The sequence below is a fragment of the Hyalella azteca genome, unplaced genomic scaffold, assembly GCF_000764305.2.
Source record: "Hyalella azteca isolate HAZT.00-mixed unplaced genomic scaffold, Hazt_2.0.2 contig17841, whole genome shotgun sequence".
In the NCBI taxonomy this organism is placed as follows: Eukaryota; Metazoa; Arthropoda; class Malacostraca; order Amphipoda; family Hyalellidae; genus Hyalella; species Hyalella azteca.
Window position 1 is genome coordinate 357828 of NW_025947610.1, and position 72089 is coordinate 429916.

Consider the following 72089-nt stretch of genomic DNA (forward strand, 5'->3'; position numbering starts at 1 on the left):
AGAGCCATGACTTCATAAGCTGTTGTCGATTAGATAGTTTATTCTCATGGCAGAGCCAATGGGCATCGCTTAGAGCTGAGGTCGACTTGCTTCAGAGGCCAGTGACAGAGGCTGAGTGTACAGGCGAGACGATGGCTCCGTCTGGTGGCTTATCTGAGGGTAGGTCTCTTATTGCTCCACTGTACTTGTTGGTCCTCTTATTGGTTGGCGACAGGGTGGCGCCTTGTCCTCTAATTGGTTCTCCTTTGCCAATAAAATTCGATTGGAAGCTAATTGCTTTCAATTAGGATGATAGATCACTCATATGAAGCGTTTCTGCGTCAGGCGGCTTAAATCATGGGAACTAGACAACGATAGTATGCAAGACAGAAGTCTTTTGAATGAAGTGCTGGCACCGTCCTTGCGTCGCAGCAATATTCGGTGCGCAACTTCGAGTGCACAAGGGCTCAAAGTATCCCGAGGTCCGTCATGTTGAGAACGTGGTAGCTCTGTTGGCCAGGAGGGTGGCAACATACTAGTGCGCCGCCAATGAAGTCCTTTCTTCATGATTTCAGCTCATTCGCTTTAATTAGGGCCTTTACAAACGACCATGTTTTCTTTGTGAAATATGTTGTAGTATAAACAACACTGAATACAGACAGAATTTAGCTTTACTACCTTTCACATGCGGAGGTGCCTGAACGCCGCGCTAACCGGACCAGCTGACACCTGCAACTTGTTGCTTCGTCCTTAGTCGCGAGAACCCAAGATGTCTTGACAACGGAAACTTATGAAATTTAAAGTTGAAGTTACTGAGTATTGATGATATTTGGAGAAATAATTTACTTTATTACGTTTTCATGATTGAAACATGCAAAAAAAAGTTTGTTGTTACATCTGCTTGGAATCTTGCGTCACGTTCTAGGGTCAACCTGAACGAGCATAAATGACACTCGGCGGATATCTGTTACCTACCACGTGTTGGAGTGCTAGTAAAGCTCATGTATTTATATTTAACTACCCATTCGAAAGTGAAATATTTATATTTAACTACACATTCGAAAGTGAAATGTGCTAAACCATATATTAAGGATGAAAAGGTGTAAGTTGATTTTTTAAAATAATTTGTGGAGTGTTTTTAATCAGATGTTAGGAAATGTTTATTTTGAATGCTAGGCAGTAGGTGGAAGCATAAAATATGCGGGTTGTGGTGGCAGTTGTGGTGAGTGTTTTAGCTGCAGCAACTGTGGCACAAGCACAACCGGAGGCGGCCGGCAACTCTGGTCACAGTTCGAATCAACTTCAAGCTCCCCCGGGCGGGTGAGTAGTCGAAATACAGATAACTTTGAACTGTTTCCAGGAACACAAATTATGATGCTTACTTGTATCGTCGAGATGAGTGTTGGACATGATAGGAATATAGACTGTTCCGATAATGTGTTCTGACATATACATATTTTATGTAGGCAATGAAGTTCAAACGCAATTATTTGTAGATCGTAGCAGCAGAATCATTTAATCTCAATATTTATTTGAGAAAAATATTAATACAGAGCAAATGCAAATTTGAAAACGAAGGGCGGAAAGTACGACAGTACAAGAGTATCTAGTTAGATAAAATCATTCCATGATATTGTACTGACAATTAAAACTGTAGCAGCTCAAACATGAATGACAATCATGAGTGGTACCAGGGCAACTATGACTGGAACTATCGCAAAATATCGATTGAACTCCTTGAGTTTTCGCACAGCAGAAATTTGACTAGAGTATCATAGATATTTTTAACATAATATGACAAAAAAACATCAGTGCCAGCTGAAGAAAGATTTGCAAATTTTTGCTACGATTTTTGCTACGATTTTTGCTACGATTGAGAGTTATAATCAGTTTGCAACTCTCATATGTTACGAGTACCTCAGGCTCAAAGTTTCATTTCTTGCTCGACTGAGTCGTCGACTGTTGTATAAATATGGCAGCTTACATTGAGTAGATAACAGAGGATCGTGTTTACCAAACTTAGTATATCGTGAATATAATCGTTTATATGGTAATACATGCACGAATACTTGTTTAGTTGGTATATCGTGTGTATGTTACATCTCGCATATCAGATGATAGACTCCGCATGCCACAGACCAATGTCGTATATATCGCATTTAAATGAATGAATTCCAACATAAGCATTGCAACACAGCATGCATGTTGATGAAAATATATGATGATATGGAGAGTATTTATATGGTGTACTCGTTAAAATATACGTCCTGTAAAGGCTTTTATGTGTATTGTGAAAATTAGTAGAATGCTTCCGACATCTGTCTCGCGTTCATTAAATTCAAGTGTAAAGCAATTTCATATGTTACCCTTTCTAGCGAATTGACAAATAGTAAATTCAGTATGAAAATATATATAAGGCCACTGCATTCCGTCGATGACTACAGAAAAATCACAATTGCATAGAAAATACTCGTATTAATGACAGTATAAGCTAACTAAACGTTTCGCTTGACGTTTACAGATGAGCAGGTTGGTCTCTTTGTCACCTCTTATATGCTATATAATTAAGAGGTGTCGCGGACATGTTGATGCAGAGTACTAACAAATGACAGAAGACATGGGTCCATTGAAGCGTAGTTTGTCTTGCGTTTGAGAATTTTTACTTCATTTTTTTTAAAGTTTATTTCAAATATTACCCCGCCGAAAAAATATTCCCTAATTTCTTTATGAACAGAAGTCATACCAGATAGCATGACTTTTATCAACATCCGAGTCTATGCACGGTTTAGCAAATGAGGTAACAATAAAGTCGCAAGCAGCATTCGCTCACAATCAGGGTTGATTTCTAAAAGAAATATAATTGAAACGAATGACTAGAAGTTTTCTTCGATTTGGGCTGGAAAACTTGACCGAAATGAGCAATTAAGGATAGAGAACTTTCAAGGATAGGAAGTCCATTCATTTATTAAAAATCATTTTATTTAAACTAGCAAACTTAATATGTTATTAAACCATATAATCGATGGAAAAAAGTTTTTAACTAAGTATTTTAGTGATCTTGCGTATCCGAGCCGAGTACTATCTGATTTACCAATCGGCCAAACTCGGCTCAGACGGCACGGTCTGAGCCGAGTTATAAATAACGAATGATGTGCACTTAATTACTGATTAAAATTCTCATATTAAATTGATGAAAAAATTTCCCTCACTTATTTTTTTTCTAATTCCAAATTTTTTCACAATATAAAAGCGACGATTTATTCGCGATTTCTTAAAAAATTTCCACCTGTGTCTGATTCACTGGGTGAATAAACCGTCAGGATGCTCTTTACTTTCATATAAATTCTAGGTAAACTAGTACGCAGAGGTGGGCAGTAGCGCGCTACATGTAGCGGCAGCTACTAGCGGCCGCTATATTTTCAGTAGCGGTAGCGGCGCTACATTTAAGCAATTGTAGCGGTAGCGGTAGCGCCCGCTACATTTAGAGCATGTAGCGGTAGCGGTAGCGGCCGCTACATTTCAAAGTAGCGCTGCCCAGCTCTGCTAGTACACCACTGTCGCTATTTCTAAACCAGCGACATACTTCATTCTTTGTAAAGTCGTTTGTCTCTTATCCTTATTTCTGAACCCGTGATATACTTTAAGATAGATTCTACGTTAACTCGTGCTTCGAATGAACGATCAGTTGTTCCTAACGTCAGATCCCATTAAATCAACGAGAGTTCCGCAGCACTGACGGCTTCTGCAAGTCTCATCAGAGTTCTCTTGCACCCACTCAAACTGGTAGGACCAGCCGGTCGAAGCTTTCTGTTGTACATGCTTCTTTCGCGCCATATTACTTCATGTAGCAATGTTGCATTCAACCATTCCTTGAAAGGTGGCGCTTTTAGAAATAGAAGTTATGTAAAGTATTAATAAATTAAATCAAATGATATATAGTCGAATTAATTCATGTGTCGCTCTATTAACAAAGTCAGGCGATGAAAAGGCCCTATTATTAACTTAATTTAAAATCCCGAATTATTTTTTGTACACGAAGTGAAATACCGTAACATGTTTGATCGTGAGTAACCCTATGAGCATCTCAAATAATAGCAAATTAAAATGCAATAAACACAGCGAAGTAAAAAAATTCGTGGTCAGCAACATGAGCAAGATTACACACAGTTATAATTGCACTCGAATTGGTGGACCTTAAAAAAGAATTGGCACAACATTTGAGTTATCTCAAGTTGAACCTGAAGCATACGAGAATTTTGACGGTTCTGACGTTGAGAGTATTTTGATGTATTTTATTTTTATGTTTTTGTCCTTACAAATTTCTACATGCAAGGAGATTTTCCTTAACGATTGGCAGACAGTTCGATGACACCTTATATTTTGCTGATGCAAAATGGCAAGCCTTGTATGGATTACAATTGCACGGCAAAGCATTGTATTTATTTACCCACACTCGAATGCGATTTTGGAGGCCTACGTGAAGCAAAATCAGAGATGAAAAAAATAACCGAGAGTTGATAGCTTGGACTTCAAGAATAATTCATAGAATAGTTCCTCTGTGTATTGATAGAACCTTTAAATGGCTGTAATGCACATCCTTCGGTAGCTGTGAATTATCTTCTCCATCATATTCGAACAGATTTCATTGTCATTAGACATTAGTGTTCTGCTTGAACTACTAGTCTTTAATCTTATTAGGTATCTCGACCTGACTAAGATACCATCAACCCCCACATGGCACATTATGGCTTGATAAATTTTTTACATAAGCCATCAAATAGTCAAATAATATAATGTATGTTGATCAATTATCATATTGACGCTATGCTTAATTAATATAATCCATAAATACGGCTGGTGAAAAGCAAATATGACTTAAAGTATTGCACATAATCTTGAGCCAAAATTCGCCCCTTCAAGACGACTTCAAGACGTCTTCATTAGTCAACCTGTCAGCATGTGTCGACTGTGCTCCTTGAGAAATTAATGGAATTACAGTGTCTGCTTCGAAAATAACCCGAATTTAATAAAGTGTTACAGTTCAATCAATTCATTTGCTCGGCAAAATAGTTGAACACAATGGTGTGATACCTCAATTCTATAAGTTTTGCTTCCGTTTTGATTCGTCAGCTTACATCAAGTTACATGGGATAACCTGAGTGTGAGTGGCCTAGTCCACTTCATACTTTTCTTACAGTAATCAAAAGTGAATTAATCATTTTGATTTAACTGATAAATATCGAGGAGATTACGAATATAGTTTTGATCATGTGTATTGTAATTTTAAAATGTACTGTATAAGTATAACTTCTGTTGGTTGGGGAAAGTCATGTAATGTGAAAGAATTGCGTTGAACGGAGTAGGGAGATAGTTAGTCTAACTAGTTAGGAACGAGATGGGCATCGCATGTTTACCACCTATCCTCCATCTTCAGACTCAAAGCTTGATCACGTAGTATTAGCTCGTCATAAACAACTTTGCTTCAGTGGGTTTTATTCTATTGGTTTTGATGGTGTGTTATGACTTTCATCATTTTCGAAAGAAATTATTGTACCTACAGATCTTTGAGCTGTCTCACGTGTTTTTGTTTTCAGGCCCAACATCTGTGGGTCTCGGTCCCGCAGTTTCTGCTGCCCAGGCTGGTCGCAGAAACACGACAATAGACTTTGTATTATCCGTGAGTCCCGATCTCATAACAATATTTCATGTTATTATTATTATTCCACTCTCATTGAAGAATTTGGTTCTGTGTTGACACATCAGTATTGTTCCTTTTTGTTAAACTGACCAAAACTTCTTTGGAAGATTATGAATAAATTTCAAATACCTTCTTAATAAATAATTGTTACTTTTAAACGTTGTCAAAAGTCTTTACTGATCAACAAATTTATTAAGAACTGATGAAATATTTGAAATACTTGATACGTGTAGTACTAATTTGTGCTTTTAGAAAAAATTTATGAATTCACCGACGAATTTGTCCTCCTTTTCGTTGTTCATCTTCATCTTGATGATATAGAAGTAGATTCAAATTCAACATGCACATGTAGAACACACATGTTTAATTTCTATCTTAACAAATATAATGCTTGGTTTGAGCAGCTGTGTGTTTGCGGGATTGCGGGCTGGCGGGCCGTTGCGTGAGGCCAAACTTGTGCATCTGTCAGGGCGGGTTCATCGCGCCCACATGTGTGGGCAGCGGAGGACGCGGCCCGAGCAACTTTAATGGAGGCTCTTTTGGGGGAGGCATTGGTGGTAACGGAGCGGGTGGTGGCGGGACAACGGGTTCTGTTGGTGGTGGGGGATTAGGATTTAACGGAGGTGGTGTCGGAGGTGGCGGGATTGGTGGTGGTATAGGTGGCGGGATTGGAGGTGGGGGCGCCGGGATTGGAGGTGGTGGTAGCGGGATTGGAGGAGGTGGTGGAGGCAGTTTTGGCGGTGGAGGAAGTTTTGGTGGCGGCGGGGGAAGTTTTGGTGGCGGAGGAGACCTGAACGGGGGTGGAGGAGGATCAGGTCTAGGCCCTAATTTAGAAAATGGTTTTGGAGGCGGTGGCGGTGGTAGTTTTGGAGGCGGTGGTGGTTTTGGGGGTGGTGGTGGAACCACCAATGGCGGATCATCAGGTGGCTTCGTTGGCGGTGGCAACGGAAACATCGGCGGCGGATCGTCGGGAAGCTTCACTGGTGGCCCCGATGTACCATGTAAGTCCTACTGTTCATGGTGCTTCTGAATTGTCTTACACAAATGTACGCAGTTATCATCATCTTAATGCCTTTTTAAATATTCAACTCACTCACATAGAATGAAATTTTCCCTTAAATCGTCTTTACTAGTCTCTCACCTTGTTTTTAATCCAACACGATACAGTTGCAGTGAATAAACAAACTCGAACATGAGGTATTTCTGTCCAGTGTGCAGGGAACCTTGTCTCAACGGCGGCCGGTGCGTGGGACGTGACCGCTGCACTTGCGTCTACGGCTTCACCGGCCGTCGCTGCGAGGCGGGTAAGATACACCTGCACATTTTGTCTGTCTCCGTATGTCTTACGCTCGTGGTAGTCTCAGGCAACGCTACAACAGCAGGTTGTGTGTATCTGCAATATCCTTAGTATGTGTTTCTGACGTAGCAGTTCCAGGCTACGCTGGCACGCCACCTATGATAACAGTGTCATCTATTTTTATTAGGCCGTGTTGGCGTGTAGTCGATTCTCAACCACCGACCACCTTCCCGATTTCCACCACAATTTTCTTAACAATTTGCCGGTTTCGAATCCCCAATACCAGGTTCCGATCTTGGCGATCTTAACCACTGGATTGCATTGGGATTTTTCTACTGCTACTGGTGCTGAAACTGATAACAGATAAATAGTGTCCCTACACATGCATTTGACGTGTTAGATGTGTAGTAATATCATAATGTTTCGCGTCTCGAATTTCGGTTATCTAATGTGCCGAAAAAATGTGTAGATGAACCCAATTATTTCCGTTTTGACCTTATGATCCTAGGGGAACCTATGGGAAATTATCCTAGGGGAACCATAATTCAATCGAAATTGTTAATATACAAAAATGATGCTATCGAACTTGCTAACGTCCAAAAATCAGTTTATCTCAATTTTTAACGTACGCAAATAATGCTTACGTACGAAAATGATGGCAACGTACGGAAGTAATGGCAAGGTACTAAAACGATGGCAACGTACAAAAGTGATGGCAATGTACGAAAATGATGCCTAGCGATCTTGCTGACGTACGAAATTTATTCATTCATGAAGTTTCATGATACCAAAGAAATCGCTAACGTACTTAAACCATTGCAGACTACAGGACCGGCCCTTGCTTCACTAAGGTGACGCACGGCATGTGTCAGGGAGAGCTGCAGGGTGTTGCGTGCACGCGCCAGCTCTGCTGTGCAACTATAGGCAAGGCATGGGGACATCCTTGTGAACACTGCCCTGAGAGACTCAACTGCCAGCCTGGATACCTTAAAAATATCCACAGCCAACAATGTGTCGGTGAGTCCATTTGTTCTCGAGTTAGTCGTTTACCAGTAGTATTGAGATGATGTTTTTCCTGTGCTTATTTTTATAATAATAATAGCGGTTTCAGCTTTTAGTAGGCCGTAGGCCTGTCACCGATTCTTAGCATCGCAGAACATTCTCAGCTTGATGTGGTCTCGAACACGCAACTCACTGCTTCAATTTTGTTTTGCTTAACCGCCCGGCCTCCTCGCCGATTCTGACCAGGGGCCATACTTTCAAAACTGGCTAAGTGAACGTAAGTATTTACGCTCTATTTTTTTAACTATGATTGGTGGATTTTGCTTGAAAGGCCGTCAACGAATGGCTGATGAACTTACGATCTCTTAACTTTTTTGAAAGTATAGGCCCAGAAACTGGCGTACAGAGCTGGGATCAAACCCGCGCCTCTCGGCGCCAATCTTGGTACTCTGAACTTTAACCACTGGACCACCCTGCCCTTAACTACTGGGCCACCCTGCCCAGTTTTTTTGGTTACATTTCTTTACAGATTTAAATTTCTTGTTCTGTAATGGAATTATTCTTGATGTTAATCGAGACGTGGCGTATTTAGGTAGAGTTTTACACGTCTCGTTTCCTCAAATACTAAGAACTCAATAAGCTTTGGTTTTCAGATATTGACGAATGCGAGGCAATACCTGGTCTGTGCGAGGGAGGCTCGTGCTCTAACACTGAGGGCTCGTTCACTTGCATCTGTCCTGAGGGACAAGCAAGGAACCCTGAAACTAACGCGTGTGAAGATCGTGACGAATGTCTCGATGAGAACGTCTGCGAGAACGGACGATGTGTGAACACGAATGGAGGCTTCTACTGCAGCTGCAGCAGAGGATTTATCCCTAGTCCCGACCGCAAGAGGTGCATTGGTGAGTTTCATCTAAGGAAAATACTTTAAGATGGCTGCAAGCATCCAAGTTTCTTAAGGAATTTAAAAGCAAAGGAAACGCCAAGAAAATTCATCATATCGATATTGAATATGATCTATATTTTCAATATCGATGTGGTGAATTTTCTTGGCGTTTTCTTTGCTTTTAAATTCTTTGTGAACTTACGATATAAGCAGACTGAAAATATAAGTTCAAGTTTCTTGATATATAAATGGACCATATTTTATTTCACTTTAGTGGCTAACTGTTTTTTTATGTTAAGGCTTCTGAGTAATTCCGGTTATTTGAGTGAAAAAGTTATCACATTCAAATTTAATTAAAATCTTTGAAACAGATTTAGTTCAAATCATATGAACTCCCTAATCGATGGTTGACTTTGGAAAGCTAAGACTTTAAGGAACGGCCACGAACTTCTAATGTTTGCATTACTGTACGACAATTTCAACTGATGAGACGCTCGAAATGGTAAGCGTCACAACCTTTTAACTCGACTTTGAAGTGGTAGTTTATTTAAATATAACCATCTTTAAATGATTTCTCAGAGGTTTTCTGAGGGGAACAACAATAATCTTTGTGTTTGCACTGATGAGACGCTCGAAATGGTAAGCGTCAAACTACCTTTTAATTCGACTTTGAAGTAGTTTATTTAAATATAACCATCTTTAAATGATTTCTCATAGGTTTTCTGAGGGGAACAACAATAATCTTTGTGTTTGTACTGATGAGACGCTCGAAATGGCAACTACCTCCATACTCGACTTTGAAGTTGTTTATTTAATTATATTACCATCTTTAAATGATTTCTCAGAGGTTTTTCTGAGGGGAACAGCAATAAACTTTGATGTTATTCGGTTGATAGACGCGCGGCAGGGCAATTGCTACACTGAGATCAGGACGGGTGGACGCTGCCAGCGACCGCTGCCCGTCACGCTCACGAAGCAGGCATGCTGCTGCGGCAAGAACATGGGCAAGGCCTGGGGCACCAGGGCTTCTGATTGCTCCCCCTGCCCGATGATTGGCGAGGGTAAGGCACCTTATTTTTAAATACAACTCTTGATCGAAAGGATTTTTAGATACAACTCTTGAGTATCGTATTATGATCGAAAGGATTTTTAAATAGAATTTTTATTTATCGTATGTTTGTGGGAAGATTTTTTCATAGGGAACTTTTGTGGAACACAAGTTGCCTGTATATGCGTTTTTGAATCCAAATTTCAAGTATCATGCATTGACTGGTAGTATTTATTAATTAAAATTTTTTGTATCTTTTGTTGGCGGTGAAGATTTTCAAATCCAGCTTTTGAGGATCGTGTATAATCCAGCTTTTGAGGATCGTGTATTAACAGGCCAGCCAGAAACATCCTTGACAAATTATTCATTTTCGATGGTTCTTCCTTATTAAGATGACGGCAATTTTGTTAAGTGGGGTGGTTAAGGTGAATATAAGTCTAGTAGCTATTTCAAACCAACGTCCCAGTTTTAAAAATATCCAGTCAAAGGACCTGTTCTTAGTTCTCCTGTGAACATGTCGCGAAAAGGACAAGAATCAGCGACAGGCCACATCAGACCTATTCCTCAGCGCCATCATTATGATATGATATGATAATATTATTCAATTAGATTGCTTAAATTTCTGCTTACGTTATTTCTATCATTGAAAGGAATTACTGAATTATTTTTGATCCAGAACAAATATTTCGAAAGGGCTCGTTTCGGTCCCTCTTGATGCAGCAAAAGACCGCGTCTGTTTCAGAGGAGCACCAGCGGCTGTGTCTGATAGGGGGTGTCAGCATGCCTCCTGTGGACGAGTGCACCCTGAAGCCTGACTTGTGTGGGGACGGCGTCTGTAGGGACACCGACGACGGCTACTACTGCGAGTGCTTTACAGGCTTCACTAATAACGGCGGCACCGATAAATGTTACGGTGAGTACCGCGAGAAGTTTACAGGCTTCACTAATAACGGCGGCACCGACAAATGTTACGGTGTGTACTGCGAGAAGTTTACAGGCCGTAAAAATAACAATAACGGCGCCACCGACAAATGTTACGGTGTGTACCGCTAGAAGTTTGCAGGCTTCACCAATAAAGGCGGCACCGACAAATGTTACGGTGTGTACCGCGAGATGTTGCGCGGCATGAGATGGAAGCAATCAGTCGAAGAAATAAATGAGACTTGTCCTAATAGCGATGCAATTGTTGCTCTTTTGTGGAGAAGCTGTTATATTTTTGCTCGGAAAAAGAGCATTTCTGTGCTACGTACATAAAGCGTGTCGCTATTTGCACGATATGACCCATTCCTTTTCTGTGAGGTTGTTCTCGTTAATCGGGTCTTTGATTTGGGGTCTGTGCCATTCGCATTCATGCGTTTTATGCTCAATTATTAGAGAAAAATGATAGATGATAATAATTATAATAATAATTGCTATCAAGGCGAGATTATTTTCTGTCCATCTTATGTATAATTGTTCACTCAGACGTGAACGAGTGTCTTCAAGGCAAGTGCGCTGGCGGCCGCTGCATCAACACGCGTGGAAGTTTCACGTGCGTCTGTCCCACTGGTTTCGATATCTCCTCCGACGGACAGAGCTGCATCGGTAAGTCAACCTCGAACTCACTTCACAAGCATTCATACTTGCTTGATCCACTGCGCTTCTCTACACTTCCATACTTGAAAATTTGCTTCGTCACTGCCTGACTCACGAAGTTTCATAAATGAAGTAAAGAAGTAAATTGTGCATGGAGATTAGAATGAGATTATCGTATATATTCACAATTGAATTATTATGTTCTCTTGAATTTATCCAATGAAGTCACATATTCCTAATATTCACACGACATAAATGACACTTCTCAGTATCAGTTGCAGCCAGTCATAAATTATCATAATTGTTGTTGACAGATCACGACGAGTGCTCTGAGACCGGCATGTGCAACAACGGCGTGTGCACCAACATGGACGGTTCCTTCAAGTGTGTGTGCAGCCCAGGATACGTCCTGTCATCATCGGGTTTTGCCTGCATAGGTTGGTTATCCTAAGACTTAAAATCAGCAGTAACTATATTCAGTATTGCCCCGTCTTATACGATGTATTTTTTGTGCTTTCAAGTTATATTTATTTTATATTAGTATACATATATTCAATTGCTAAACACACCCCACTAGGCATATGACATTGAAATAAAGTTAAATAATCGTTTCAACTTAATCAACTTTAAATCAACATCGTTTCAACGCCAGTTGCCTTGACAGATATATCTTCTACCTACGTCGATCTTCTACTGTCGATTTTCTACTTAGAAAAGTAGTTCCAAAAAGCCAAAATAAATGCTGGTGTTCTAAGGATATTCGATTCAAACCATCGAAATTAATTCGATTATGAAGACTTTAGTTGCTCCTCCTATAAAATTTAGTTGGTATTTTGCTACAAAGCTTCGTAATTGAATTGGAACTTGAAATAATAATTTGTTGCGCTGATGTTATTCTAGACGCTTACTTCAATCGGCTATTACAGCCAACTCCTTCAAAATCACTATCGTTATTTCTTTATATTATTATTCACCATCACGAGTGTCAGCATGTTTTTGAATGCTACAAATTCATGTCATTAAGATTTACAGACAATGAGTTCAATCAAAAACACCGTTCGATTAAGAAAAATGTTAATAAAAATTAAGTTATATTGATTCAGTTGTCTATAACGTTCTTCAGATCATTAAGATTCAGAGACAATGAGTTCAATCAAAAACACCGTTTGATTTTTTATAAATATACATCAATGAAAATTCAGTTATATTGATCGAATTTTTCATAACATTGTTCAGACATCAACGAGTGCGCCGATAACCCTCGCATTTGTCTGGCGGGCTACTGCGAGAACTTGGACGGGAGCTACCGCTGCCTCTGCGACAACGGCTACACGCATGCTACCGACGGCTCCTTCTGCACAGACACGGACGAGTGTGCAGAGACCGGCATGTGCGAACACGGTCAATGTGTCAACATGGACGGATCATTTAAATGTGTATGTCAACCCGGCTACGAGCTGGCACCCAGCGGCAAGACTTGTATTGGTGAGCCCCATTACAAATAATGAGAGTTACCCTAGAGTTATCCCTGGTAAGGGTAATATAAGTTTCCAAGCCGTTAGACACGAATAAAACCGACGATGGTTAATGTATCATTAGAAAAAGTGTTTGGATAACGAACGTGGATTTTGAATTCGTACGAACAGCAAGTTGCGATGGTAGAAACTTCCATTATGTCTATTGCACTAGGTTTCTTATAGTAAGTTTAGCGTCAACCTATTCACCCACAATTAAACATGTAAGAAACATATTTGTATCCATCACGTTGAATGTAGTTTATTCTTCATATGTTGATCGCCTGATCAACATATGAAGGCTCTCCAAGTTAAGCGTTAACCTATTCACCTACAATTAAACATGTAAGAAACATTTTTGTATCCATCACGTTGAATGTAGTTTATTCTTCATATGTTGATTGCCGAACCGATGTTTACGGCAGACCGGGACGAGTGTCAGACGCAGCCGTGCCGCAACGGACGCTGCACCAACACACCCGGCAGCTTCCGCTGCGACTGCCCTCCGGGCTTCAGTCTCGGCGCTGACGGTTCCTCATGTCTTGGTAAGTAAATTAATAAATATATCTGATAAAGTATTTATAAATAAAAACTCTACAAAAAACATGATATTGATATTAACGGTTCCTCTTGTCTTGGTGAGTAAACTAATAAATATATTTGATAAAGTATTTATAAATAAAAACTCTACAAAAAAATATGATATAGATATTTAAAATTAACCATTATAAAATATTTGTTCCGGTGCATCATCCGTGTTTCTAAATGGAATTTAATTCGTGTGATTAAATTCATCACCCAGGTTATAACAGCATTAGAATGGATGATACAAAATTTTTTTAGAGAGTTGCAAAACGATCTCCAGCAATTGTTTTTCTTAAAAAACAGGGTCCGAAAAAATTGAGCTAAAGCTAAATTAAATTGAGCTAAATTTGAAAATTTAGCTCAAAGTTACCACCGCCATTGAATTATGGTAAACTTATTTAGGGCAGAAACTAAGTTGTATCTCAAACTTTGCCTGAAAATTACCGCCACTTTTGAATTGTGGTACACGTCTTTGTACAGATACAAAGTTGTATCTCAAGCTTTGCCAGAAAATTACCGCCACTTTTGAATTATGGTAAATTTTTTTGTACAGATACCAAGTTGGATTACTGCTACGCTGTGTTCCGTGACGGCCAGTGTTCGAACCCCTCTACGACGCCCACGACAAAAAGCGCGTGCTGCTGCTGCTCGGTGATCGTGGGGCAGCCCATGGGCTGGGGCACACCGTGCCAGGCGTGCCCTCAGTCTGGCAGCACAGAGTTTGCCAACCTCTGCCCGCACGGACCTGGCATAACCCACGAAGGCGATGGTGTGGCATACAGCTAACTTTAAGTACTAGAATTATCCTTTTAAGGTATTTTTTAGTAAATTTTTTTGCATTACCACATATATAAATTTATTTCGGTTTACTTAATTATATTTAACTATATTTATTTATCTGGAAAAACGTTTACTATGTCATCAGGGGATCTTGTTTGTTCGATTGCAGCTCGTTTGTTGTCGGCAATTAATAATTAAATTAAATGGCGCATGAAGCATAGGCAATATTAGAATAATTATGCGAATAAGTCGGTACCTTGCATCAACATTTTAATTGAGAGTGAATGCTTTCAGATCTTGTACAGCATCGCTATACAAAGTTGATACAGAACACTCAAATCTTATTTTTACATAATCTCATTATTTTTCGAGCATATTTCGTTATTTTAACATTAATGCAAAGTCAATATACACAATACAAGACATTTCCTGTGCAGACATCAACGAGTGCGCCCAGAACCCTGCCATCTGCCACAACGGCGCGTGCGAGAACCTGAAGGGCGGCTACCGCTGCATCTGCAACCCCGGCTACATCGTGGACAGCACCGGCCGCCTCTGCCAGGACATCAACGAGTGTGCCATCAACAACCTGCTCTGTGATGGTGGACAGGTTAGGCCTTTGTGATGGTGGACAGGTTAGACCTTTGTGATGGTGGACAGGTTAGGCCTTTGTGATGGTGGACAGGTTAGACCTTTGTGATGGTGGACAGGTTAGGCCCTGTCTCTTATACACATCTAGATGTGTATAAGAGACAGGTGTGATGTGTTTGTTTGATGGAGGGCTACAACAGCAGTCAATGTGATGTGTTTGTTTGATGGAGGGCAACAACAGCAGTCAATGTGATGTGTTTGTTTGATGGAGGGCTACAACAGCAGTCAATGTGATGTGTTTGTTTGATGGAGGGCAACAACAGCAGTCAATGTGATGTGTTTGTTCGATGGAGGGCAACAACAGCAGTCAATGTGATATGTTTGTTTGATGGAGGGCAGTGTCGCAACACGCCCGGCAGCTTCCAGTGCATCTGTCCGTCCGGGACGCAGCTAAACCAAGGCTCGCACATCTGCGAGGATGTGGACGAGTGTGTCGAGCTGGGGCCCGACGTGTGCGTGGGCGGCACTTGTGTTAACGTCATCGGCTCGTATCGCTGCGAGTGCGACGAGGGCACGATACTCGACTCGACTGGCAGATTCTGCATTGGCAAGTCGATATTTTTAGCATTGATTTGAGTTTAGCGTTGGTTTCCGCGATTTTTAGTTGATTTCAGTTGGTTCAGTTAGTACAATTTTCAGTTAGGATCGCTGTCCGCGATCCTAACATAATCAATCTTAAACATAGTTATAATATGGCAACGCAAATGCTTGATATTTTCTAGAGAAAAATATATAGTTCTAAAGCAAGTCGAAAAATGTTGATGTGTCTGATTTTGCTAACTAATACTTATTGCATTTCGTTTCAAGTGCCGTTAATTTTTTTTACCATTAATTTGCTGCATTTGACTATTGAACGTACCAGACAATCGCCGAGGCTCTTGCTGGTCTAAAGTCGTCAACGGTCGCTGCGAGAACAACATCCCCAGACTGACCCTCAAGTCGGAGTGCTGCTGCACCATCGGCAAGGCCTGGGGCTCCCCCTGCGAGATCTGCAACCCTGGCGACTGTCCCTGTCCTATTGGCTACGCAAAGGTGTGTGGTGCTTCGAGATATTCACTTTAAAAAACAAATTATCCATCTATATTCTTCATATAATAATCAGAATAGCAAGCTTCATAATAAGATTTTGTTATGTGGTTTTCACTGTTCATAGATAGACGGTAAAACTTGTCTGGATGTGGACGAGTGCGTGCTCAACCCCAGCATATGCAAGGGAGGCGGACAGTGCGTTAACACAGACGGTTCCTTCACATGCTCGTGTCCTCCCGGTCTCACTATCGACGACACCAAAACTAAATGTTTGGATGTCCGCGAAGAGACTTGTTACCTCACCTACAAGACGGGCATCTGTTCCAAGCCTCTTGAGGTCTGTGTCTTGCAAGACAGGGCTATTGTTGGCTTAAGAAGTTTTTTTCTTAAAAGTTATTGTTGTTATTCTTGGCACACAAGTCATTTTGGAAATAAAATCGCTTAAACTTTAGTTAATTGTTAATTTTAGTAGACAGTTTTTAATTGTTAATTGTAGTAGACAGCAAATAACGAAGAATTATTTCTTGTTGCCTCCTAAAAGACGAACAAATAAGGTTGTGAAATACATTGTAAAGTGCAAATATCTCAGTAAAGTTCGTAAAGTTCACTCACCGAACTGCAGGGTAAGTATCACAAGTCAACTTGCTGCTGCACAATCGGCCGTGCCTGGGGCGCCGATTGTGATGCCTGTCCTCGGCCTGGCAGTGAGGCGTTCGAAGATTTGTGTCCTAAGAGTTACGGTTACGACGGCCGTAAAGACATCAACGAGTGCACGACCGTACCTGACTTGTGCAACAACGGCCGGTGCAGGAACTCTGTTGGATCGTACTCATGTCGCTGCAATCAGGGCTACGCACTTGATGAGGATGGCGTCCAATGTCTCGGTAATTATTTTATGAAATCATTATTTTTTGGAGAATGAAATTATTGCAAGGAATCTATTATTCCAATTTCTTGGTTAATATTTTATGGAATGTACTTTTTTAATGTCTTGGTAAATATTGTATGGAATCTAATATTTCTGTTAGAATTGCTCATACGAGGCTTGCACTACCATCAACCCCATTTGTGTTAGAGGTTTCTTGTCATTTTTGTAACAAATTAACCGACACAACACCGGAAATTACGACGTTCATGTTCAGCTGCATTGTGACACTAGCAGTTCAAAATGCTGTAGGTTGACTGTTTGACCGGTTAAAAAAAATACATCGAACCTACGGTCTGCTATGATTTATATGTTAATGATAACTTTTCGGCTTTTGAGTTTCCTACGCAATAAACTCTTGCAACAAATGCCGGAAAGATAGGAAGTACCACTATGAAAATAACTTTTGCAACAGATGCTAGTAGGATAGTACTACTTGCCACAATGAAAATCGCGCTTTGAAGTTATTGCAGAGCATTGAAGTTAACTTCTTCAAGATTTCGCAGTGCATTTTATCCAATTCTTTCGGGAAGCGCAACTTGGTACAGACAATTAATGTTTCAGACATCGACGAATGCAGCATCATGCACGGCGTGTGCGGCAACGGCACCTGCCAGAACGTCGCAGGCTCGTTTGGCTGTGACTGCAACGTAGGATTCGAGTCCACAATGATGATGCAAGTATGCATGGGTGAGTATGATGTCATCATCGTCTTAAGGCTGGCAGGATGTCCAGAAATTGTGGCTACAAGTTATACCGGCGTTGTAAAAAGTTGTCCTCTCTCCTTACAATTGTCCGTGTGACTACAGCAATGTCTCGTGGTCTGGTTAGTGTAGGTAAAGTATGTCTCTTTTTTCCAACTTTGATGCTGAAGACTTTCATGAACTAAAATTTTCAAGGAAGTAAATACTGAGAGTGTACTAGAAATGTTTATTTTGAACACATTTTCATAACAAAAGTTGACTGTATGAATTAGTACCTTCTAGCAAACTTCTGTCAGAACTACGTGAAGCAGTGATTACATGTCTATTTGCAAGCAACAATGCTCCCAGAATAACACTTGTATTCGTGTGAGCAGATATCGATGAATGCGAGAGAATCCCCGGGCTGTGCAGAGGCGGTCGCTGCATCAATACGCCTGGCAGTTTCAGGTAATTCAAAGCTCGCCACATTCTTCACTCAAGGAAAACAATTGCTAGCCTAAGTGATTTAATTAACTGGGTCCAGAGCTTGTCGGATAGATAATTAAAGCACGTTGGTGAGTCAGTATGGGTTACTCATGTTACAATTTTAATCACCCGAGGTTTCTCCCTTCCTGGAGAAATAATTACATTGCTGATGTGAGTAATGCAACTGAAGGGAGTTAGAGACATGGCTGGCTCATTCGTGGAAATCTTTGTCATGCGTTGAAACTATCCAAGCGCGTAATCCTGATTTTCAAAATATGGAAGTAATTCGATATTATTGTAATGGCTTACTAATTTTATTAAAAGCAGCATTAAAAATGCTGTACTACCATATAACGCCACCTTAGGAGTTCGATTTATGTTATTTTTGTCATGTATTTATGCTATATTTGTTAATGCACTCATCGTGCATATACGCGTTTTTTTCTCCTCCCGTCATCCCTTGTTGTCTCTTTAATAAGTTTAAGATTATCAGGTCTGACAATCTCCAACAAATTCAATCTAGAATTTTTGTTGTTGCGGTGCCACTAGGAAAGAGTGGAAAAGAACAAGAGGTGGCGCAGTGTGGCCGGAAAGCGGAAATGGAAAAGACAGTAGGAGATGAAAAGGCGCATTGCGCATGATTTGGTCGGTTGTAGGTGGTTGGGGTTGTCTAGGGTTGGGGGAGGGGTTGTTAAGCCGTCGGGACTTTGGATGGTTCAGGAGGGTGGGTGATGAGAGGGTGGTGGTTATCTATTTAAATTTATACAAGCGTTCTCGCTTTTTTTAATTTTGTGTTTTTATATATTTTTTTTATTTTGTTAATGGATATGATGAATAGGGGTGGGGGGGGGGCTGATCATGCTAATAATGATTGATGATGATGAAGATGAAGGCGGTGGGTGAGTCGCTCGAGACTCGGAAGAAAGTAGAGGGTATGTTGGTTGGTTTCGTCCTAAGTTTTCGGTCTCGGCTTAACTGTACGTCACTCTCGGCTAGTCACGTCAGTCCGTCAGTGTGATGGTGTATTTGACGATGTGTGTTGTATTGGGACCAACTACGCCCAAACCTGATTAGAACAACTCCGTCCAGTTGCAGCATGGTCCGCTGTATATTTATTTTTACAGAACTGGAGGTGGGGGACTTAGTGCGAGTATTTTGGAGCTATAGAATAACCGGTACAAATCTAGAAACACCGTCAAAAATACAACTCGTATATGCCACCCGTGCAGATGCGAGTGCCCTCCAGGCCACGAGCTCTCGCCCAACCAACGCTCGTGCAAAGACACGGACGAGTGCTCCGTAGACTCCGGCATTTGCTCCAACGGCGTGTGTGAGAACATGATGGGCACCTACCAGTGTATGTGCAACGACGGCTACCAGCAGACGGGACAGAAATCTCACTGTGAAGGTTGGTTTGGCCGTAGACAAGGCAGGTTTAAACATGGTTGAACTAGTGTAAGGTTGACCCATGAGAAGCTTATTTTCGCGGAGGGAGCTTTTTGTTCGCATGTGACGTCTCTGATCTCAGTGACGTCACGGGCATTAACCAATCACCGAAATGCGATCAAACCAGTCAACCAATCCGTCATGGAAATGATCTCAGTGACGTCACGGGCATTAACCAATCACCGAAATGCGATCAAACCAGTCGACAAATCCGTCATGGGAATGACGAGTTTGTTTACGTTTCTCGATCTGAGTGACGTAACAAGAAAGCTGAACTGAAAGGCGGAACTTCTCGTGGGTCAACCTAATATAGTTCAACCATGGGCTTAAAGACTTGTGACGAGGTAAAATTTGCGTATTTGGAATAAGACATGATTATGAAGAAGATGCAGATTCAGATTGGGAGGAAAACCATTTCCATGTTTTATGTTATTAAATAACTGATTACTCGGAGTGTTTTTGTAAAATGCCGTACCAGTTGGATGAAGATGATGAAGTAACAAATTAAGAACATGTACGAGAATTGTTACAAATAGTTCGACATCTTTTTCAAAATGAATTTAAAAATGAAGACTCCGTTTTCAGATGACATAGTGAAAAAATGTCAGTTATGTCAATAGTTCTCAGATAAGGACGTAATAAGCCTGAGGTTCACAAGCATGAATGTTCCTTGTATATTTCTCGAACAACGAAGCTACAAACATACTCGTGTTTGTAGATACGGACTAGACCTCAACAGCTCATGCACACCGAAGGGAAATAATACCACTCATGTTTCAGGTCTCACATTCCCGCTACCGGTGTTGATATTTCATACGCAGCAAAGGTAATAATATTCGCTGGTTTTCAGACATGGATGAATGTTCCATGAACAATGGCGGTTGTGACGACGTTTGTGTGAACACCCCGGGCAGCTTCTCTTGCTCCTGCTCCGCTGGCTACATGCTTCTCATGGACGGACGCTCTTGCTCCGATGTCGACGAATGTAAAGGTATTTTACTATTTTTCCTCATGCAACATGTTATAGGGCTGAAATAATTTCTTGGTTTCTTTCTAGAATAATTTCAGTCTGATTACAATAACCTAAATTATTAGTACATGCAATTATTACCATCCGTTAACATGAATATTTTGATTGATTCTTAATTCATCACAAAATTGAATAGATTTGACAACATAAAATAAAAAAATCACTTTTTTGATAGCTCCAATTGGATTGAATGAATCAAATAAATTAATTTGATTTAAGTTCGAAAGAAGTGCTAAATTTGTGGCTAGAGCTCATACATGTTATATACAGAATGCTCACACAAATTTTGTTTTTAATGAGGATTTGCTGTTAATATGTTAGCTTCTCTGTCCCTGGCAGAAAATCCTTCAATTTGCAACGGCGGCAAGTGCCAGAACGTGCCCGGCAGCTTCCGCTGTCAGTGCGAGGGCGGCCTGCTGCCTGACCCTGCGTCCACGGGCTGCGTCGGTACGTTTAGGCCGCTGTATTAGCCGTATATGCTGTATAATATCATTCAGCCCGTATTTACTGTATAATATCATTAAGCTCGTATTAACTGTATAATATCATTATGCCCGTATTAGCCGTGGTTACTGTATAATATTATACAGCCCGTATTAACTGTATAATATAATTCAGCCCGTATTAACCTTATTTACTGTATAATATCATTCAGCCCGTATTACTGTATAATATCATACAGCCCGTATTAACCGCATTTACTGTATTATATCATACAGCCCACATTAACCAGATTTACTGTATAATATCACACAGCCTGCATTAACCGTATTTAATGTATAATATCATTCAGCCTGTATTCTAGTCTTCGGTGCCTATGTGTGACGCAGATTCATTGTTGTATTAGCGTCAAAATTAAATAGCTTAACAGATTTGTTTTAGAAAGTAGTACCATAATCAAAATGTAGTTTGTTAAAATTTTACCGGAGTTTTACTCTATCACTAATCGGCATGACGATGCATCAAATATACGTCAGTCGTTTTATTCGTGTAGTATCATCTTCTTATTGACTTAGCTGTAGGTGCTACTAAGTTAAAATCTGTGGAACAAACATTGGTGATTAAGTAATAGTTTTATCATCGTAGCAACTCTAATGTATTGTATTTGTGGTGCAGACGTGAACGAGTGCGACATGAACAGCAACTTGTGTCAGAACGGCCGTTGCGACAACACTGTTGGTTCGTTCACGTGCCGCTGTGAACCGGGATACAGCGTCAAAGAGAACCAGGGTCCAGGGTGCACTGACGACGACGAGTGCGCCCTCAACATCTACAACTGCGATAAGAATGCGCGATGTGTTAACATCGACGGCACGTATGAGTGCCGCTGCAACGAAGGCTTCACAGGTAGGAGTGTGACAGTAATTACACAGTAGGAGTGTAACAGTAATTCAAGGATAACAAAGCATGGCATCTTCGGCGTTGAAGAATAGGCCTGTGTTCGACTCATGTACTTTTCGTGACTTGTTCATAGATGTATGAACTGGTCTTTTAACCAGATCTTTTCAACTGATGTTGGTTCTGCATAATCGCTGGACTTTTACTAGTTACGTAGGGTGCTAGGTACTTCAAAACTGAACATATGCTTGAAGACTAAACAACGAGCGAGGGAGCTATTTATTACGTTAAGGCATTCCCACAACATCCAAGTCTGCTAAATTTCAATGATCAATAGCTTGTGAAATACATATAGTATTTCAGGTGCGATTATTTCGATAGACAATGATTTCCATTGATGAATGTACTAAAAAAAATGTAGGAAAATGTATAATATTTTTTCAGTATCTTTATTCTCTTCCGGAAGGCAGCGGGAAAAATTGCCGTGATGTGAACGAGTGTCTGTCGAACAACGGCGGCTGCGACCAGGACGCGCAGTGCGTCAATACCGACGGCTCCTTCAAGTGCATCTGCGACGCAGGCTTCAGGGGCGACGGGTATTTCTGCGAGGACATCGACGAGTGTTCGCAGGACCCAACTCTCTGCGAGAACGGCCAATGCCTCAACTTCCCTGGTTCTTTCCAGTGCGACTGCGAGATGGGCTTCATGCATCCCGACATTCACAACGAGCAGACCTGCGTTGACATAGACGAATGTGATATGTTCAACAACTTGTGTGTCTTTGGTCAATGTGAGAACGTCTTTGGAATGTTCAGATGCATTTGCGATAAAGGTTACCATCTCGATGACACTGGTGGCAATTGCACTGACATTGACGAATGCAACAAGCCTGACGTGTGTCAGTTCGGCACGTGCGTCAACCAACAGGGCACCCACGTCTGCGAGTGTCCTCCTAACTACGAGCTTATCGACTCAAAAGGTTACCATCTCGATGACACTGGTGGCAATTGCACTGACATTGACGAATGCAACAAGCCTGACGTGTGTCAGTTCGGCACGTGCGTCAACCAGCAGGGCACCCACGTCTGCGAGTGTCCTCCTAACTACGAGCTTATCGACTCAGGCGACGGCTGCGTCGGTGAGTCATGAACTGGACATATGAGAGACTAATCGAACTGAGAAACTATTTTGGAATGTTGATTCCTTATAAATTATAACCAAGTCAAGCAGTATTGAACGTAGGTAGTGTTAATATATATTCATTGAATGATCGCTGATGAATGATTCATTGATCGCTGATGCCATCGTTCCGACACCATATATATTTCCAGTCGTCATACACTACACTATAGCTTGATTGGAGGAATTCATATCGCTACAAATCTTTGTTATAGACAGGATGAGATGAGAGTGTTACCTGGACGTTAATTCCTAAGCATTTATCTCGATACGAATGTTTCGTGCAGACAGGAGGAGAGGAGAATGTTACCTGGACGTTAATTCCTAATCATTTATCTCGATACGAATGTTTCGTGCAGACAGGAGGAGAGGAGAATGTTACCTGGACGTGTTGGGTCTGCAAGGCAGTCGTGGCGTGTGCAGAGAGGCCCTCGGTGAGCCCGTCACTCAGTCCACCTGCTGCTGCTCTATAGGCAAGGCCTGGGGCCCGCTCTGTGAGCAGTGCCCGCCTAGAGAATCAGAAGCCTTCCGGCAGCTCTGTCCTGGGGGGCCTGGCTTCCGTCCCAACACTCTAACGGTGAGTGAAATAATATTGAGATACACATATTATTTCATAACCTGGAATTTCTGGAGTTTTCTTTGTTATTGTAATTGTTCCACAATTTGGCAAATGTTCTGCAATTATTCCATATTTTGTGCTTTTAAAGTCCTACCAGGTCTTAGACATTTACTGTTCCATGTTAAAATCTAGGTATTTCCTTTACATTCGTATTCCAAGCATACCCTACCATGTTTTGGGTATTCGATGGCACAATCATACCGTGACGGTTGCAGGTTATCCTGGAAGACATCGACGAGTGTGTGGAGATGGAAAACCTATGCGAAAACGGCCGCTGTTCTAACACATTTGGTTCCTTCATCTGCTCGTGCAACATTGGCTACCGCATCGACGCGTCAGGCTCGATCTGTAACGGTGAGTGCATAAATGAATGCCACTAGACGATGAAACGCTACCGCTTGTTTGTCACTCTTGAATTTCACTCATGCTTTGAAACTTTAATGAATGCTTAAAATCAAGTGGAGAGTGCGTTCCACAATAAGATATTTTTCGTGAATCAAAGGATGCGTGAATGAATACCGGAATGTTTTGCCCATTGAAGATAGAATCTCCCTTCGCGCTGGCGTCACCTCATGACATCCTGCTGACAAGTGTTATTAAGAATACAATTTGTTGTCGGTAAATAATATTCCTTATGTCTCTGCTGACATCAAGAATAATTTTGTTTTTTATTTAACAACAATTAGTTTATTGTTCAGTTATATTATTCAGCTCTCTACAGAAATCAACAATAAACACATTGTTGTTTTATAATGCACCTCATGTTTCTGCAGACATCAACGAGTGCGCGGACGGTAACCGCTGCAAGAACGGTCTGTGCATCAACTCCATCGGGAGCTACCGGTGCCAGTGCCCTGAGGGCTTCATGCTCCTTGCCAGTCGTGCCGAGTGCATCGACACGCGCGAGGGTCCTTGCTACATGACGTACGAGGACGGCGTTTGCTCCATGGCCATGAGGACGGACATCACGCGCTTCAAATGCTGCTGCTCCATGGGAGCGGCCTGGGGTGCTGCCTGTGAGGCGTGCCCACAAAAGAATTCTCGTAAGTTGAACTAGTCTGTTCTTCACAATTATTATTGTTACTATTATCTATTATCATATTAAAGAAGATTTATTGTAATTTAGCACTCGACGGAGAATTGGAACAAATTTATTTGTATCATTGTATTAGTTTAATTGTTCCAAGTTTCAGCGTAATTTTATCATATGCTAACAAACATCTGTAACTTGCAACAGGGGAATATTACGAGCTTTGCCGTTCTGGAGTGAACGGCGGTGCTGGAGGTCCAGACCGCTACCCTCTCAACCCTGATGGCTGGCCGATTGGACCTGATGGAAGACCTCTGCCCGTGGGGCCGGATGGTTTGCCAATAGGACCCGACGGCAGACCAGTGGGACCAGATGGCAGACCTCTGGGTCCTGGAGGAATTCCACTGGGACCTGGAGGAGTACCGCTCGCTCCAGATGGTCGGCCTTACCCCATCGGCCCTGATGGTCGTCCCATAGGTCCCGATGGCAGACCTTTACCCATTGGTCCTGATGGTAGACCAATACTTCCCCCTGGTCATGTAGGCCCAGGATCCTCTTATGGACCTGGTCTGCCCGCATACATTCCATCTAATGGCACGGACACTGACTTAGGATCCAGTCTTCTCATAGATCCTGTGACAGGCCAGCCCATTGAAATAGACGAATGCGAGTTGATGGGACACATGATGTGCAAGAACGGGCGATGCATCAATACGATGGGCTCATTCAAATGTGAATGTAACCGAGGATTCCGATATGATGATCCTACGCACATGTGTGTTGGTAAGTCGTATTTTCTTCCGTATAAATTTTCGTAATGATTGATTATATCTGTGACTTGATTCGATGTTAGATGCTTTATCACGAGTTCAAATTACGATGTTAAATGATAAGCTGCTACGTTTATTCTTATTTTAACTTAGTGCAGATCTATATTGTTATTATCCGCAGATATCAATGAATGTGCCGAGCTCAACCCTTGTAACGGAATCGCCAATTGCGACAACACAATTGGCAGCTACAGCTGCTCCTGTCCTATTGGCTACCAGCTCAACAGACTTACCAACGACTGCATAGGTGATCATAAATTAATACTGGTAACTCTTTATTGTAGCATAGAGTTGAACTTCTCAAGTCCCAACACTCATATATGTGGTTTTAGACGCATCCGGAGCTTCGACTGGACTAGTGTTCTTCTTTCCACAGATATTGACGAATGCCAGAGACCAGGCGTGTGCCAACACGGCGTTTGCAACAATTTCCAGGGCTCGTTCCAGTGCATCTGCGACACAGGTTTTGTGCTCACGGCTGACCATTACTCCTGCATCGACGTGGACGAGTGTCAGCGCTCGCCTACGATCTGCAATAACGGGACCTGCATCAACACGATGGGTTCCTTCAAGTGCGAGTGCTTCAAGGGCTTCAAGATCGGCTCCAACGGCGAATGTGTCGGTTCGTCTTTCCAAACTTTACGCTCTAAAATCTAAATAGAAGTACATAAATTAATCGAGGTTGCCAGTCCTACGTTGGGGATATTACGGAAGTGATATTATTTATTCCAGTATTAGTCATCATAGAGCCACCATGACGCTGTCATGCAGAACCGCATGGATTCTTGCATCTGCGCTTATGTCGCTGTTTTCTATATTATATTCAGTTTTCGCGAATAATTGCGTAACGCATCATGATTCTGGATTTAGGCTATTTTTAGACTCGCCAAGAAAGCTATAAAAAAGTTATAAAACTTATAACAGCGCTCGTCCAATTTATCTGTCAAAATTGTCAGAGATTAAAAGGAAAATGACCAATGTCAAAGACTCAAAACACTGACTAACTTGAAAATGGTTGCGAATGTTAATTTCCAATATATGACTTAAGGTGCATGAAGATGACGACCATTGTAAAACAGAGATTAAATAGTGGTCATTAGAAGATTAGTCTTATTAGATAGTACATTTAATAAGACTCATCTTCTAGATATCAACGAATAATTGAATAGTGGTTTCCACGGAATTAGTATAATTGAGTGGTGGACTTATTAAGACTTAGCTTTCTAGACATTATCGAAAGATTTTACTATGGTGAGAATAAGTCTAGTTGACAAAAAATTTAAAATCAAAAGAAACGACACGTTATTTCAACATATTCGCAATGACAAGTTTTCATTGATAATATTATGAATTTACTGGGAGTATTCTTTGCTGTTGAATTCTTGGTGAACTTACGATATAAGCAGAACAAAGACACAAAAACTCATATACAAAGTCTCGCCTAATATTATATTTATTTAGACTTATTTCTGCAGACATCAACGAGTGCCAAATCATGCTGGAGCTGTGCCGCAACGGCCGCTGTCGCAACAGAGAAGGTTCCTTCACATGCGAGTGTGCTGAGGGCTACACGGTCACCTCTGACGGCGAGAGCTGCAGGGATGTCAACGAGTGCAGCGAGGTGCGACAGTGTCTACTTTTAGGAGGCTGTATATTATTTTATGAGACTATATTCTTTTCGGAGACTGTATATTCTCTTATGGGTCGGTTTATTCTCTCTAGGACTGTAAATTCTCTTATGGAGTTGTATTTTCTCTTATGAAATTGTATATTCTCTTATGAAATTGTATATTCTCTTATGAGGGTAACGAGTTGCTTATGTGAGGAAATCTTCGGCTTCTGGAGTTAATTCAACGTCAGTCACAAACATTTTCAGATGTCTTTAAAGTTGCTTACGGAATTAAGATTACGGAGAACTTCTTGAAATGGTTAACTTTATAATCAATTCCAACGTCTCCGATGTTGAACTTGCGTTCAAAGAAGATTGATTAATTATCGACGTACAGCATTGCCAATGCTTCTCTTACATAAGGCTGAGTTCATTAAATGTTAGAGTTCAATGTATTTATCTATGTAAAGAGGTTAGTGAAATTGACAGAATTTATGTAATTTTTTCAATGCTTGTCAGGATTCTAGCACCTGTCCGCCTCCCGGGCGCTGTCAGAACCTCATGGGTTCTTACATCTGCGACTGTCCTGATGGTTTCCAGCTTTCACCTAATGGAAAATTCTGTACAGGTCGGTTGCTAATTTTAATAAACATGAAATATTGCTTCAATTTACATTTCCGTATTGTACCAACGTTCAGTATAATCTCAGTATCATTTTTATCATCTCAAAAAATGTTGAAGTTTTTTTCAGTAGGTCGTTGTTGAAAAGATCGAAAGAAAGATTTTGATGGTCGACTTCGTGTCAACAAAGTGTGAAAATATCAGTCTGTGATAATTAGATAATTTATTTATTTATTTATTATAATCCCCGAATTTGCATTAAAACATCGCATATGCCGCTTGTTGCGAGAGTGCATTTCATTCCACATTATTGTTGAGTCATGACAACATGATGACAACATGATGACAACATGATAACAACTTGATGACAACATGATGACAACATGATAACAACATGATGACGTGATGACAACATGTTGACGTGATGACAACATGATGACAACATGATGACAACATGACGACAACATGATAACAACATGATGACGACATGATAACAACATGATGACAACATGATAACAACATGATGACAACATAACAACAGCATGACGACAACACGATGACAAAATGATGACAACATGACGACAACACGATGACTAAATGATGACAACATGATGACGACATGACAACTCCATGATGACAACATGACGGCATGCTGCTCTAGTATTAACGTGTTGTGCCGTTCACGCTGCAGACATCAACGAGTGCGAGACCGTAGAGGGCATCTGTGAGAACGGCCGCTGTGCCAACAATGAGGGAGGCTTCAGCTGCGACTGCCCGCCAGGCTTTGAGATCAGCGGCGAGGGCATCAAATGCGAGGACAAGAGACAAGAAGTTTGCTTCCAGCGCTTTGTTAGAGGTTACCTCATGAGAATTTGTTGTGATCAAATCTTGTACGATGGATTGGTTATAGTATGTGAAGTTTTATTTAGAGAATATGTGCTTTATGTATGATTTGAATTAATTTAATTCGTTTATATGAATTAATAGAATATAAATTTTTTGGTTATTAGCATCGCTTCGAAGAAAGTCTGAAAGTTATGACAACAATTTATATATTACATTCCTTAGTATCAAGGAATAACGAACTCTTCAAGTCACTTGCAAGTTCAAGCGCGAATTTTCTAGCAAAGTTACGGCAAGATCTTTTGACAAACGTAATGCGCTTGTAAATAAACGCCTAAAGTTACTGAAGTAATTACGGAAAAACCTATATCAATAATATTTATATTTTGATAGGCTCACTCACTTATCATGTAAGTGAGTGATACTATCGTTACTAGATACCATTTAGTAATGTAATCAGGGATAGTATCATAAATATTTGCGAGTTCGCAAATCCGTCAGCCAATCATCAATCGCTTTTCAAGCTAAACTCGCCAATCACAGACGAGAAATTGACCGTATGTAGGTTGTTAACTTCGGTTCAGCGAATTTTGACAGTACCGCCACAGATCTTAATTACTGATATTGTAGCACACTAGCTTGCTAAAAATAGTTTATGGGGCGTAAGAAGTCTTTGTATGTGGTAGACGACGAAGGCGGCGTATCAGCATCAACGTTTACGACGACGTCCTAAACTAGTCATAAGGTGTATCTCCACCAGGTCGCTGTCTCGAGCCTCGTCCTGTGAACATCCTGAGGAAGCAGTGCTGCTGCTCGGGCGGCGCTGCCTGGGGCCGAGCCTGCCAGATATGTCCACAAGTTGGCTCCCGTGAGTTGCTCACACACGCGCCAGAACTGAAATAATGCTTATTGTGCTGAAGAAATGGAGAATAAACTAGTGTAGTTTATTCAAAATTACAATAATCTTGGACATAGTGCAACGCGCGATGACTACTTTTGGTCGAGATTGCGAACGTTCTTCAAAAATACCTAACGCGTTTTTTAACGTTACTCAAGAGTTTCGTGTTTTTCCATGTCCACGTTATTGGCGGGAATGAGTTTTATGAGGTCGGGAAGGTAAAGAGAATTTTGTAAAAGATAACTTTTTATACAATATTATTAGTAGTATTTTTTGCTTCTCTCTAGATGGTAATATATACTGATAAAAATTGATGAGATGATCAATCAGTTGAATTTCTCGAGATTCATGATGTCTATAATAGGTTCATTAAGTTGCTTGTCATTTGTGGAAACTGTATATCCTCGACAAATTTCAATCACACACTGAAAAACGCCTCGGCAAAAAAACTGTGATTGTTTTCTAACTTTCCTGCAGCTGAGTCAATGGTTCATACTGTGAATCTACGTATAAATTTCATTCACCCACTAAACAATGCATCTTCAAAAAGACAATAACTCTCTTCTTAGATGCAGGTCAGTCATTTCTGGACACCGCACACAACCGACGGAATTTTATTCGCAAACTAAATAACAAACAACGCCACAAAAATATAATAATTGTTTCTTATGCTTGCAGCTGAGTTCAACCGGCTATGTCCATCCGGTCCGGGTCGAGGAGAGTCCGGCACAGACCTGAACGAGTGCGTGATCATGCCGGGCGCGTGCCAGGGTGGAGAGTGCGTCAACACGGACGGCTCCTTCAGATGCGAGTGTGCTGACGGTTACGTGCTGGACGTGACTGGCCGGCGCTGCGTGGGTGAGTAATGTATTATCTTACGGCAATTATAATATTAGTTCTTGATAATAACTACGATGTATGAGAGAGCTGAGTTCTTTAATAACTAGATAATTACTAGCATGTTATTCGCTAGCCTAGTTCTTCATATTAACTGAATTTAATGCGAGAGCATAGTTCATAGTTCATCTTAGTATTGATTACAATGTAATATATAAGCCAATCATTGGTTAAGAAATCCATGTCATTTTAGCCATTGTATGCACTTTGTATTTGGCTGTTCAAACTCTGGACGTAGCTACTACTGACGCAGTCGGTTGATTTAAAAAGCCAGGGGAAATATTCTTTTCTGAATGCGCATATTTTATCGTAAAATTTAGCTAATCTGAGGTATTCACAGGCAGGCAATTTCAAAAAATAATAATCGAAAGAAAAGAATAATTTCTCATCATTAAAATGTAACTTGAACCTTCCCAGATGACAACGAATGCGCTAGAAGCAACATCTGCGGCAACGGAACTTGCACGAATGTGGAGGGCGGCTTTGAGTGCAACTGCCAAGACGGTTACGCACCCGGAGCCATGCAGGTGAATTTTTGGCTTTATAAAATTGAGAATGATAGAAATAGTTGTCCGTTGGTAAATAAAGAATCTTGTATGACTTGTCCTTTTTTATTTGGTGAGCATTCATCGTTTCATCTGTGACCTAAAATGATATTTGAAAGCTTCGTCTTGCACAATCATACTTGCTGCCATTCTTGCACTGGTGGTTTGGTAGCGCTTGGTTAGGTGTGGGTAGACAAACGCAAAGTCAGTTATATCTTTTTCTCTTCACACGTAGTTATGTTCCTGTCGTACAGTATCTCTCAGTTATACCAGACGCGCAGTCATGTCCTTGCTTCATTACTAAGCGCCGCTGTATTGATGTGAGCAGACCTGCGAGGACGTTGACGAGTGTAAGGAAGTGGCTCATCAGTGCGCCTTCAGGTGCCACAATGTGGACGGCAGCTTCCGCTGCATCTGCCCTTACGGCTACACGCTGGGAGCTGATGGCCGACACTGTCAGGATGTGGACGAGTGTCTCACGCCTGCCAATAACTGCAAGTTCCAGTGCAAGAATCTCATCGGGAGCTTCATGTGTATCTGTCCTGAAGGTTATCAGCAGGTGTGTTTGTGCTGTTTTAGTGATGAAATGCAGGACTTTGATAATTTGACTTCATGAAGTACATCAAATTTTTATACGTATCAAGAATTTTTCTATACGTAAGTATTAAAAATTATGTATATATAGAGAATCTAGATTCTTGTAGACTTAATGCAATTGAGGTTACTCTTCTTTTAAGTATAACTTTCTGAAGCTCTCGCAAATCCGATATTCTCCTTCAGATCGGCATGACGGACAACTGCCAAGATGTGAACGAGTGCGCCATTAACCCAAATATCTGCAAGAATGGTCATTGTCAGAACACACGAGGCTCGTATCAGTGCGAGTGTCATGAAGGCTTCGCTCCCAGCCAAGACGGCAAACAATGTCTTGATAAGAGAAAAGGTTACTGCTTCAGGCAGCTCGGAGGAGGAACCTGCTCGTCTAACACACACGACCTCGTTCAGGTGATTGCGTTTCTCAATATTCGAGCTTGCAAATAGATGGTTTGGAATCAGGCGTTTATAGTACAAGGTACGGCCAGGTACCCAACAGGGGACGAGTTTGTTCAGTGTATTATGAGGTGACACTGAATATTCTGAGATATGTAAACTCTACGAATATATGTTACAATAATCCTTGGATCTGCAGGTCACCAAAGCGGACTGCTGTTGCACGATGGGTCTGGCTTGGGGTCCGCAGTGTGAACGCTGCCCGCGCAAGAATACGCCTGAATACGATGAAATCTGCCTCGAGGCTGGTTTCTCTTCCAATGGATTGGACATCGACGAGTGTGAGATGATGCCAAACTTGTGCAGAAATGGCCGTTGCATCAACACCATGGGTTCGTACCGCTGTATATGCGACAAAGGGTACAAGCCTGACCACTCCGGTACGCGTTGCTTGGACGTGAACGAGTGCGAGGCCGCCAATTCGCCATGTCGCTTCACCTGCCAGAACACTGAAGGATCTTTCAGATGCTCGTGTCCTCGAGGCTACACGCTCAACCCTGACAACATTACGTGCCGAGACCTGGACGAGTGTCAGACTGGACAACATGCTTGTCAGGATCAGTGCGTTAACACTCAAGGGTCGTACAAGTGTACATGCGATGTCGGATACACTGAAGTCGCAGAGAAGTGCATCGGTAAGTAAGGGAGTTACTTACTTAATTTACAAACTGTAATGTTACAAGTGAAGTCAAAATTACAATTCTACAAGTTTTTGTCCGTATTTCACAAAGTTTTAGACCTGAAGCCTCCCTTGGGTACCTTACAATCTTGTTACCGACACGTCAATATTTTACCTGGTTCTCGGCGTCGTACGTGGCAATAGCTTTTACTTCTACTAATGTTCAGTGAAAAATAATCTACAACCTTCTCAGCAACGTCAGGCTAACCTGCCAACAGGTTGATAGAAAATCTATACAAAATGATTGTATTGAAAGTTTGAGGCTTTGATGAAAGCATGTTAGATACGTTTTGAAAAAATGTAATATAATATTGCCTCGCATCTCGCAATTTGCAATCGGTGTCTCTAAAGAAGAAAATCTTATAAAACAACCAAGCAACACCGAATTAACTCAACATTGCTGTATGAATATGCAGTTCTATATTACTGCTGAAATGTATCACGGTATTAATGATGATGTTGCAGATGTTAATGAGTGTTCGGAGCAGCGTGGTTTGTGTGCACCAGTGGGCACCTGCATCAACACCATCGGCAGCTTCAAGTGCTTGTGTCCCAGAGGATTCCAGCCTGACAAAACAGGCACGACTTGCGTCGACGCTGATGAATGCCTCACCGATGATTCCTGTGACATTGGATGCGAGGTTAACATACTTAGGAGTTAGCTGTTATAGAACAGAGAATCTGTTGAGAAATTAGTAGATAACCGTTTTTATGAGCAAACAAGTTAATCTAATGCCTCACCGATGATTCCTGTGACATTGGATGCGAGGTCAGCATACTTTGGAGTTAGCTGTTATAGGACGGAGAAGCTGTTGATAAATTAGTAGATAACCGTTTTTATGAGCAAACAAGTTAATCTAATGCCTCTCCGATGATTCCTGTGACATTGGATGCGAGGTTAGCATACTTTGGATTTACCTGTTCCAGAACAGAGATCTGTTGAGAAATTAGTAAATAACCTGTTCTCTTGGCAAACACTGTGATCAAATTAGACCGTGAACATGTAGGTATCGAACTTTGCGATATATATTTCCTTATCACTCTCTAATGCAGTTATTCATGTTTTTGTATAGTTTATACTGACATAGTTTTTTTTAAAGAACCTGGACGGTGGTTATCGCTGCGGTTGCCCTGATGGATACAAGCAACACTCGTTCTACAACCAGTGCGTGGATGAGAACGAATGTGCCATCAGTCCGTGCGGCTCGGCTGACTGTGAGAATGTCTTGGGATCTTTTAAATGCGTTTGCCCCAACGGATATTCATTCAATATGAATCTTGCTGTATGCATTCAAGTGAGTAAATAGAAGTTCTCAATATTACTTAAAGAAGTGTATTTCCGTGTCGTTTTAATCTAAATTCTACGATTATGTATCGAAATTTGTCTCTTAGTGGTCTGTTAAAGGAGTGAAAAGCGTATGCTTGTGTAATATATCATAAAAGTAAATCATCATGATGTACTTTTAAAGTTTATTTAGCCTTCGTTTATTTAAGGCTACCTTATCGTACATCCTATATACGTTTGCTTAATAACCCCTTTATTGCTGGAATAACCTGCTCAATAAAACATTTAGTGCTGGAATAACCTGCTCAATAACACATTTACTGTTGCAATAACCTAATTTTCGTTGGTATTGTGCAGGTTGGGGGCAATTGTGCCGCGAGTCCGTGCACGTTCGGCTGCAACTCCCTGGGTGACGACACCATTGCGTGTGGGTGTCCTGCAGGCTTCAACAGGATTGGTTCCGTGAGTGTCACTGTTGCTACCTTACAACCTGACATATATTAGGCACTGCGATCCCGTCATTCTTGTCTAACTGGATTACGGTGTTTTGAATACCGTCATTCATAGTGTCCCAATTATTATTAAAAATGAAGATTACCGGTATTTATGCTAATTAAAAAAAAGGACCCGCTCAAATCTACATTTTTACATGGAACATCAAATTTCATTTCGACTGCCGTTTGAAATGGTGGAAAATATTTTTTGGGATTATTAAACTAGAGTTAAAAATACCAATTTATAGATCAAAAGTAAATTTTAATCTAATCCTTTCTTTCCACTTATGCCAAGCCATACTATTATCACACTAAGAATAAATTATCAGGTTTTGTTAATATCCCGACAAGATAAATATCCTGGATACGCGCCCTATCAGACCTTCTGAATTTACGGCGCCAGGTTTCAAACACACACATAAATTTGGCAAGCATTTATAAAATTAATAATATCTTGAGAGCGTAAGTTGGTCCTGAGAAGGAGCCGTACTATATGAATAGTTAAGATTTTGTAATTCTTTCAGCCAAGCATTGACTTCTGTTTACTTAACCCAGAAATCGTGAACTATAAATGGGCCGTTACATGTGCTTACGGCTGCTAGGTGTTCCTAAGCGAGGTTCGTTGCTAGGTGTTCCTAAGCTTGATCGGTAAGACCATAAGTAGTAAATGATGAATATATGAGTGCGTTGTTATGTTGCAGGGACACTGCATGTCAACGCTCAATCCGCCCGTCACAAACGGACTTGGCAACCGTGGTTTCGGTGGTTTTGGTGACGCACTTGCTGGTGGTCGAGGAGGCATCGGTGGTGGAATTGGTGGCGTTGGTGTAGGTTATGGTGGTGTCGGTGGAGCACCTGGCCAGGGTGGAGTTGGAGATTCTGGTGCAGGCTTTTCTGGAGGCTTTGGGACTGGTCATGGCAGGGAGTACGGTGGAGTAAACAGTGGTTATGGAGGCGGTGGAAGATTCGTGACAGGTGGAGGCTACGGATATAATGGAGTGGACGGAGGATACGGAGGCCCTAATGGAGGTTCTATTAACGGTGGAGGGCGATATGGTGGAGGGGATTACGGTGGGGGAGGCCGTGGACCTGGAGGTGGAGGCTCATTTGATCTCGGAGGAGGTGTGACTGCGTATCCTATCGGACAAGACCCTAATACCTATAACGAGAACATCATCTCGACGGAAGGATGCTTCACTTGCAAGGTATTAATCCTAACGCTCAATATATCAGGGTGTTATGAGGCTAGGCAGGGATCTCGATTTAAAAATAGATGGTAGTGCAAGGAATAATTTTATTGTTTATCAGAACATCATAAAACTTTTTAGTTGGTTTAAATCTTCGTGTGTATCTCACTTCTTCGTGTGTATCTGCTGAAAAAATAAAACACAAGTATTCGATTTTTCATATTTTTTTATATTTTAGCGTAAAAATTGTATCAAGATGAATAACGGCATTATGAAAATTTAAACTCGGGTACACTTAAGCCAAGTTTGACGAGATTTGTGTGCAGTTTAACGGTCAGAACGCGCGCACGAAGCGGTCGCTGGACTCGATGATGCATCATTTGGTTGCCAGTCGCGTCCTGCGGCCTCAGATCCTCGAGCCTGCGCACCTCAACGCCAGCGACAGCGACGTCGTGCTGGTCCATGCGGGCAACCACACGCACAGGGTGAGGCGTGGTGACTAGTGGTGACTTGGTGAGTGGTGACTTGGTGGTGAATGGTGACTAGTGGTGACTTAGTGATGAGTGGTGCATTGCTGACGAGTGGTGCATTGGTGACGAGTGGTGCATTGGTGACGAGTGGTGCATTGGTGACGAGTGGTGCATTGGTGACGAGTGGTGCATTGGTGACGAGTGGTCCATTGGTGACGAGTGGTGCATTGGTGACGAGTGGTAAATTGGTGACGAGTGGTAAATTGGTGATGAGTGGTGACTTGTCGATGCTCGAAATAGTACCACAAATAGTCGTAATATAAATAAATTACTTGTAGTAGTGAAGTTTATTCGTTGTACTCCGTGCAGATAACAAAGAGAAGCTTGGAGGAGGAACTTCAGCATCAGGAGCTTATGGCCAAGAAGAGAGCTCAGGAGCCCTTGGTGCTCGTCGTCAACCTGAAGAATACTTTACACAGGACGCGCCTGCTCAAGTTGCGTCCTGCCATATCTTTCCTGCAGGTGAGGTATAAAGAGTACTAGAGAGTGAAAGAGCTTTTCATCACTTGTTACACGTAATTTTCCTTAAATTTTATTATGATCATCAAGCCCATTCTATCAGCTCACTACATCACCACCATTCGACTTCTCGAGATCCCAAGCGCACCGAATAAAAAAATATATTTATGCAAACCAATCGACTTATTGCTAAAACCAATCGGCTCTAATAGCTAAAATCTTCTCTGCTCAGCGTTCAAGAAACTAAATCTCATGCACATCCGTTATCCGACTCCGCGACCGTACACTATGCTGCGACTGATGAAGCTCTATACGCTTTTGACCTAAGCATGCAAAATAACTTAGCGGTGTAAGCCTATAATCAATTGTTATAAATAACAATTCAAATTCGGGTAAAAACGTCAATTCCAGTTACGCGAATGCTACGAAGACGGCGGCTACACGAGTCGAAAATTAATTTGCGAAATTTTCAAAATGATGACATGACGTAACGAACGTGGACGAGATATAAATTACTCGCTTACAAAGCGAACGAAATCCTTTTGGCGCGCCAAAAATTTAGTTCATGCTAGTGTTGAAAATGTGTCGAAGTAAATTCGATAAACTGAAAAGAATTATTCGATATTATGCTGTTCTATTTTTCCAGGATAACGTGAAGTATGACATCGTGAAGGGCAACGAAGAGAAGGTATTCGCGACGAGCCAAGACAAAGGCGTTACGTCGCTCTACTTCCAGCGACGGCTGGCAAAGGCGGGGGCCTTTGACCTCGAGATCGTGGGCCGCCCTCTGGACTACTCTAAACTGGACGTACTTCCCAAAGACATCGACGAACTCAATATCTACCTTCGCATCATTGTCTTACCTTAGTACTTAAGACAAGCCCGCTTGATGCTCACAATAAGCTTCGGACGAAAATCGTACTTATTTTGTTGTATATATACGACATTTTTTCCCCAGTTCAGAAATTTCACAACGCAATATGGCATATATGAAGGAATTTTGGTGCATGCACTCAATGGAACGTCGATGCGCACTTTTGGCTGATGCGGCAGAGATGTTGAGTGACCGGGGCCTTGAAATAGCGACATCTATGACGTAACCAGGGCTTTTTGGCTCATGAACTATACTCATGAGTATATTTAAAGAGGATGGAAGGATAATTTAAACCATATTTCAACACGTCGCGTAATTATAGGCAACTTGTCAGGAGGTAAACTGGCTAGACCAGTATTAAGTGATGAAATGTTTTGTTACTGTAGTTTAGCGAATTTCATCACTGGTTAACCGGAACTCAAAAATCAATTTTTGTACGAGCGATTTAAGAGGCGTGAACGTCACAACTGCAGAAGCTCTCCTAACTCAAGCGTGTTGGACTTACTGTACGCAACAGCACATTAATCCCAACGTTGAAATATTGCGAGGAATCTATACTTCAAAGGGGAAAGTAGCAATGCTAGTGATTGTTACGAAAGGTAGTTCATATTTGTGCCACTCAATGAACTGCAGGCTTTAAAGGGTCGATTGTGTTATGTGAGATCGAATTTTGTGAGTTAGGATGTATGGTTCATTAATCGGTTCTTCTGGTTCAGCATTCAGTTTTCTATCGTCATCTTGTGTGCGTGTCGAGCGCTTGAAGTGCAGCTCCTGCTGTATTGATCTCAAGAAAGATCTTCTCCTTCTTCGTTAAATGAGAAGAGAAAGTGAAGAGAATTTAACTTAAGTAGATCACATAGGTATTAAATGATCCTTCCATGATGATGACATTCATAACTGCCAATGAAGATACTCATTCACTGTTAAATGTTAGGGATTTTCAAAGCGTGGAACATTAAATGGATGAGATGAAAGTCGACATTTGTTCCTCCTGTTCACCATAGCATAAAGATCCTGTGCAGAAACACGAACTTGTAAAAACGTACGAATTTTTCAGGCGCCTACGTCGCTGCTAAGTAAAATTTCGTGTATTAGATTCTAAGTTAGTAATACGCGCTGGGAGGGTGAAATATTGCTATAGAGATACGATGAAAGGTGGCCACTACGGATGCACCAAACCTAACTTAAGAAGCAAAAAAAAATTGTGCAGTGCTTGTTGGCTCGTTGAGTGCGTTAGCTAATCATACTACGTAGAGGGCGTGGGGAAAAGCGAAGCTTGTTTTTGGTATAAATGTAAATCAATTTTGAAGGTTGCGTAAGATCTTCGTTTCTGTCCTCACAAGCATTCCTTGCGTTCTATTACCTTTTTTGTTATCTCAGTTGTTATATAACTTCGGAATGTGAAGCTACAATAGATGACTTTAATGATTACTATAGGTATGGTTTTCTTGTTCAGAATTCACTTCTGAACAGAGATACTCAGTTAACTAGACGTTTTCTTCAATCTGATATCACGTTCCCGAAGGATGTTTTTAAGTGTAACGCCTCCACCGCTGCATTTCTCTGTTGCTTTGTTTGAACACTTTTGGAAAAAGTAGCAAAAGGAGTGAAAATAACGTTTAAACTCAACGTATTGCACTGTGGATTTGCTTCACGAAGTGTTTAGGCTTATAAAATTAGTTATGTCTTCTTTTGCATACGTTTAAGATTACTCAAGATTCGCACAAAATGAAATGAATTAAACTCCTTTGGAAATGTGGGGCGTTCGACGCTGCTTTCTGGAGAAGCAACTGAATGTTTTTAGTGAATTGATGAGAAATTGTGTACGACGAGAACGACTTCAGATTAAATTTCAAATTCAGATTTCAGCTTCGTATTTTTTACAAAAGCAACAGTTTATATTGTAACTAAAATTCATCTCAGTACAATCTTCCTGCTTTGTTCAGGTTTAATTGTAGACTCGATACATTGGTGCGTAGTTCTCATTTCCACAAGTGTCATTTTTAACGGATAGATGCAGAGCAGAACAATTTATCTTCAATCTTACAACTATTTTGGGTTCATGGTTGTTCTCTTTAACGCGAGGAAAAAATAAGTGTCATTCAAGATTAAAGTTTGTGTAAATCTCCCAATCTCCCTGTAATTTTTCTTGACACGTTTCAACTTCAACTTATTTTAACTTGCATTAGGCGCTCTGAGAGAAGCATTTTGTTCGGAGCATAAACTGCGCTTCATTGTACATTTGCGTGGTCCTTTGGTCAGATCTATTCATGTCAGCTCAAAGAATAGTCCGGAATAGTGAGACAAAAAGCCCTTATTTCCATCCTGTTTACATCCGTTAATTTTCAGATGTTCTCATAAGGATTTCAAAAATTAATTTTTATTGAAACTCAATCGTTTTATTTTGCTTGCCTCCAAGCAGAATATGAACTTTTCTTGGAAAAATCAGACTTCCAGAATTTTTTGTAATTACCTTCAGTAAATGAGAAATTTATGATAAAGGGGAATGAAAAACAGCTGCTCGTACATAACGGTACTCAACCAGGCTCGTAATTTCGTCGTAATACTAACAACCATTCGGGTTATTTGGTAAATTTTAGTTCATGAACAGAAATTAGGTTTTGGATGATCATGTTTCTTATAATTAGCATGTGTTCGTTCACCTAGCGATTCAGAGCACGCATTACGAAATGTAAATAGCTTCTTTGAGTAAAAGTTTATGATATTTGCTATTTTTTCCTTCATACTCTAGAAAAAGATAAATCAATTTTTTATCTATCGGAACTCAGCCCGCTCCTACACATCGTGCATCATTTCAGAAAAGAGCAGAACAATTATTTCCGGAGAAGTAATGAATCACTTTAATTTTAAAAATCTAGAGATTACCATGTCATCGTTATTATAGTTTATTCGCTTTATTCTGAGTAACTTGTTAGAAGCATATTGGTTTCAACAGTGTTGTTCGATGCGGACTTCACCCCAGTTGAATAAGATTTCTAAATGACTTGTATTCCAAAGTTGAAAATGCCTTCGTCCTTCAACATACATTTTCTTCAATTAAATAAATTTAAATGGGTTCGAAACTGTCTTATTTCTATGGATCAACTCGTCATAAGAAACGTATTCGCTACCGGGTGTGATACTATGTTTTAAGGACAGTCAGCTATAAGCCCTCAGGGAGGTACAGGATGTGATTGAACGTCTAATTTCACCAACCAACAACATCATTAGTACAACAAAGAACACAGGAATTACTGTATGTTTTTCTCGGCAATTCCAACACATTCAGGCTACATTTTATTGAATAGGTCTGAATTTACTCAAATAAATAGAAACAATAAAAAATATTAGATGAATTATGAAGAGAGCTTGAGAACATTTTAGGAAAGTCTCAGTCCCTCGAAAATTGGCATAATGAAGCCTGATTGGAACCACTCAGCACAAAATGAATAAGTCTATAGGCAAAACGATAATTAATTCTAAAACATTACACAACGAAACTATGCTCAGATTAATGTGGCAAACAAACGACTATGGTCATTGACCTCAAACATACAATGATATTGGGCTGTAGAAGGCTACTATTTTTCTCGTCAGATTATATGTGTTCTTCCATGATTGTACCTCTATATGAAAACTGACCGATTATTTATTTGTGGGATACACTTTTTCATTACCTGCTGGGTTATTTCCATTCACGTTTCACATTCCAAGCCTTTGATTACTGCAGATGGACATATATGCTTTTCAACACATCAATTTACTTAATTACTTATAAGTTTGAATAATACAACTTCCGTGGAATCAACGCGTTCCAGGAAACTGGCCTGCTGAACAGTTTGTCGTATGCAGTGGCGAATATTAACATTTCTACCGAATGGCATATGAATTTATTTCAACATTGGCTTTAGAATGATCATGGTAGCAAATCCGGTCCTCTGATGTTGCAGTTGGAGTCTTTTTAGCCTTCGAGGATTTTTATGGCAAATCCGGTACTTTGTCGATCTGATGTGGCCCTTCCAGAGATCTCAAGTTTTGCCGGTGCAACTGGTGCGTAGAATGGGTGCAGTGACTGGAATAAACGGGTGCAGTGACTGGAATAGGGGTGCAGTGACTGGAATAGGGGTGCAGTGACTGGAATAAACGATACCCCATGTCATTCCAGTGCTCATTCAGCTCGGAGACGGCCATTTTAGAAAATTGATCTCTTGATATAAAATGCACTTTTCCACTACAAGGTGAAAAATTGTTATAATAAAAGAGAGGAATTGCAGTTTGCATCGATGCTATACACTGTCATTGATTCATTCTAAGTATATCAGCTGGTCAATTCAAATTTTTTTGTTATTTCCTTTACGTCACTATCGTGCAAAAAATTTGCAGTGGAAAGAGTCGCGTAGTGAGAGGATCCGATCTGGTCATCACACAGCCGCCGATGTCGGAGCATCCGGCATTGAAGTTAGTACGATTTCAACTTATCAGTTCATAAAATGAAAATTTTAGCCCTTATCATGGCAAGCGTCGAGAAAAATGCAATATTCTCAGATAAAGCTATTAATTTTAATTAATGTGCCGGCTCAATTTGTCGCATGCATGCGGTGAAGTGTTTCTTATTGGCCCAAACAGAATAGTAACTTGGGGATACATTTGGCTAAAAGTCTAAAAATTATTGATATCGTCTCCACCATCTTGATGCTTTAACAAAGATTTTTCACAGATTTATACTGTCGGACAAAATTATCTGGTCACAACTTAGGCCCGTATATGCTAAATAGGGCACTAGCACTACGAAGTAGCATATGCACTACGAAGTGTCCTGTTGGTATGCTAAATACGTCACAGACACTAAGCACTTCGAAGTAGCTCTACAATGTTTAGTGTCGCTTAGTGTCGCACTACTGATTCGTATGCAGAAAGACTTTGAAGTGCTACTTCGCTGTTAGAGTACTTTATAGTGCCGCACTACGCTATGAGTCGATTGAAGAATGGTAAAGTGCTCAAATAATTAATTATTTCCTGTGTAATTCTCATTCTTTGCAGAAGATTGATGTAAAATGTCTAATTGCGATGGTAATGGTACTAGTGAAAATTGTGATGGTGAGCTGAAATTCGCAATGCGTCTGCGCACCTTTCACATCATATATTCAAAGTCCACGCTTCCCAAAGACATCGAACAAAAGAGAGAAGCATGGAAAGTTCTTGCAAAAGAATTCAAAATGACTTCAGAAAAAAATTCCAAACTTGGTATCAAAAATAAGAAAAGTATTTTCTACTTCTACGCTGTTAATCTGTTTCGCCAAGGAAAATGTCAGCCATAAGAATAACATGTTGTTCACTGAAGCGGTACACTTTTTTATATTCATGGCATGCTGCTCCTGAGGTTTTTACGTGATGATGCCTTTGCTGTAAGCCAAACAGATCCATAGCTGAGGAAGTAAACAAGGTTAAATATACCGTAGTGTCGTCGTGAAGTGCGGTGTGTAGGACGCTTCAGATTTTTGTAGTGCGCGTTATGCTTTTGGCCCTATTTAGCATATCAACCGTAGTGTTCCATGCCGCACTATGGCTTGTAGTGCGTAGTGCTACTTCTATAGTGCTACTGCCCTATTTAGCATGCCAACCGTAGTGTTCCATGTGGCACTAGTATAGGCACTACGGCTTGTAGTGCGTAGTGCTACTTCGTAGTGCTAGTGCCCTATTTAGCATACGGGCCTTAGTAAGTTAAAATGTTATGTATCATTAAAAAAATATATAATTTATAATATATAATATATCTTTCCGTCTAAGAAATCGGTAACCAATGGGATTTAAATGTTAAACGGAAGTGCCATCAGTTAATAATACTTTATTTATAAATTAATTACTGTCAGTGGGACTAACGGGATTGTGTTATTTCAGGCATTATGCAACACGTTCATTCTTTAATATATTCCTCTAAAGTTATGTAAGTTACTCACTGATTTAAAGAGAACTACTCTTACCCATACTGGCCTCCACAGCAGCAGGCTCACAGGAGCTCTAGTGATGAATACCTCCTTCAGCGCTACCTTCAGCGCTACCTTCAGCGGCGCCTCCTTCAGCGGCTCCTTCAGTGCCTCCTTCAACTGCAGAATATTCACCCTACGTCATGTCATGCACTGTATCATCATTATACCTAATTAATGTTTGCCGGTACTCCGCTATTAGGAACAGTAAGCTCCGTTTAGCAGGGCCCGTATTTTTTTTAATTCAAGGTATAATTTTCGTTTCGTTTCTATAGCGATATTTTCCTTGTTGTCGTAATTCAATCTAATGCTAAACTTGTATAGTGACAAAAATTGAAACCTCAAAATTTTAAATTCTGCAAAATTTTACAAATAACGGACATCAACATAGATTTTTGAAAATTTAGCAATTTTCCTAAACATTTATGTGATCGATTTATATTATTATGTTTGAATATATTATTTCATTATGATTGACATTGATTTATGATGCTATTAAATCACACAAGTTGTTATATACTCAAACACGTTTGTTTCAGAGACAGCGGATTTCTTCCTGTATTGCCATGAACATTGAGAACAATCATTGATTGTTCTGTATGACGCTCTGTGTGACTTGTTCGGTGTGACTTGCTCTGTATAACTTACTCTGTGTAACTTGCTCTATGTAACTTGCTCTGTGTAACTTACTTTGTGTAACTTGCTCCATGAAACTTGCTCTGTTTTACTTGCTCTATGTAACTTGCTCTGTGTGACTTTCTTTGTGTAAGTTGCTCCATGAAACTTGCTCTGTGTAACTTGTTCTGTGTGACTTTCTTTGTGTAAGTTGCTCCGGAAAACTTGCTGTGTGACTTGCCGTGACTCTGTTAAAAAACCGTTGCGTAATCGTCAGATGTAGCATATTTATTCCTGGAAGCGCATCGGCAGGGTGCTGTAATAAGTTAACATAATTTTCATCGCTAATTTAACAGGAAACTTTTTAGAAGATGCACTCATTTATCTTTTTTAATGATTAGGCAAATATTTATTATCTGCTTTTACCAACCAAACTTGACAGCGCAACCAAGTTATGATAACATTTTAGAAAGCTGTACTGTCAATATTATATTTAATATTATTTAACAGTGCAATGAAGGCTTAGATTCTTAACATACAATCACAGAAGCAAATACTGCGTTTGTGAGAGCGAAACGAGTTCGCTTGTAATTTCTCATCTGCTAGCATTAAACCCAAAAAATTTCCCTCGAGCAGCAGCACATAAACAAACTAATTCTCGCCAATTTTGGAGTTGCAATTTTCCGCTCTGTATATGTTCAGGTCATATGATATATTTACGTGAAATCAATCCAATTATTCTATGAAAAAAAAAATTTGTGGGTACTAGGTAGTTCCTTAGGTTTACATCTAAGATAGAACTATACTTTTTCGCGGCAAGATTTTCAAGTTTGTTGTTTTTCCCCGAACGACCGCCGAAATCAAATAGGTAAACATTTAAATCTAGTGAACTACTATTAAATCTAGTGAAGTATGTAAATGGATTTAAGAAGAAAATTTCTCTATAGATTTAAGTTTTAGGAAAATTTGTTATTTAATGTTTTATGTACACGAGTTTTATATTTATTTAATCATGAAGAAGTTCAGAACTGTTATGAGCTTATGACTTTTAAATTTAAGCAGCTTAATAAGTTTAACTGCCTAACACAAACGGTAGTAATTTATAGCAAGTCTTCTTCTTATTACTTAAAACTGAACTTCAAATAAATTTTGCCATACTTCTGCTTCTGCAGCTAGCATATAGTGACATTGTAAACACTTAACAGTTAAGATCTTGGGAAGTTGGGATTGCAATGTAAAATCCCAGTGGTTTCAGTTCAGACTCAGAGTACCATGATTGGCGCGGGCTGCGGAGAAGTGCGGGTTTGATCCCAGCTACCTGCGACAGTTTCTGGTCAGAATGGGCGAAGAGGCCGGGTGGTTAAGCACTGCAGAATTGTAGCAGTGAGTTGCGAGTTTGAGACTGCAAAATGCTGTGAATGTTCTGCCATAGTGACAAACCACAGATTTTTTGGAATCAGTTCATTTTTTATTTCCTCATTTACTCACGATTTAAACCAATTTCTTATGTGTGATAATGCAGGTATCCAGGATACTTTACTGGTCTACATATAGTAGGTATGTGCATTGTGCACAAAGTACGCTCAAACGTAAACAATGCTGGCAAAATGGCGGACAGCCACTTTCCGCATCGGCGCGCGTATGGTATTTAATTTTGAAAGTCCCACCAAAATGTTAGCTTAATTTGATTGACTTTTGTTTGGAAATGAACTAAAAAAACTTGAACTATGACGACATCATTTTTTTTTTCGAGAAATGTCTATCATGTACCTGCTTAGCTGGGATGTGCAAGAGGTAACATTGGGGCGGGAAATAAACATGGATATCGTATTTTGAAATTAATGAAAGATAATTTGAAATCAAGATTATAGTTTTTAGAGCATGCTCTCAAAATTTCAGAGCTTTGCAGCCATTCGGACAGTTTTTCTACCATGTCCTGTCGCGCTGTTTACGTTCAGTTCAGTCATGAGCCAGTGAGGTAAGCTGGTCCTGAACTACTGCCAAGACTGAGACATGAGACAAGACATGAGATGAGGTATGAGACAAGCTACAAGACGAGACATGAGATGAGATGAGACGCGAGACGAGACATGAGACAAGACATGAGATTGGACATGAGACGAGGAGATGAGACATGAGACGTCAGACGAGACGTGAGATTGGACATGATACGAGGCATGAGACGAGATGTGAGATGAGATGCAAGACGAGACATGAGACAAGGCATGAGACAAGGAGACAAGCATGAGACGAGACGTGAGACAAGAAATGAGATTGGACATGAGATGAGACACAAGACGAGGCATGAGACGAGGCACTGTCTCTTATACACATCTAGATGTGTATAAGAGACAGGTCTAAGTTACCCCAAGAGCTGGGGTAACAAAGACCATCACTTTTTTTGAAATTACATAAAGACTATGAGAGGCAGGAGCCAGCAATTTATGGTGAGTGAAGCTAGAGTATAGACCTGTATTTTGCATGTTTCAATTCAAGTTTAATTTAGCTAGTAAAAAAATGGCTTCATTTATAAAAAAAAGTGGTCTAAGTTACCCCATTTTACGGTACCCATGATGTATGATCATTGTCTTCATTGATCAATAATAGTTGCTGGCTGTGTATCATCTTATTCTGAATTCCATTATCACTTATTATTGAATTCCTAATTTTGTTGAATTTAGATAGCTACCTCTTGAATAAAAAATGAAGTGCCTATAAAAATCTAATAATTTTAGACCCATACGGCCATACCTATCTTATTTATATGTTTATTCCTATATTAGTCCAGCACTCAAGCTTTGATATTGAAAGGAAAGTTTAATTTTTTATTAATAATTAATTATTTAACTTTGATCATTTGATGGTCTTGTGTTAGAGACTTGATTAGTAGAAATGGTATTGTACACCTAATTTTAATAAAAAATGTCGTATCACTAATGTCACTGGGTTCTTAAAAGACTGAAAATTTCTCATAAGACTGACAATAATTAAGAAAATTAATTTTTATAGGACTGAAAATTAATACCAAAATCTCATTGCTTCTAAGTCAGTTATCACATATTATATTGCCTCTGAATCTAAAGTACCTATATAAAATTATCTGGTGCCTGGTATGGTGGTCAGTACTCATTACTACTGGGGTAAAATTAGAGCTTTGTGTGTGCTTTAGCTATGATAATGATAGGCAAATGAGTTTGCAGCTGGGCAAATGAGTTCAGGACCCAAAATGGCTTTTGAAGGCTTTAAAACTGCATTCATGGCTCACAAAATGGACTCGTGGCTCAAAAATACCAACTCACAAAAATTGGGCAGAAGCCATCCCAGCCATGATAAATAAGAAGAAAATGTCCATGCTCAAAGTCTATTTCATCTGTTTCCTATGATTATTGAAATTAAATTGAATAATTTCTTCAATAAAAATTGTGGAAATATCACATTTTGGCCAATAATTTTTTAAAAACTCCTGTAAAATGAGCTTTTTCAAGTGTAATTTGCCAAAAATTCTGACCCATGGTCCACATTGGGATAAATAATTTCCCATCTAATCCTAATGTTTAATATTAGTGCATGATTAAGTCACAAAATTCTATTTGTGACAACAATATAACACCTTGAGTTTAAATCTGGCATGAAATATACCTTACAAGCCACAACTAGAGTTTACTCACCATTTTTGGAGCTGCAAGAGCAAGATTCCTGCTAGATGGATTATCTATCATCTGATTGTGCAAATTGTACAATCTGCCATGAAATTCCAAATGTAGAAGAAACTTGTAACTTTGCTTAGTTGGAATTTTCCTACTTTTGAATGAAGTCTCACAGCTACAAATACGTACAACATAATAGTAAGAGACCAATTCCCAATACATTTGGAATTTTGTAGCCCAATCCTTAGTATATATTTTGGATGTAGCAGTCCCAGGCCACAATAGATTGCTGCTTCTCATGGTAAAATTCCAGGAAGTGGTTGGTCATTTAGCTGCACCAGGACACACTTGAGGACAGGGGGGGGAGCAATTAGCAATACAATACCGTCAACCAGGGCAACTCAGGACGCACCTCTGACACGTCGTAAAACAGTCATAGTAGCGAAACTAATTGGAATATTGCTAAACTAAATATAGTGGCCTAAACAACAACATTTTTCCTATCTATGTAGTATAAAGGAAGTCGAAAAATACGACATATACTAGCTTTGAAAAATTCCTGAAAAAAATGGTGAAAAACGCTTTTTTGAAAAGTTACTTCTGCTAAGGTCTGTAGCAAAAAAAATATTTGCTGTATTAAAAAATTTTACTTACATAAAAGTTGCACCCAGGTGTCCGCTTGAAAACGTAATTGACAGATTTTACCTATCTCATTACAAAAAAAAAAAAATGGCGGCCATTTCCGCACGGCGGGGCTACTCGGGACAATGGCACCTTACGAATAGCATATGGAATTTTTTTGAAGATGCCATTCGATAGCCCTCGCAAAGAGCTATAAAATGAGCCTAAACTTGTTTATGAAATGTTTCATCATAAGAAGTTATTAACAAAAAACGCTCAAAACCGTCCCGAGCAGCCCCGGTTGACGGTAGTGCTAACTGTTAAGGAAATGGCACTGATTTGGGTGCTGGAGTGTTGTAATGCAGTCAAGGGCATCCTGCTCCTTTTCCAGGGTGTGCGCTCTTATTTGGCTGCTGCAATCCTATGAGTAAATTACATAGGTACATGGTCATTTAGAAGACATTTAATGATGATTTAAAATGCCATCATGGTGATAAGTAGTTTGTTTAGTCCATAGTTTGCTTTGATGGAAAGTTGACCCAATATTTGAAAGCAAAGGAGATGACAAGCAAATTCACCATGTCTGGTGAATTTGGTGAATTAGCTGGGCATTTGCTTTACAGTACTTATTAATCCTTATTGACCACATAATAATAATTAGAGCATGTTTTGTTGAAGTAACATCTCATTTAAGATGCACTCTGACATGACAGCAACTGCAAGGGCATCAAAAATTGTTGTGGGTGCGGTCACTGCACTGCAGAATATTTTGGTGCAGTGCAGTGATATTTTGGAGCAAATATCCAACACTGCAGGATATTTTGGTGGGAGCATGGTGCTGAACTGCAGGAGAATGAATTTGCAAGGCACATAATTTGTAAGCTAGAGTATAATTTTCATGGAATTATAAATTTACAAGCCACAAGGATTGTTTCTGATTGAACCAACATATAAATATAGATGCATAAATTTGAAGCTAGAGGATTCAATACCCACCACAATGATGAGGTAGCTATAATATTCTAGAAAGTAAATCTTCCATATTATTAGGATTTTCCAAACTTATGTAAACAATAGAATTTCTTATCTTTTGTCCTCTTTCTGGCATGGAAATTAGATATTTTCTGTGCACCTGATGGCATTCATTTTCCACCTGAGATTAGTTGCTGCACTCCAACAGAAACAATATGTTGAAACCAAAATTGAAGAAATATTTATGAGTAGATTTTAATGACTTATTAATATTTTTGACTATATCTCTAACCAATTATGTCTATTTCTGGCAAGCATTTTATGATAATTGTTGAAAATTGCTGGTTACTGGGCTCATCAAGCTCCTGTGTTTTCACATAATCCGCATTGCTCCACCGCTGTGTTTGTAGCACATTCACGCCTTAGCCTACTCTTTCCGTCTTAGCCATTTGGTTGTTATGGTGGCAATGGAGAAAGAAAGAGAAAAGCAAAAAGCATTAAGCTAATGTTTAAAACTCCTTCCTTCAGCGAGAGACCGGTATTGTTCAATATTAATGATATTGATCCCTATGAAGTGCTGGCACAACATTGTGTGCAGATTTTACAAGCCTGCCTCCCATTTAACATGGTGACTTAGTGAACTACTTGGTTTCAGCCAATAAACATTGCAATAACTCAAGGCATGCCAGACGCTTGAAGCTTTCAAGCTATTTGCAGAAGGATGGGTGCATGAGATATACACCCACAAACCTATCAGCTGCAACAACACTCATTGCTGCCAAGATGGGAATAATGGATCATGACAATGTAATTGGATCTGTTAATATAACTTTTTCTTTTCTCATATGTAGCTTATTTAGTGGCATGTAACAGACTTTGCCCCTGTAAAATATAAAGTATTGTGTATCATAAATATTCACAGCTGGTAAAATCAATATACCAGTACCATATGTATATCAGTACGATTCATAAACTGATACGATGTACACTGCTGGTAAACTGAAGAAATGTATTCCATTGTCCCGTTTTCTGTTTAAATACTTAGTCCTGACTCCTGAGAATGTCTGCTGCATCCAATCTTCAAGGGAAAAACTTTGAAAAGAGACAAGCGCAGTAGATTGAACATGCAGGCAAAAGCTAGACCATGCTACAAATATGAAGGCCGATCCTACAATGAATCTTGCGATTTGGTGCCGTGATGTCATTAGAGTCTGGTAGATTTATAGGACATAAAACTAGTATAGATCTATTGATAGTGCTGTGCACTGTGCTATCAGCTACCTATCTGTTATGTGACTCTTCAATGTCTAAAAGATCTGCCTTCCTGAAATGTTTTTGTATATTTAAGCCAGTTAAACGGTCAATATTTAGCTCATTACCTTGCTCCATACAAACTTTACAAAGCTAATGAATAGACTTATCAATAATTGTTTACACAAAAATCCCTAAGTGATAAACACCACCTTGGCCTGTTGGCCATTATTGAAGGCAATAAGTGCCCTTTTTAGCCATCCATTATGATCCATATACTGTTATTGTTAGTAGGCTAATTGCAACATAAAAAATAACACTTCAAAAAGACAAAAAAACTTAAAAAATCAAATAAATAAAAAAAATCATGAAAAAATGAAAAAATCATTGATTTTTTTATTTTTTTGATTTTTTTCTTTTAAATCAAAAAAAATCACCAAACGTGGTTTAATTATTGAGCATGTTATTGTAAGTTGCTGATTCTGTTTTGATTGCCAGTTAACCTGAGAATCAATTAAAAGAATAACATAAACCATAGTCATGAGTGTCTCCCAAACAGTCAGACCACATCCATGCAGGAATTGACTCACAATAACTTGCTACTCTCAGGTCCGAGCCACAAATCTGCAGGAGTTGGTCTACAAGAATGGCCAAGCAGGTGTTACCAAGGCCACTGTCACAATTACTTTTGACAACTCAGACAAGAAACAGAGTCCAATTGGATACGAGCATTACGATGAGGTCACCATCACTCGACAGGTGTGTAAATTGGATATGAGCATAGTAATATGGCCAACATCACTTAACAGGTATGTAAGCAATAGAAGTGACTTAATTTTATCATTGAAGATAATTATTTATTTTATTATTAGCTATTTATGTAGGAAAATAACTAGTTAACTAACAGCATCAAACATAAATTATAGTCAGCCATAAAATTTCCATTGATACTTTGTGATAATCTTATTCAATAGCTTATCTCTTTGCTGTATATACTTATCTTGAAGATTATCTATATAATATCATTATCTTATCTATATCCTTTGCTTTAGGATTATGTAGAGTCATGAGTCATTAAATTTTTGCAATTATCAATGAATATTAAGAATAAATAATTTTTTCCTTAATTGTCTAGGTTGTTATTGGAGGACGGAACAAGTATTTGATCAACGGGACAACTGTACAGAACAACCGCGTGCAGGACTTCTTCAGATCCGTGCAGCTGAATGTGAACAACCCCCACTTCCTTATCATGCAAGGACGCATCACTAAAGTGCTCAACATGAAGCCTCCTGAGGTAATATAAGCTAATATTTGGTGTTTTTATTGCTGAGTTAAATAACCACAGGGTACAACTATTAAATTCTACTCACCAGGTGCCAGTTCTTCCATGATAAGCAGCTGCATGAATAAAGAGAATTTAGTAGGTATGTGATCTTGATATACAGACCAGTTCAATTGAAACCTTGTGTTGAATCAAGAATCAGCAAAATTTTGAGGTTTGAATGATAATTTTGCTGGGAAATTTTAGTTTTAATTCATTTAAACCTCATTAATATCAACATTTGAAAATATTTTCTTCCTTGCAGGTTTTACTAAATGCTTTACATTGTCATTCTAATTTCATTTGGTAAAATTAGGATGCCAATTAACAATTTTTGGAATTTTTTGAGTTTATATTCCATAGACTTGCTACTGACTAATCACTAAATTTGAGCTTATTATTTTTTTTTTGGGGGGGGGGGGAAATTTTGTGTGACTGAATGTTTTATTATACCCATGAGTTTTTTTTCTGTTACTTGACCTAGAAATATTCTGTATTTTCAATCAAAATATAAATGTTATTTCTGACATGAATGTGTTTGGTAATTTTCTGTCCAATTCCATCTATTGTTTGGCAGCTCGCATTGTACCTATCTAAAATTTTGTTGATTCTATGAACACTTGACTTTGTCATAAAATATTCTGTCTGACTGAACGTAATACAAAGGAAGTACCGTGTGTGTTATGATCTTTTGTAATGCAGATCCTGGCAATGATTGAGGAAGCTGCTGGCACGAGGATGTACGAGGCCAAGAAGCAGCAGGCACAGAAGACGATTGAAAAGAAAGATGCTAAGCTTAAAGAGATAAATGATGTGAGAAATTAACAGACCAAATAAAAATCTTCATTCTTTGGTGTCTGTGATGGAGTGCACACATAAGTAGAGTGACTTAGAAAGTATTTTTGAATTTTATATAATTTCTTCCAAGATAATAAATTATAATTATGTAGTTTATAAATATAGTTGGCTATATCAGCTGGTTGTTAGGAAGATAGTCCCATCAGCCATTTGCAGCAAAATTAATAGTTACATTTTAGGATTACATTGACTCGGGGTGTTTCATCACCAAATGAAATGTTCGTACTGAGCAGATCCTATCAGAAGAGATCACCCCAACACTGAGCAAACTCAAAGAAGAGCGCTCACAATATCTCGAGTACCAGAAGGTGCAACGGGAACTTGAGCATCTCACTAAACTCTATGTTGCTTTCAAGTTCGTCCAAGCTGAGGTGTGTACATAATCTCCTAGGTATGCCTCCTACAATATATCTATGTCCACATGTCTGCTAATGAATTGAGGTTTATCTCCTATTAAAGTTGCATGCTTCTATAGATTTTATTGTAATCTTTTTTTGTGTGTTTGTGTGTGTGCAGAAGCTCCGAACAACAGCACAGACTCAGCACGATGAAGGCAAAACAGATCTTGCCAAGCTTCAGCAAAGTATTGCTGATGGCTCACGTCAAGTCTCTGAGCTGCAGGATCAAATTGCTCAACTTCAACAAATAAGAGACTCGGTAAGTGTTGGAAGCAAAATATGAAAGGTGACAAATTTGAACTGGTATTCCTGATTATAATTGAACATCAGGCAACATAAATCCTAGTTTTAATGTGTTTCTCCATGTCACAGCTTGAGAGATTTCATCAATGTTCCCATTGTGAGTTCTTATCATCCAATCTAATTCTAAGTCATCCATTATTTTCATTGGCTCTGAACTTGAAATTTGTTGTTACATTCTTATAGCTCCAGAAATGAAATGACCTTAATTAAGAAGGCATGTATTGAGCTGAAGTTTCATAACAGGAGACGGGTGGGCAGCTGCAGGAGCTGGAGAAGGAACTCAAGGAGAAAGAAAAAGCTGAGGTGCGAGTTGCTGCTGCTCTGAAAAGCCTCAGAGAGACAATCAAGGCAGAAGAGAAGAAGTGCAAGCAACTGCAAAAGTTCTTAGCTGAGGTAAGACATTATTATATTTTATTGACTTATAGAAATTCCGTCAATGTGTGTAGACCGGTGCTATAGAAGTTTTCGATATAGTAAACATTGTTGGAAAATCTAGAGACTGATAAATTTTGCCTAGGTACAACTTTGTAGGTAGGTAGGTACAACTTTGTACTAGCTGGCAAAATGTTTTTCAGAAGGCGTCATCTCGCAACGAGGGGTCATCATGCAAATAACGAGGATATTTTGTTAACAAATTTTACTTATCATGCATTGAACGAGGATATTTTGTTTACAAATTTTACTTTGAAATTTACGAAAAGTAAAAATTGAGATCTGTGTATGCAGGATGAAAAGGCTTTGGAGCAGAAGCGTGCAGAAGGCAACAAAGTGCAAGGCACATATGATGCAATGCGTGCTGCTGCTACAGTAAACACTGAGGCCGTGGCTGCGGCAGAGGCACGCCTGCAGGCCATCAGCACGGGCATGTACGCTTCACAGGCCGGTGGTGAAGATGCTACACTTCAGGACCAGATTATCAGTGAGTTCTTAGATCAAAACCCAGGCAGGGTATTGTAAAGCACTCAATAATTTCCTATCATTCCAATAGGTTGAGGTTTGTTTAATGGACAGTTTCTGTTCAGGTGATGGTGACCTAGTGTGAAGGAGTTTTGATTGAAGAGTTGTGGAGCACTCCTGTTAATGTTGATGTGGTGATTTACAGAAGCAAAAGCGGCCATCACTGCGGCCAAGACTGAGACGAAGCAAGCAGAGATGCGTCTGAAGCACAGTCGGGAGGAGCTCAAGCGCAAGAAAGTGGAAATGAATCAGACTGAGGCAGCCTACAAGCAAGACAAGGGTCTACTGGATAGAATGGAAAAAGAAGTCAAAAACTTGGAAGTAAGTGAATAACCCTCGTTGATAGATCACATAGAACAGTGGTTCCCAAACTTTTTCAGGCTGGCGTCCCCTTTGGCACCCTAGTGAATTTCTATCGCCCCCCACAGCCATACGCCTCTTTCTTGAAATTTAGTATGCTGCTATTTTAAAAGATGAAGGTTAAACACAAATGTGTATTTTACAAATAGAACCCCATTTAGTGAACCAATATGCTTTTCAGCTGTTTTAACCGTTTCAGCACTAAAAACCTAGGACGTCGCCGGCGAATTTACGGCCGGACTCGTGGCCGGTCTCGCGACCAATCTCTAGATTCAATTATCAAAATCAAAATAATGAACGCAGCTCTATGAAACTTGGAACACGTATTCATCAGAACCTAACGGTGATGTTTAGCTCGTAAATTTTTTTTAATTTCACCTTCATTCGTGAGTTACGCGTATATTGCGAAACAGTCCGAAATTCGCAGTGATCAAAGAATTTCTTCCAAACTATTGAATTGATTTGAACGGAATTTTGAATATACATTCCTAACTACCAAACGGTGATTTTTAAGCTTATGATTTTTTTTCGGTTTTACCTTCGTTTGCGATTTTTTTTTCAGTTCACCGTCATTCTTGATTTCACACTTCCTTATATTCGGCCCGTATCGCCGGATAATTTGTCACTTAAATTTGCGGCGATCAAGAAATTTCTTCTAAACTACAGAACAGTTTCCAACGAAACTTTGTATATAAATACCTAACCTCTCAACGGCGAAGTTTAGCTCTTGACAATTTTTTTTATTTTGCTTTCGTTCGCGAGTTATACAGACATAGGAGGAACGACCGGCTTCTCTACTGGCCGGTTTAACCAAGAGCCGTTTACGTATAGCCGAATACGTGTAGCCGTATACCGTAACTCGCAAACAAAGGCAAAACGAAAAAATTGTAAACATCACCGTTGCTGAGGTTAGGTATTTAAATACTAAGTTATGTTCAAATCTGTTCAGTAGTTTTGAAAAAATGTCTTGATTACTGCGAATTTAAGCACGTATTGCTGTTTCAACCACAAACGAAGGTGAAATGAAAAAAAAACTCGCGAACAAAGGCACAATCGAAAAAATTTTCACGAGCTAAACATTACCGTTCGGTAGTTAGGACTGTAAATTCAAAATTTCGTTCGAATCTGTTGCCTGTTTCGTTCTGCCTGTATTGCCATATAACTATGGCAAAAACAAACGATGGCAAAATTCAAATAATTTTTACAAGCAAAACATTATCGTTAAGTCCTAAATCGTTAGGTCCTAAATCGTTAGGTCCTATAGCAAAATTGTTAGGTCCTAATGAATACGTGGATCAAGTTAAATCGAGTTTAAGTTCATTAGTTTGAGAGATATTCCTTGATCATTGAATTTGGAAATTGGTTGTGAGACCGGCCGTTAATTTGTCCGAGACGTAAACCCAGGAGAGGTTAAAAAAAACAGATCTGGGTGAAAAAACCATCGCTGGGAGTCATATGCTGCACGTGTTGTGTACAAATCGTCTAACAAAAGTTCACTGGAGGGGCGGCGACGTGCCCTCAATAACGACGTCCGCAACCTGCAGGAGAAGGTGGATGCTCTGCTTTCCAGGTATGATTTATATAATGGACGCTAGTAACATATTCATAATTTACAATCTGCTACTAATAAGTTGTTCTTTTTAACAAATTTCATGAGCTGCTTTACCAATGCTGAATTATGAAAGGAATTACGTTGTAAAGTAGTTCTGAGATAAACTGCTGAGATATTTGTGTGTACATTTCTGTTTAACATTTACTTTATTTACTCTTTTATTTCTGCTTAATTTTGACCTTAGTGTCTTTGTGAAGTTATTCACTACCCTTTCACTGGGATTCATCTCGACTCTTATTTCTGCTTAATTTTGACCTTAGTTCTTTTTGTGGAGTAATTCACTACCCTTTCAATGGGGTGCTTCACGGCTCTCGTTCTCACAGATACCCTGAGCTGAACTTCAAGTATCAGGACCCTGAACGAAACTTCGATCGCTCCCAAGTGAAGGGCCTCGTGTGCAAACTCATGAAGCTTAAAGACCCGAGCGCTGCCACGGCGCTCCAGGTCACTGCCGGAGGCAAGGTCAGACGTCAGGATTTTTCCACTAGTCATTGGTATATTTTCTGAAGTTTTAGCATAAGAATTGATTGTTACTCACGGCTGTAATGTGAATGTGTTAATTAATCGAAGCACTTGTCTGTACAGCTTTACAATGTGAATGTGTTGATAGTAGTACTTGTCTGTGCAGCTGTACAATGTGATTGTGTCTACGGAGGTGGTTGGTAAGCAGCTCTTGCAGCGAGGTCAGCTGCAGTCACGCGTCACATTCATTCCTCTGAATAAAATCACAGCGCGACCTATCGATCAACGCACCGCCGCCCGCGCCCAACAAATTGTGAGGATTACGATTGATTCTTGATCATCTTAATAAAAATTCGTTCAAGCCTTGGCAGAATGGTGAATCCTATGATAAATGACTACCGTAATTGTCCGCTCAAATTGTAACGTATACATGTGAACCATACCTCCTGTTAACCACTTTGTTAAAATATTTAATTAATATTTTTCTTCTGCCTACCAATCGACTTCTTGGTTCGTTTGCCACATCTTGTGCTAGTAGGTTGTTCATATTTTTCTCCTGCTGATCTTTTGACCTCTTAGCTTTTTTGCCGCCCATTGCCGCACTATCATTCTCCTGTAAACAAATTGACTTTTTGGTTTGTTTGCCGCGCCTTGTGTAAGTAATTACTTCAATTTTTTCCTGTTGACCAATTAAGTGGTTGTTTGTCAGGGCGGCAAGGACGGCGTGCAGACTGCCCTGTCTCTGGTGGACTATAACCCAGAGCTGCAGGCCGCCATGGAGTTCGTCTTGGGCGCAACGTTCGTGTGCCGTGACATGGACGTCGCCAAGCGCGTCGCCTTCGACGAGCGCATCTTGAGGAAGTGCGTCACCCTCGAGGGGGACGTCGTGGATCCTGCGGGCACTCTGTCTGGAGGTGGGCATACTGTCTGGAGGTGGGCATACTGTCTGGAGGTGGGCATTCTGTCTGGAGGTGGGCATACTGTCTGGAGGTGGGCATTCTGTCAGAAAAGAAGCATTCTGTTTGGAGGTGGGTAGCATAGAGGTGGGTTGGCTTCCTGTCTGGAAGAGGGCATTCTGTCTGGAGGTGGGTACTCTATATAATGGTGGGCTTTCTGTCTGGAAGCGTCCACTCTGTCTGGAGGTTGATATCCTGTATAGAGGTGGGCATCTTGTCTGGAAATGAGCTTTATGTGGAGGTAGGCAAAACACTAACTAGGCCTAAAGCGATCCTCACCAATACCTGTTATTTATTAATAGTTTTAAACGAGAAACAATTAAAATGTTTGTTAACGGTTAAATCAAACCGCAGCATCATGAACTGATGTGATGTGCCTTCACGATTTACTAACTTAATTATTAGCATTATGGTATTGATATGAGAGGCTATGTCTCACATGTTGTAAGTTTTAGAAAATGGGACGTAAAATTAAGAAATAAATCATGCATTTCCCTAAAAAATTATTACACATCATCATCAAATAATTCGGGAACCAATGCCATTAGTTGCTGACAGTTAATGAAACGGTTAATGAAATAACATTTTCCAATTCCACTTGCTCCTTGAGGCTTCTCTATTCGTCACCAGTTGCTCATGCTTCTTTTTGGGTTTGTGATTTTGACCAGCATTCGCCAAATCTCAAAACCTTGTCAGATAAATGGATTTTTCTGGATTCCGACCAGCAGTTTTGCTCAAGGTCTAACAACAAATAACTTATCAGTCTACAACAGGTGAAATTTGGCGACATATGTGAAATTTTCATGATTTTCATGAAATAGCTGAAAAGAAATTAGCAATACCTAGATTTTGAAAAATCGGTAAAAACTTGAAAAAATTTTTCAAGTTGAAGAGTTAGAGGTAATAATGTCAAAATGACTAGTTGTATATTGCAATACATCTAGATGTTTTTTTGATTTTATAAATGTTCAGATGGTTTAACTAAGACTTGACTGTTCAGATGAGTGCATTGCTATTGTGTACATTTAGATGCGTTTTTTTGCTTTTATAAATGTTCAGATGGTTTAACTAAGTAATTGACTGTTCAGATGAGTGCATTGCTATCGTGGAGCGATGCAAGCAGCAAGAGCAAGAAGGAGAGCATCAGGTGCAGGAGTTGCTGGGCCAGATCAAGAACGCCAAGGCATTGAAGGAGCAGCAGCTCAAGGAGGCCACCAAGCATCTTGAAGCCTGCAAGAAGAAGGAGCTAGAAACGCGGCAACAGTGGGACACTATGAAGCAGGTGAGACTGGGGCTATCATTCTGGTTTATGATTGCTATGTATCTTCAACCTTCCTATATTTATTAAAAATAGTTACTGAACAGAGGCTTATATTATGAAAAAATAGTTAATACATTAACTGTCTCAGCCAGTTATTGATTGCTTTTCAAGTGAAACCCACTAATTACAAACTCGAAATCAGCCACTACCTGTATTTAAGCGCTTTGATAGTAGGTCCACTGTTGTTTTAAGTGACCTTGCTCGTTTAATTTTGGTGAACAGGAAGAAGAAAGTTTAAAATTGGAGGTGCGTGAGCTGGAGGAGAGCATCAGCGCTCAACAGCAGCAACTGCAGGCGTCAGCTGATGTGCTGAAGCAATATGCTGAGCAGCTCACTGAGAACGAGGCGCAACACAAGCTTTCTAAGGCGAGTCTAAAATTACATATGGTGCATTGAAATGATTTTACTTACCGCTTAAGTTCTAAAATTTACTACAAACGAAATAAATATAGACTCAAACGCGAGTCTATAATAGGTATTACTTGATCCTCTGAAATAATCACACTAAGTGCTGGTGTTTACAGCTTCTACGTAAAATTAATATAGACTCTACTTCTTATATCACTAATTGCTTTGAGCTGATTTCACTTGTAGCTTAAGTCGAAATATTTTCTCTTGAATCCAATAATAATGAAAATTTAAGTTATTTTTCTCGTGTAGGATGAAGTAGAATCAGCCTTGGCCGCCGTAAAGGAACAGAAGCAGATGCTGGCGGCTCAGAATAAAGAAATAAATGCTAAGTTGGCCCAAAAAGATGCAATTCTGAAGGCAGGCAACGAAGCAGAGCTCGAGGTGAAGCAGCTCGAGCACAAGCTCTCCAAGCTGAAGACAGACGCCAAGGAAGCCGAAAACAAGGTTAGCTTTTGATTTATTCTATGCTTAAGTTATTTTAATGTTTTATGTAGATTGAAATCTGGACAGGAACCTATTGTTATTGTCATTTTTTGGTTTGTATTTCATTATTTTTCCCTAATTTATTGTAAAAAAGAATGTTTGGCTTAGTTTGATGTTGAACTGTGGTTTATATAACAAAATATTGTGGCTACTGTTTCGTCATTAAATTTATTCTATACCGTTTCTCTTTCACCGATGTGACAACTGAATTTTCAGCTTATTTGAATTTTGTCTTGCTTCTGTAAGACAGTTACTAATTAAGATTTAGTTCTGCGCTATTCATTCCTTAATATTGTTGATGTTCATTCTGAGACTATTTGAATTTTAGACTTTTTCGTCATTGCTTGAGAGATCACAACAGATTTTTGTGCCGTTCTGCTACTTCGAAATGTAATTTATCTTTCACTGGCTAGGTGGCCAGCATGCTCACCAGTCACGAGTGGATTGCAGAAGATCGGAAGTTCTTTGGTCAGCCTAATACTGCCTACGATTTTGAAACGAACGACCCAAATGAAGCTGGTCGCAAGATCTCGAAACTTGAGGAGACCAAAACTAAGCTCTCCAAGAACGTCAACATGAGGGCCATGAACATGTTGGGCAAAGCTGAGGATCAGGTTATTATTTATTTCCAGAGATGTGTCTAATTATTATCCTATTTTTGCAGCATCTATGCTGGGTGGCTTACTACATTACCGTTCAACTCAATTTATACAATTGGATATTCAAATGGTACAGTTGGAGCTAATTTTGGATAGTATAAACAAATTTCAAATCTAATGCAAGTTGAAGATTGGAATTGAATTATTTTGTATCATACATAGGAAGGAGATCTACCCATGTTAATCAATTTATAAATTTGTTTAATATTTTGTCTTGAAACAGAAAATGTGACAACCAATTCTTATCTAGCTGGTGTGCTTTGCCTACAGTACAACGACCTGATGAGGAAGAAGCAAATTGTTGAGAACGATAAAGCCAAAATTGAGACAGTCATCCGTGAGCTGGACGAGAAGAAAAAAGAGGCTTTAAGGCAGGCCTGGGAACAGGTAGTTGCACCTTAGGTCTAGAACCTGATAACTAGATGATTATATACTGATTGAGCTTTATAATATACTTCTTGAACTTGATTATGAGCTTCCTTGTCTTGAATACTTTTGGACTTGACTACATACTGCTTGAGCTTGATTAAATACTGCTTAGTATAATAGATGTATCACACATGTGTGTAAAGGGAAGGACTATCAGATCACTGCTTAGCAGATTATAGTTGATAGAAAATCTGTTTGCTCCAACGAATATTCAAAATTTATACCTAGGTTATAATATTGACTTGTTGTTTAAGAAATTAATGATTAAGGAATTGTTATAGGTATATGAACTGTGTTTACAGTTTACACTGATAAGAGCTGATTAATGATTGAAATGAAGGGAGTTTTCAATTAAGTGTAATTGTATTAATAAGATTTTTATTTTGGACACTTGTGTATTCTATTTGAATGCTAAACTGTAATTTATTCTCATAGGTGAACAAAGACTTTGGATCTATTTTCTGCATGCTGCTGCCCGGCACACAAGCCAAACTGCTGCCTCCAGAGGGGATGGATGTGCTTGACGGGCTGGAGGTAAACAAGTTATTTACAGTCAAACATTATTTCAACCTGAAAAGTTCTTATTCATTCTTTGAGGATTACCAAATTTTATAGAACTACTACGCACTCTCGAGTGCAATAGGCTTTAGAATACCTTTTATGATATGAATTTGAGTTCTTTCATTGTTAGCACTGTAGTTGGCGATGCTCAGTAATGAATGATTGTTATAAAATTCTGGACGTTCAGTGTCATATTTTTTATGGCTATCAGTTGTCTTTGCCTGATGCCTTTGGCTCCAGATGCAGATACCAGATACACATCTCTTATTGAATTTTAATTATTTCAATTTTTGATCCGTTTCTCCTTTAATTAATTAATTTTGCAAGCATCAAATCTCATTTCTACTGTCCATAAACGAGTGTTAAATTGTGCATACATCATGCCATTGAAGCCACATTATTTATTATTAAAGTTTTCTCAGATAAGTTGTACTGGCATTGTTTAAAAGTCTTCGATGACCCAACAATATGCAAGCTAATGTTTGACAGATGAATAATAATTATAATAATGCTAACGGTACTTGTGTAACAGGTGAAAGTGTAATACTTAGTAATAATAATAATGATGATAATATTGGTAATAATGGTCGATACGTTACAGGTGAAGGTGGCATTTGGAGACGTGTGGAAGGAAAGCCTGACTGAGCTGTCTGGAGGCCAGCGCTCTCTTGTGGCGCTGTCCCTCATCCTGGCGCTGCTGCTCTTCAAACCTGCCCCCATATACATCCTGGACGAGGTCGACGCTGCGCTGGACCTCTCGCATACCCAGAACATCGGCCACATGTTGCGCACGCACTTCAAACATTCCCAGGTGAGAACATCGGCCACATGTTGCGCACGCACTTCAAACATTCACAGGTGAGAACATTGGCCAAATGTTGCGCACACACTTCAAACATTCCCAGGTGAGAACATTGGCCACATGTTGCGCACGCACTTCAAACATTCACAGGTGAGAACATTGGCCACATGTTGCGCACGCACTTCAAACATTCCCAGGTGAGAACATCAGCCACATGTTGCGCACACACTTCAAACATTCCCAGGTGAGAACATCAGCCACATGTTGCGCACACACTTCAAACATTCCCAGGTGAGAACATCTTGATCTCACCAGAGAACGTTCTGTTGTGAGCTCGTTGAATACGCAGCCTTCCAGTGCTAGATCAATGAATATCATCAATGCTTTCTGTGTTTTAATAAGCCATTTCAACTTCGCCTAAAACTGGCTTCTCATTTTGTTTAATATATGTTTCTTTTTTGACAGTTAAGCACTCGTTACATAACCGGTAGTATTGAATGTTGAAAGTACATACGTGATAAAACTGAAGAATATGTGGAAATAAGCAACTAAACAAATATTGAGTCCGAATCTCTGACCATCATTGCAATTTAAGCTTATAATGTGTATACATTTTCAAAGCAGTAAAGAAAGACACAACAAAAATTCAAGCATGCAAAATAACACCAAGCAGGAATGTAGCCTTGACCATACGCCTGTTTGTTACAGTTCATCGTTGTGTCGCTCAAAGACGGCATGTTCAACAACGCCAACGTGCTCTTCAAGACTAAGTTCGTTGACGGCTCTTCGACAGTGACGCGTCACACGCAGCAACCTAGCAACATGACACGCCGAAAATAACTCATTTCATTGTTTTGTGGCCTGTACATAACAAATTTGCACTAATAAAACGAAATTTTGTACAAATGGAAATGCATCTCATGACGCGCTTATGTGTTCATCCTTACCAGGCTTGACTCGGCATTAAGGCGTTAAATGCTACAATGAAAATCGTGTTTCTATTCTACGATATGAACAAATAATTTCTCTGAGTATGTGCTTGTATAGAAATCTCAACTTGCTTCAGTACACATCGACGCACACAAGATGGTACAGATGATACCTGCTCCTTTAAGATCTATTTTTCATCATTGATTAATGCTTGCATTCCAACGACTTTACATGAATATATTACTCATTTTCAGTTATTTACGCGAAGTGTGAGTACGGAAGAATAGTTTTGTTTAAGAAATTTATGATTTTATAAATGTTCTTCTGACGCAAATTAAGTGTTGTGTTGTTGGAAGTCATTTAATTAGGAACGGTTATGATTGATTTATCGCCCGTAATTTGTATGTGCAAGTTAGTTGGAACTAAGCTATGCAGTTAAGTGATAACATTTCATGTTTCGATAAGTGTAGTAAATATACCGTACTTGAATTGACATTTGTTCAAACCTGAATACCGCTAAATATTATGTGCATGTTGTTCTTTGGACCCTGTCATGTCATGTCATGTCACGCCATACCAAACCATGTCACGTATAGCGTATGTAGGTCCGTAGTTAAAATTCTGGCTAGGGCAGGTGCTAGATCAGATTCTGATTGATGTTTGCATGTTTGTCTCGGAAATTCTTTCGAACTTATGCCCTGCGATGTAACTTACTTGAAATGTTCAAAATTTGGACAGTGCTATTTGCCTCGCATGCCATGACAGCTCCATACAAAAAAAAATCCTAATCGCCTATGCGGTCCCTAGAAGTTTGAGGCTTTCGTAGTTCATAGAAGGACAAGGAATCCACGCACGCTATTGATATAAACGCTGAAATATTGACGAGCTGTAATGGATATGAATCCTGTATCACTTAATGGCGATGTTTTCGGAGCCCTGGAAGATTATTTATGTCGCTCCATAACGGAAGTGATAGAAATAGGCCCACAGATGCAGAATGGCGGATGTAAATTCCGATATTACGCCCAGGTCTAGCAAGCGTCTAATAGCACGACAGCCGTTGGAGGATAAAATGATATAATAGATGGTTTCCTGGAATGCAGTAACTCCTCAACTATTCCAGGTGTTACGTTTCAGACCTCGGCCGCATAATGTAACATTCGGGATGGGGAATAGTTCAACTGATAGTATTTATTATCAATAATTACAGTATAAATACCGATGTATTTCATTTTTTCTGAGCGTTTACAACCCATTCTCAGACTTTTAGTTGCCCTTCTAGTTCCGCGGGATGTTTAAATATGCTGATCGACTTCCCCAGAAACCAGCAAAGATCCGCGAATGAGTTTTAATAATATTAATTGCCAACCCTCGATGAAGAGCAGCTGCGTCAGGTGAGGAGCGATTAAGCGAGAGATTATCATTATACGAAGTACTGCTGCTCGTGATTACATTTGGCATGGCCGCTGACGCGTCAGTGGCAACATTCAATTACGGTCGTGTAGGGCTGATCACTGATCAGCATGTGTGTTTGACGCGTACCAGGAAGAAATTCGTTCTTAAAAATGTAATATGAGTTAGGGAAAATGTCGCCACGCCACAAATCAATGAGTAGACCCCAAAACTAACTTTTGTCAAGGAGCATCAAGAAGCTAAAGTTTGAAATGAATAATCATATTATCAGTGGTGGGCAGTAGCGCGCTACATTTTCAGTAGCGGTAGCGGTAGCGGCTCTACATTTAAGGCAATGTAGCGGTAGCGGTAGCGCCCGCTACATATTTAAGTAGCGATACGAGGTTTTGCCGCAACAGTGCTACCGCTACATTTATAGATAAAGCCTTTAGATTTTACTCAAGGGGACCGGCTACCCTCCAACAAAACTTTTTTGTTTACAGACGGATCATTTTGAAACTTGGTACACATATGTAAAACAGAAATCTAAGACCTTTTTGTTCATGTAAATTAAAAAAAATGAAAGAAAACGTGGAAATAATAGAAAACGGCAAATAAGGGGTACTCTAAAAAGTTTATAACTTTCGCAAATCACATGCTACAATGTCGAGACACATATCATTCGATTTGTAACAACAATATCTAGCGACTGTAGAGCCCCGATTTTTTATTTTCCTCGTCGTTTTTTTCGCGTTCTTCCCATTTTTTTCACATTTTTACCCCCCCACCTTCCTCCCTCTCCCATATACAAGTCAAACCATGCACATATTACAAAAAAGCTTCTAGAGTTGCTAGGTAATGTTTTTACAAATCGAATGGTATGTCTCTCATTGCCGTAGCTTGAAAACTGTTGGAGTTATAATTTTTTAAGATGGCGTTTTTTGGATTTTTAAATTGTTCAGGGGAGCCAAATAAAGTAAAATTCATTGAAAATAGAAGATTTATTATGCCCAAAAAGTCTTGATATTGTACCCCAAGCTTTCCCAGTGCCAATTATTTGCATTCAAGGTACCAGCACGCGTCTTTAGACCTATTTAATTATGTTCAATTTAACGTGAATAATAGGCTATAAATGGGACTTTTTATATATAAATATATATATAAATATTAATTTTACATAACTTTACAACTGCATTACGCAAAAACTATTGCATGAACATCCATGGTAGTAGCTTTGTTAAACGCGTCTTGTTTGTAGCTTTCAAACGAGTGCAAACACTTTGCAATTAACCTAAATAATGACATATAAATACCCTTTTTTATAAATAATGATATAAAATGATCATTTTATAAAAGTTCAAGACTGCATAGCACAAAAAAGTATTGCATGTACATCTATGGTAGTAGCTTTGTTGAACGCGTCTCGTTTGTAGCTTTCAAACGACTGCAAACACTTTGTAATTAACGTGAGTAATGATCTATATATACAGATTTAATTCAAATAAATTTTTGTGCATATTGTTAAAAAATGTTCATATATATATTTTTAAACTTGTCTTACGCAAAAATTATAGCACGCACAGACATGCGGTAAACTGCGTTAGACGCGCCTTTTCCGCAGCTACAAAATGAGTCAAGAAAACGGTAAAGCCAAAATTTCCGATTTTTAGGGTAGCGGGTCCCCTTAATAGTATTAAATATTATTTAAAAACCAGCATGATCCCAATAGCAGAACAATAAATATTTAGAGATTTCAAATAATTTTGGCTATTGTAGCGGCTAATGTAGCGCGCTATATTTTAATGTAGCGGTAGCGGTAGCGCCCGTTACAATCTAGTTGGTGTAGCGGTAGCGGTAGCGCCCGCTACATTTAGAGCATGTAGCGGTAGCGGTAGCGCCGCTACATTTCCAAGTTGCGCTGCCCAGCTCTGCATATTATACAGCTCAAGGGAATGCCTTATAACTTGGAATTTGAACTGCTTTCCACACGGCGAGTGTAGAACACTAAAGTAGCTTCATGCTGGGCCGTATAGAACGTGTCTCTAGAATCTAGATTCTAGATCCTAGTGCGCATACAATTGATCATTAAATGAATTTTAATCGCTAGTAAAAATTTAACGTACGTAATAAGTGAGACATGCAAACGAAGCTTACAAAATGGAAGAGCATTACTTGCTACTAATCGACCATTTTATTTCGACCAAACAGAAATAATGTTTAAGTTAGTTCACACCAAACGATCGTCTGAGGGAACTTCGGTAATTAGTTCTTAGGAAGAAATAGCCGTTCTAAACTCCATTAAATGATTAAAATGAAGAATATAGATGTTGTTTTCTGTCACTGCAAGCTCAAGGGATATTTTGACATGGACTGTGCAGCCAGAAAATGTTGCTCAGGACATACCAGCGAGCATACGCGCGTGGCAGGTATCAGGCGCGTGTGAACCAAGTGGGTGTGAACCATCAAGTGAGTGTGAACCATCAAACTCGTGTGAACCAGCAAGCGCGTGTTCCGAACGCGCATAGGCATCAAGCGCGTGCGTGTCGTTAATAACGCGTGAACCATAAAGCACGTGTTCAGGTTTTCATTTTTTTTTTTAAATTCAAGAGCTCCTTCTACGCACAAGCTCCCAAAAATGTGAACGGAAGAAAGCGAAGAATAAAAAGCTCTCCAGTCGCGCTCAGTGACTGAAAGATTGGGGGCAAGCAGAGGCAGGCGTCTCTGCTCCGTAGATTTTCTAGAAAAGTTAAGGGGTTCCATCATACAAGAAGGGGGCTAAAGAAGTGGCCCGAACAGCAAACGCCCGCGCCGTTTATTCAAATCTGACAGCTTTTTGCCCGGCCTGGTTTTGAGAGCCGCCGTCATAGGCGGAAATCATCAGCATCTTTGCAGGAGTTCAACGGAGTTTTTTTTTGACACTTCGCAGGAACGAAGGCTTGTAGCTTCCTGACGTTTTTTGTGCTGGCTGTATACGGAATACCTCTGTGGCGCCAGAGTGAAGTCATTGGAATTCCAGGCTTGCTTCAATAGAATGGTTTTTCTTGCACCAATCCTTGGGTTTCACTTGCGAGTTTTGCGTCACATAAATCATGAGTGTGATTGCAGCCACACTCCCCCTCCACCGCCGTCATAAGAGGGGGAAAATGTGGGGTGTACAATGCAGCAAGGAGAGAAAAAAAAAAGAAAAATTGCATGGATTTCTTTAAAGTGGCGTGGAGAGGCAAACCGAAGAACGAGGGGAAGCTGTTTATGGTTTAGATGGAGGAAACGACGTTCAGCCAGCACAAAATAAAAAAAAAAAAACTTATTTCATCCGCATCTTTTACTTAACAGTCATAAACTTTTATATAATATACGTCGAAACTTGCACTTTAAGCAGCTGATTTGATCCGCGTCGAAACGCTGTCATGCCAACACGAGTTCGTTGCCTGACGTAAGTTTAGAGTTGGTCGACTAAGCTAGTCAGTATTCAACACATGGCTGCCACTGGCAGTAAGGTTCCCCAGGCTCAGATCTATCAACACCAAGATTTCCCATGAGCGCGATGATGTGAGGAATTATGATGCGTAACTGCCCGCTGTGGCTTGTGCTCCAGCACGGATTCCGTACCTAGTGAGCATTCCAAATGTTCGCGCATTGGTAATGTTTCCTCAATGTTAATCATTGATGGATTTTGGTGGCAGTAGTCGGTTATTGATAACAATTGACTTATAGCAGTTGAACTTATAATTTGTTCCTAATTTCTTTTAGATCCGTTCTCAATTTTGTTCATATAGTATATCTCAAAAAGTAGCGTCGTGAAGCATAAAAAGTGGCATTTTGTGGACATAGAAAGATAGTTTACGTTTATGACTGACAGGCTCTACGCTGTGCCGCTGCTGTGCCGGTCCTTACTGAAACGATGACTGGATCCTTTCATTGAATAATAATAATAATAATAACTATAATAGACAATAGAAAACAGCACATTCAGTAAGATCAGTAGCCTAATTCACCTAAAAGAAATTTTAGATCTACTATCATTCTAGTTAGATGATTTCGGTGACCTTTAAAGTTCTATATATAAAACTGAATTGTAATAGCAATTCCGCATGCACTAAATATAGCTGTCATGAAGCATAATTAAAGTGAAAAATTCTCCTAGACAGCTAGCTGCCTTCAAACATGAGGCCTATATCTCATGTCTGTGTGTGCTTTGTCATAATGAATTAGATGTGCGCGGATTTTAAAATTTTGTGGCTATTTGAGACGTTAAAAATTTTAAGCAGCCCAAATTGTGATGGTAATGTCAATCATGTAGAATTTTATGTCATTTCAAATTTAAAACATGATCGAACCGTGAATTGGAAGCCTATCGCCTCTTGCAGTATGAACAAATGCTGAAAATGTGTTAGAATTGTTGTCACCGAAACTAGAAAAGGAAAAAAATTTAGTAGAAAGTGTTCAAATACGTGCAACAAGGATAATTCCACAGTGTTGAACATGGACAGGGCAAGGTGTGGGATTGACACAGCAGGGTGGGCAGAGGCAGGCAAAGGCAGCGGATTCAACAATCTCACCCCGCAGAAGGCTGCAGTCTCGCGGGAAATTACTTCTCTAATTGATTAGTACAGCGGGAGCAGTTTCTGCAACGCTACACCATCGCCAATTAACTAAATGAAGTGCTTTTTCTCACGGCCCGGCACTTCTTACAACATAACCCTTGCCTTCAGAAACCCGCTTGATTTCTCAGTTCATTTGTCCCTAATTCGAGCAACGCCAATCAATGCCGGTTGGTGCACTTGGACCTATGGTGCGCGGATCTGTATTGCAAGCGAATAGTTTTATTAAATATTTGTAATGAAACTATGGTTTTATAACATTACCTGCAGTGCCTGCATTTTTAACTGTATAACATTACATGCTACACTTCACACATCGCCTGCTTCACCACACGCAACACCCATTTATTATTACATTATTTAGCGCGGTAATTGAACGTTAGCTCTTTCATATATTATCTCCCATTTAGTGTTCGGGTCACCGGAACACTCCAACAGCATGATCACATAGGGGGCTAGTCACTAATTTTTTTCACTTAAATCTCTTTCGGCAAATTTCTTTCAGCGGTATAAACCATCCACGTGCAGGTCGGAGCTGAATTTCACTTTATAAACGGTATTCCAAGGTTGACTTCTTCGTTTCAAAAACAGTGAGAGACTAAGCCTCGCGGCCTTCATCTACTCTGGCATCACACCGCACAATAATCTCTCTATGTACACTCTCCGCATTCCACTTCCGTAAAAGTTTAACTAAAATGGCAATGAACAAATTCCCAATAATAAATAAATTTCAATTAAAATTACTCATCCCACGCGAGACGATAAAAATACACACGAGCATTCCCCTACAATGGTTCGCGAAATTATTAGTCACGGCCAAATTATTTGCAAAAATAAAACCGAATTCAAGTATGGACGCTATCAAAGGAGCTTCTTAATGGCACAGCGCATGTAGAGCCACTTTTGATGTACACAGGAAAGCTGGAATAGGATTAAATTAACTATTCCTGACTCCATCGCATAAACTTAATGGCCACTTTTTGAAAAATTCTTGTTAACAATATTGGGAATATTAGAATAATATATTTATTCCAAAGTTATTTGACCATGCACACCTCCACGTCTGATGTCTCAGGACAATTCAGCAAGTCAATCTATGGGGGTAAACCCATGCAATTTATTCAGCGATCCGTACAAATTTTAGGCCAATATCGCCGTTGATCCTCGCCTAACGAACTTTGTAACTTCGTAAGCCCTCGTTACGCAGAATTTTGCGAGGGTCTGCTGCTGCAGAGCTCTCACTCCATCAGCAGAGACTCGTTTGCTTCTGCCTCACAAACACCGAGTTGTTGTTGTCGATTATGCCTCATTTGGGGTAGCAAAGACCCTAGAAAATCCCTCACCTAAATATGAATCAAGACAAATTGGTATCTGCAACCCAGATTTGGTTAAAAAACAAATTTAGTGGGCCGATCTGTCTGTTCATTAGGGTATGTAATCATATAAATGTGAGAATAAATTGCTAAGTTATCATTACATTCCATTTTCAATGAGTAACGAAATTAATTAAATTACTGAGAATTAGGATTCTATACATATTCTTAAAAAACACGAATTTTAATTTTTTTCAATGAGATAAAGTTTAGATGAGGATTATTATCTAACCTATTTATAGTAAAAATTTATATAGAGCTTAATGGTAACTGGAAACATTTGATCATGAAAACATTTGATCTCGATATTTTTCATCATCAGATCCTTTTTGAGACGACCGTGGCGCCAAACGAATGAACACCATACGCAACTCAGCCTAAGCGGCCACCTTGGCTAACCTAACCTCAAAATTGGATGAACGCGTCTTCGTGCTGTTGGTGCCTCATACCTTTGATGCACTCGGCCACGAATGCGTTTATGAAAAGGTGTTTCACTTGCTGGCCGCCAATCGCAAGCCTAATGAAGTCAACAAGGTTTACCTCCGATTGAACTATTCGCCAAAAAGTTTTTTTTTTTAAATTAAATTCTTGGGTGACACGAGCTACTGAATAGCGCCGCGCGTCGCATCGCTGACGTTTACAGAGACGCCACAAATTTCGGAGTTCCAGAGATCAGGCCGCGACTTTGCAGTGACCATCGAACCCGCAGTTGCTCTTTGCAAGCCACAAGACTACAGGACTAATTGACTTCCTTTGTAGCGCCCGAATATTTCAACAGGTCGCCTCTCGCTGCAGCCAACCGCTAACCGCAGGTCTGATTTACCGACGAGCAAAATAATGTGCATTACAATGTGTCATGGACGGCAACGAAATAGACTTAGCATAACCTAATTTTTGAAAAATTTTAGCAAATATTGAAAGCACTATAATGTGCGATGCATCCCTAGTACATTTTAATTATGGAGAGAAACATTTGATATTTTTTTTCTCACAAAATCGCCTCATTAATTCGAGTTGAATAGAAGATTATCACGAATAAACTTATTTTTTGTTTATTCACTCACGTCTTTCAATAAAACCATTTAACTTTAAAGCTTTTACACGTATTGAATTTTGACTTCCATTTTGATTTAAATGAAGTTAATTGGTAAAGTCTCAAACTTGTAATTCGCTCAATGAGATATGAAAAATTTCTTTGTACACTCACATTGTGCAAAGAATTTGGA

General features: G+C 39.7%; 2 protein-coding genes across 2 annotated transcripts; both read left to right on the forward strand.

The window, feature by feature from the left end:
* Positions 1-1119: 1119 nt before the first annotated feature.
* Positions 1120-40309, forward strand: LOC108669757 (fibrillin-2). Its single transcript, XM_018157161.2, has 48 exons — positions 1120-1299; positions 5574-5656; positions 6082-6678; positions 6889-6981; positions 7797-7991; positions 8630-8878; positions 9759-9923; positions 10653-10823; positions 11375-11494; positions 11800-11922; positions 12722-12970; positions 13425-13544; positions 14138-14353; positions 14802-14974; positions 15355-15562; positions 15878-16047; positions 16169-16381; positions 16667-16928; positions 17534-17659; positions 18048-18120; positions 19368-19546; positions 20435-20575; positions 20954-21061; positions 21731-21961; positions 22419-22784; positions 22932-23090; positions 23491-23708; positions 23966-24104; positions 24524-24793; positions 24988-25563; positions 25732-25857; positions 25987-26232; positions 27086-27231; positions 27739-27847; positions 28532-28696; positions 29444-29551; positions 30260-30439; positions 30896-31005; positions 31352-31582; positions 31804-32028; positions 32213-32708; positions 33218-33393; positions 33853-34047; positions 34395-34499; positions 35233-35736; positions 36045-36203; positions 36558-36710; positions 37354-40309. Exons 1-48 carry the CDS (start codon positions 1178-1180, stop codon positions 37573-37575), a joined length of 9771 nt encoding a protein of 3256 aa, XP_018012650.1. The 5' UTR covers positions 1120-1177; the 3' UTR covers positions 37576-40309.
* Positions 40310-51268: 10959 nt separating this feature from the next.
* On the forward strand, positions 51269-63990 carry LOC108669758 (structural maintenance of chromosomes protein 2; the record flags this gene model as incomplete). Its single annotated transcript, XM_018157162.2, has 20 exons — positions 51269-51430; positions 51807-51968; positions 52698-52808; positions 53087-53224; positions 53370-53510; positions 53798-53947; positions 54281-54473; positions 54657-54832; positions 56374-56441; positions 56807-56945; positions 57112-57258; positions 57655-57859; positions 58990-59183; positions 59445-59588; positions 59883-60077; positions 60530-60730; positions 61046-61162; positions 61640-61738; positions 62367-62576; positions 63276-63990. Coding segments are annotated over 20 exons (3084 nt in total), but the record flags the coding sequence as incomplete, so codon positions are not given.
* Between the last annotated feature and the right edge of the window lie 8099 nt (positions 63991-72089).

What these genes read in the sequence shown, in the direction of transcription:
- LOC108669757 (XM_018157161.2), top strand. Translation starts at nt 1,178, where the DNA reads ATGCGGGTTGTGGTGGCAGTTGTGGTGAGTGTTTTAGCTGCAGCAACT. An exon ending in TGACGGTTCCTCATGTCTTG is followed by an intron (nt 13,545 to 14,137) that starts GTAAGTAAATTA and finishes TTTTTTGTACAG; the next exon opens with ATACCAAGTTGGATTACTGC. An exon ending in GGATGGCGTCCAATGTCTCG is followed by an intron (nt 16,929 to 17,533) that starts GTAATTATTTTA and finishes TTAATGTTTCAG; the next exon opens with ACATCGACGAATGCAGCATC.